We start from the raw sequence: 72,089 nt of genomic DNA, 5'->3' as shown, positions 1-72,089 counted from the left end.
AATGTTTCACTCTTCTGAAGTGAGTATGACAATAAAGCTAATTCTAATTTAAATTCACCCTTGCTGATTTCAAGCTGCCATTCTCCTTCTCCTCTCCCAGCAAGAAAAATAGGTGACCTCAGACACAATTGCACAATGTGGATTCAAGCAGGCTACCTCTAAATAAATGTTATGTGTATGTGACCAAAATCTTATATACTGCTGATTTTATCATGAAGGTAGGATGTGGTTACAAAAGATCTTCAGATAGTGAGTACTAATGGCAAGGAAATGGTATTTCAAATGGCAAACCACTGTCGGTATGTCCTGCTATAAAATCACGCTTCATCTGGTCTCTAAATTTGAACCCACAGGAAATGTCAAGTTCTCTCTAATTAAGTCATCCTTCCCACCACATTTGTCATTTTTTGTGGAATCCAAGAACCCCTTTTCATATTAATTGCGCCAATTTGCCAAATTACATCCTGCCTTCACTTTGCATAAGCCTTCTGCTTCCTGATCGTTAAAGGTTTGCTCAATCTTTAAGCCTGAAATAAGATGATGTCCTTTTCTAACTGAACAACACAGGAAAAGTGAATGAGGAAGCAAAATAGTCCATTAGTGCCAGAACAGGGTCTGGACAGGTAAAGTGTGGTTGTTAAGTCTTCAAACAGTGCAGTGGTTTGGCTGGCAAGAGAATTATGCGAGTAAACTGATCGTCTGACAGCATCAGCTCTAGGTAATGGCTATCTTAACAGCTGAGGAGAAGGGAGCCATTCTCTAGTATTTATGACAGTATGTCTTGTTGCAACTATTCTGTGTCTCCAAGTAGGCAGCTGCTCCACACTTGACAAGTCAATAGTTCTGGTATTTCACACCTAGGTATGTATATGTTGAATTAGGTAACAAAAATCTTCCAGAAATTCACACAAGTTTTATGTACATCTACAAAGTAGTACAACCTTTCTCTTATGAATCTCTCTCTGACCAAAATCTCACTCCGACTAGGGAAGGATTCAGCTCCTTAAAAAAAACGCACTAAGAAAACAAAATACCCAATCACCTAATTACAAAAATTGCCCACAGGAGGATAAAGGGAAATCAGTAGATTTGTTATATTTGGACTCTCAGAAGGCATTTGACACAGTACCTCACAAAAGATCAAGTCTTAAGAGCCGACAATGTTGAAGAACATATTTGTCATGGACAGAGAATTGGCTCATGGGCAAGAAACAGTGAGTGGAATAAAGTGCTCTTTATCGGGATACAGATCTATAGCCAGCATGGTTCCACAGTGATGGCACTGCAACTGTTCACAATATGTAGCACTGACATGGATGAAGGAAGTGAATGTACTGTAGGCAAATTTGCAGGTGACAAAAAATAGGTGGAAAGATAATTTGCAAGAGTGAAACAAATAGTTTACGGAAAGATATTGACAGCTTAAGAAAGTGGGAAAAAAGTTGCTAAATGGAGTATAATATGGGATAAAATGTGAAGCTGTTATTTTTGAAATGAGAACAAAAGAACAGTATTATTTAAATGGAGAAAAACTTCAGAAAACTGTAACACAAAAGGAACTTGAGGTGCTTGTGCATGAAACACAGAAAACTAGTACACATGTAGCAGGTAATCAGGAAAGCCAATGGAATGTTGCTCCTTTTCCAAGAGGGTTATATTTCATACAAGAATAAGAAAGTCTTACTGTAACTGTAAAGGGTGCTGCTGAGACCATATCTAGAATACTGTGAATAGTTCTGATCTGCTTATTTAAGAAAAGACATTATTTCATTAGAAGCAGTTTAGAGAAGGCTCACTAGGATGATCCCCAGTATGGAAAGATTGTCTTTTGAGAACAGATTAAACAGTTTGGGAGTTTAGAAGAGTAAGAGGTAATCTCATCGAACCAGATAGGATGCTGAAGGGGCTTGACTTGATAAATGTTGACAGAATGTTTCCCATCATGAGAGAGCCAGAGGGCATAGTTCAGATTCAAAGGGCACTCATTTAAGACTGAGATGAGGAGGAATTTCTTTCCCCAGAGGATTGTGTGAACCTTTGGAACTTACTGCCACAAAGAGCTGTGGGGGGAGAGTCTTTTTACATATTTGAGGCTGAGATAGACTCTTGATCAGTATGTGGATTAAGTGTTACAGGGAAAAAGCAGGAAAGTGGACATGAGAAACATTAATCAGCCATGATCCAGTTGAATAGTGGAGTAACTCGAGGGGCTGAACTGCCTACTCATGTTCCTATTTCTTACGGTCTTATGAAGCAGTGGAACCAATAAAGCAAATCTAGGAGGTTGAGAACAAAGGTAGGGACTAAACAAAAGTAGTGTTAGGTGTGATGCCAGCACCCATGATGCCCATTCATAGGCACCATATGCCACCTCTCTCAGGACACCTGGGTACGGACATAGCTGTGCAACAGACATGTTGCACAACAAGATTGGCCAAAAGCCAATGATAATTAAGGGGGGAAATGGAGATCAGAGGAAACCCACCAGAGTCATCTTCATCAAGGGAAAACAGTAGTGCAAGTTCAGGATGTGCACTAACCACCTTCAAATGTTTGACAGACAGCCAATGCCGCTATAGGCAGTTACTGACCTGTGTGCAACAGGATTGATGGTTCTGTGACTTTGCGGGAAAACCCATGCCAACTGCCTTCGAGATAAATGTAGACCATAACTTCAACTCCAGCAGCCTCATATTATGGCTCCGTGATAGACACACATGACGTTTCCCAAAATAGGAGTGTAACGGGGGATAATAAATTTGCCCATGAGCAACCAACTCCATTATCAGAAGAGTTTTCACCTCTTCATATTCATATTGACCATAACCACTTGAAAAAAAGGATGTAGATCTATTTGCCTTTTCTCAATTCCTTCACCTCCACCGCATCTGCTCCCAGGATGAAGCATTCCACTCCTGAATGTCTCAGATGTCCTCGTTTTACAAGGACTGCAACATCCCCTCCCCCCACCTCAGTGCTCGAGAATGCCCTCGACTGTGTCTCCCACATCTCCTGTCACTCATCCCTCACACACCCTCCCCACAACAACAACTGAAACAGAATCCCCCTCATCCTCACGTATCACCCCACCAACCTCCGGATCCAACACATCATCCTCCGACACTTTTGCCATCTGCAATCCAACCCCACCACCAAAGACATTGTTCCTTCGCCACCCTCATTTGCTTTCTGGAGGGGCCACTCTCTCTGTGATTCCTTTGTCCACTCCACACTCCCCTTCAGCCCCATCACATCTGCACTTTTCCCTGCAAACGCAGGAAGTGTCACACCTGCCCCTACAACCCCCTCCTCACACCCATCCTGTGCCCCAAGAAGACATTCCACATCAAAAAGATGTTCACCTGCACATCTGCTAATGTGGTATACTGCATCCGCTGTTCCAGATGTGGCCTCCTCTACACCGGGGAAACTAAGCGGACGCTTGGGGACCACTTTGTGGAACACCTATGCTCATTTTGCAACAAACAACTGCACCTCCCAGTCACGAACCATTTCAAATCCCCCTCCGACTCCTTAGACAACATGCCTGTCCTGGGCCTCCTGCAGTGCCACAACGATGTCACCTGAAGGTTGCAGGAACAGCAACTCATATTTTGCTTGGGAACCCTACAGCCCCATGGTATCAATGTGGACTTCACAAACTTCAAAATCTTGCTTCCCCCGACCGCATCCCAAAACCAGCCCAGCTTGTCCCCACCTGCCTAGCCTGACCTTCCTCCCACCTATCCCCTCCTCCCACCACAAATCCTAACCACATCTCCTACCTATGAGCCTCATCCTGCTCCCTTGATGTGCCCATCCTCCCTGGACTGACCTATCCCCTCCCTATCTCCCCACCTACACTCAACTTTACTGGTTCCACACCTGTCTGTTTGACCTGTCTGTCTTCTCTTCACCTATCTTCTCCTATATCCATCTTCTGTCTGCCTCCCCCTCTCTCCCTATTTATTTCAGAATCCCCTTCCCCTCCCCCATTTCTAAAGAGGGTCAGCTTTCCTGCTCCTCTGATGCCGCTTGGCCTGCTGTGTTCATCCAGCTCTACTCCTTGTTATCTCAGATACATGTGATTACTCTCTTCTGAACCATTCTAGGTCTCCTTTACCATCATCTTTCATCCATTTGACCAAGCTTTCAGTCACTTACCGGAGTACTTCATTTTTTGGCTTGGCAGCTCCTATTATTTTCCTCACTTCTGTGACATATCTTTTTATGATTTTGCGTATAAAAGATTTTATGTAAATGGTAAATTGTCATGGTGTGATAATGGTGCAGTTTACTCATTCATTAAAATAACAAACAAAAGACTTTCATATAAATGCAATCATTGCTTATGGTTTCCCGTCACATATGCTGGCTTTGGTCCATTTAAATTACAATACCAATCAATAATCAAATCATGACAGCATATTTTTCCTGATATATTTCTTTAAAAATAAATTGGGTGCAGGATCAGTTCAACAATGTAGGAAATGCATTGCAGGTGACTGAAAGTAGTCCCTGGTGATCTGTATGTTAACATTAGCGAATTAAAAGACTCAGACAATATACTCTATGCAATTGGTGCTCCCAGCTGGGGAACATGGTGCGTGGAGTAGCTGCTGAATAAAAATGAGTTGCAGCTTGAAGCAAACTGGAAAATGCTTAGCTGAGATTGCAGCATCTTCCTGTGTTTACAGTACAATCCAAATGTGATCAGTAGAGGGCAAGACTATTCAGCCTTCCGAGGCTGGTATAACAGTTGTCAAATATACGAATATCAGCTGCAATTACTGAGCGCCTCACAGGATATACTTTGCCTTAAAATGCTGCAACATGACAGTTAACAATCCCACTTCATGGCTTTTTTTAATCTTTATTTTAGAGCATGCTGCTTGCAGATTTCATTGTTTGATGTGATCCTGCTTTTTCTTCAGCTTTTGGAAAGCTGGGCGCACTGTGGAGTGGGACACTGTAAATCCCAAAATAGCAATTCTCATAACTAATGGTGCAGCTCATCTCTGTTATTTTCCGATAAATTTTCTGCAAGATTATTGAAACCAATTCACCAAAAGAAGGGATTTTTGATGCTGCTGATATCAAGACATTCTGCAACATATGAGTGTGAATACAATTGTTATTAACGTAAATTGTTTTAAAGTCTATTGTGGCCCCTTCAGCAATCAGTGGCAAGAACATCTATTTTTGTCAGCACCAATATTCTCAATTTTCACTAACTTATAAGAATAGCCAAATAATATAAACTGCAATCAAATATCAATAAAATCATTCAATTATTCCTGTTAAAATTTCCGACGTGACAACTTGATATGGTGTAAGATGTGATGCTACAGCTACATACTTTGATTTACCTTATCTTTTCATGCGTCACAACGTTATTAGTAAGGCCAGCATTTGTTGCCCATCTCTAATTTCCCTGAATGGCTTGGAGGCTCATTTCAGAAGACAATTAAGAACAAATCATATTGCTATGGATCTGGTGTCACTTGTAGGCCAGACCATGCAAGGATGGCAGATTTTCTTCCCAAAAAGAAATTTAGTAAGCCAGATATTTTAGTTTTGTTTCAGATTTCAAACATCTGCAGCATTTGATTTTATTCATGGGTTTTTATGATAATCAAAGCTAGCTTCATTGTCATCATCACTGAGAGTAGCTTTCAACTCCAGATTCTTTATAAACCAAAATGGGTGTTGAAGTTAAATGCTTGATTAACCTATGCCGGTTAGCTGTGATGCAGGCATCAGGTCAAATTTGTGGTATTCCCCGGTTAAATTAATTGTAGTGTGCAGTCAATGCTATCAGTGCTGATCATTGGTTGGACAGATGACTTGGAAGGTTGATATCACAAGTGCCTGGTGCTGTGCCAGTTTGTGCCTCTGCAGGGGTGCTCCACTGTGGCTGCTAGAAGTGGTGAGAATATTATCAAGGACCTATTATAGAAACAGAGGTAGATGGTAGAATGCAGATATAGTGGGAAATCACAAGGCTTGTAATCTAGAGGCCAAAATTACTCTTCTGGGGACAAATTTCCAACCTGACCATGTCAGCTGGTGAAGTTTAAATTTAATTCATAAATCTGTTTGTTATTTTCTAATTATCTCTGGCTGCTGCTGTGATGTCAGACGACTGGAGGATTGCTAGTATTGTGCCCTGATCCAAAAGAGAGAAAGCAGTGAGTCTTCAACCGTAACATCAATATGCAATGCATGAGTACAAAAAGTGTTTTAATATAAAAGTATAGTGTTAATCCTGTATCTGAAGTATCAGATTTAGTTTCCTTTTCTGCGGAAGAATATATTGACGATTGAGGGGAGTGCATCAGTATTTCACTAGATTAATCCCTGCGATAGTGGGTTGTCTTATCAGGAAAGATTGAGAAACCTGTCCCTGTATTCTTTCCAGTTTTGAAAAGTGAGAATGGCCTCTTTGAAACTTACTGTTTTTTTTACAGGGTGTGATAGGATGAATATAAACAAGTTGTATCTCTTAGTTGGTGAGTTTAGAGCCAGGTGACAATCTCAAGATAAGGGGCAGGCCATTTAAGAGTGAGAAGGAATTTGTTTACTCGGAGGGTGGTGAATCTTTGGAAGCTCAATCATTAATTAAGTTCAAAACAGATCTTAATAGTTTACTAACCCTGTTGATATCATAAAATGATAGAATCCTACAGTGCAGAAAGAGGCCATTTGGCTTATCAAGTCTGCACTGACTCTCTAAAGAGCAACTGTCAACATCGAGAAGCAAAGAGGAATCCAGAATTAACTTGGCATGGGTCTTTGTGTATGGATTGAAGCTGATGGTTTTCAAAAATGTAAAGATAGTTACCTCTATTAGAACATCTACAAAGATCGCCATGATACACTGTGTGATAGACATTACATAGGAATACAGAATCTAGGAGCAAGAGTAAGCCATTTGACTCTTCAAGTCTGCTCTATCATTCAGTACAGTAATGGTTAATCATTCAACTCAATACCCTATTCCTACTTTCATCCTTTACTCCAAGAACCCTTTATCCCTCAGAACTATATCTAACTCCTCCTTGAAAACACTCAAATGTTTTGGGCTGAGCTGCTTTCTGTAACAGAGAGTTCCAGAGGCTCACTACTTTCTGGTTGAAGAAGTTCCTCTGCATCTTTGTACTGAATGGTCTTGCCCATAACCTTAGACTGTGATTCCTAGTTCTGGTTTCCCCAGTTACAGGGAACATCACTCCTGTGTTTACCCTGCCTAGTCCTGTTAGAACCTATTAGTTTTCTATGGGATTCCACCCTCATTCTTCCAAACTTTAGTGAATTTTTTTTCGAAGTGATCCAATTTATTTTCATAGTCATTTGTTATCTGTTTTCAATGCAGTACCAGCAATCTGGATAGAAAATATACTGCAGTAATTAGCCTACTACCAATCAAAATTAGACTGCTTTGATAGTAGCATTCAAAGAGTGTTCCAGGGCAGCACAGCATCTCCAGCAATTTGTTCTCCAACTGTTTATTATTGCAGCTAAGGCACTGCACTGGCAGTGTTTCTGTGGAGTACTAACTTGATGCCCTCTCTCAGGGTGACAGCATTCACCCCTTTACCGCTTCCCTTCTGTTGATTCCCTTTCTGATGCTTGCCTGTCAACCATATAAGTCAGACATTGCTACCCAGCTCAAAATGGCATGGTCTGTAATCAAGCCTTCTTGGCTAAAATCTGCTCAAAAGAGAACATATAAATAGATATATACTTTTATTTATCACAGAGTTGGAAATTTGCAGCATTCAATTTCTTTTCTTATTCTCCTACCCATTTATCAGTATATCATTTGAACTAGCAATTTTCAAGAGTGCTTTAAGAAGATGCTAAGAACACCCTTGAATTTAAAGCTAAAATTGGAGAAAGATGCTACTTCTGTATGTCTACACTTGTGGACCATGTTGATAATTATAAGAAGAAAGAAGGAGTAGCCATCAAAAATGAAAGAAAAATGACAAATGTGAAATTGTTGCCTCACAGAATCATTACAAAGCATGAAGGGGCCATTCAGCCCATTGAGTCTGCACTGAACCTCCCACACTATTCACCTAACCCTGCATTTCCCATGGCTAATCAACCTAGCCCACACATTCCTGGACACTATGAGCAATATAAAATAGCCAGTCCATCTAACATACACATCTTCAGACTGCAGGGGGAAAACTAGAGCACCTGGCAGAAACCCACGAAGACACGGGGACAACTCCAGATAGGCAGTCACTAAAGGCTGGAATCAAAGCTAGGTTTCTGGCACTGTGAGGCATGGTGCTAACTGCTGAGCCACTGTACCACCCTCTTTGCTAAAGCATTTCTTGGTTTGGTCATCTAGAAGTAGTAAAAATGTACGGTAAATTGAGTAAATACGTGCTGAGTTACTGCATCAACTGAGCCAGCTATATCCAAAAGGGAGTGGAAAGCTTGGACCAACAATCATATCAAAGTTTTTCTGAGGTTTTATTTTGTTGAACTGAAATTATTAAAAACACTAAATCTATTTGAAATTTTGCATTGAGTCATCTTGCTTCAACATGTGTTTGTGTCCTCACCAATATATTTCGATTACTAAATAAAAATCAGTACATCTGATAATAATTATTAACTTCTTGTGGCTTGTCAGACCTTGCTGTGTGCAAATTGGCTCTACTTTTCCGACATGGTGACAACAATTACTCTTCTGAAGTACTGAATTTGCTCTAAGTACGTGGAGACGTGATAAGGGTGTAGAAGTGATTATACCAATGCAAATCTTTTCTTGCTTCATTCTGTCTGGACGGGGTGTGTGGAAGGTAATTAAATGCATAGAAGGGAAGGCTCAAGTTGAATCCAAATAAGACCATAAGACATAAGAGTGGAAGTAAGGCCATTCATCCCATCGAGTCCACTCCGCATTTAATCATGGCTGATGGGCATTTCAACTCCACTCACCCACACTCTCCCCATTGTGCTTAATTCCTTGTGAGATCATGAAATTATCAATCTCTGCTTTGAAGACATTTAACGGCCCAGCCTCCACTGGGCTCTGTGGAAATGAATTCCACAGGCCCACCAATCTGGCCAAAGAAATGTCTCCTCATTTCTGTTCTAAATTTACCCCCTCTAAATCTAAGGCTGTGCCCACAGGTCCTAGTCTCCCCGCCTAATGGAAACACCCTCCCAGCATCCACCCTTTCTAAGCCATGCACTATCTTGTATGTTTCTATTAGATCTCCCCTCAACCTTCTAAACTCTAATGAATACAATCCCAGGATCCACAGCCGTTCATCATATGTTAGGCCTACCATTCCAGGGATCATCCGTGTGAATCTCCACTGGACATGCTCCGGTGCCAGTATGCCCTCCCTGAGGTGTGGGGGCCAAAACTGGACACAGTATTATAAATGGGGCCTAACCAGAGCTTAATAAAGTCTCAGAAGCACATCGATGCTTTTCTATTTCAACCCTCTTGAGATAAACGACAACATTACATTTGCGTTCTTAATCACAGACTCTACCTGCAAGTTAACCTGTGGAGAACCTGGGCCAACACTCCCAGATCCCTTTCTACTTCGGCTTTATGAATTTTCTCACCATTTAGAAAATAGTCCATGCCTGTACTCTTATTATCAAAATGCAAGACCTCGCATTTGGGCACGTTGAAATTCATCAGCTGTTTCCTGGACCACTCTCCTAAACTGTCTAAATATTCCTGCAGCCGCCCCACCTCCTCAGTACTACCTGCCTGTCCACCTATCTTTGTATCATCGGCAAACTTCGCCAGAATGCCCCCAGTCCCTTCATCCAGATCATTAATATGTAAAGTGAACATCTGCGGCCCCAACACTGAACCCTGCGAGACCTCACTTGTCACTGGTTGCCATTCCAAAAAAGAGCCTTTTATCCCAACTCTCTGCCTTCTGTCAGACAGCCAGTCCTCAATCCAAGCCAGTAGCTCACCTCAAACACCATGGGCCCTCACCTTACTCAGCAGCCTCCCATGAGACACCTTATCAAAGCCTTTTGGAAGCCTAGCTAGATAACATCCACTGAGTTTCCCTGGTCCAACCTATTTGTTACCTCTTCAAAGAATTCCAACAGGTTTATCAGGCATGACCTCCCCTTATTAAATCCATGCTGACTTGTTCTAATCCGACCCTTCACTTCCAAGAATTTAGAAATCTCATCCTTAACAATGGATTCTAGAATTTTACCAACAACCGAGGTTAGGCTAATTGGCCTATAATTTTCCATCTTTTGTCTTGATCCTTTCTTAAACAAGGGGGTAACAACCGCTATTTTCCAATCATCTGGGACTTTTCCTGACTGCAGTGACTATTGAAAGATCACAACCAAAGCCTCCACTATTTCCTCAGCCACCTCCCTCAGAGCTATAGGGTGCAGCCCATCAGGGCCAGGAGATTTATCAATTTTTAGGCCTTTTAGCTTTTCTAGAACTTTCTCTTTTGTAATGCCTACCATACTCAACTCTGCCCCCGACTCTCCTTAATTGTTGGGATACTATTCATGTCTTCCACTGTGAAGACTGGCGCAAAGTACTTATTGAGTTCTTCAGCTATTTCCTTATCTCCCGTTACTAGCCTTCCAGCATCAATTAGGAGCAGCCCAATGTCGACTTTTGCCTCTTATTTCTTTCTTATGTGTTGAAAGAAACTTTTACTATCATTTCTAATATTACTGGCTATCCTACCTTCATATTTGATCCCTCCTTCCTTATTTTTCTCTTTGTTTATTTTTGTAGCCTTCCCAATCTTCTGAATTCCCAGTGTTCTTGGCCACTTTATAGGCTGTGTCTTTTCCTTTGATACATTCCCTGACATCCTTTGTCAGCCATGGCTGTCTAATTCCCCCACCTCCACCCCCGGCTAATTTTTCTTTTCTTTGGGATGATCATCTGTACTGTGTCCCCAATTACACCCAGAAACTCCTGCCATTGTTGCTCTACTGTCTTCCCCACTAGGCTCTGCTTCGAGTCAATTTTCATCATTTCCTCTCTCGTGTCCCTGTAATTACCTTTATTTAACTGTCACACCATTACATCCGATTTTCCTTCCTCTCTTTCAAACTGCAGATTGAACTCTACCATATTATGCTCGCTGCCTCTTAAGTGTTCCCTTATTTTAAGATCTTTTATTAAGTCTGGCTCATTACATAGCACTCAGTCCAGAATAGCCTGCTCCTTTGTGGGCTCCATCACAAGCTGTTCTAATAAGACATCTCCTAAGCATTCCAGGAATTCCTTTTCTTTGAATCCACCGGCAACATTATTTACCCAGTCTACCTGCATATTGAAGTCCCCCATGATCACCGTGGCCTTGTCTTTCTGACATGCCCTTTCTATTTCCTGGTGCATCTTGCACCCCTGGTCCTGATCATTGTTAGGAGGCCTGTACTTAACTTCCATTATGTTTTTGTTTTGCCTTTGTGGTTCCTCAACTCCACCCACATAGACTCCACATCATCTGACCCTATGTTATTCAGTGCCATAGATTTAATTTCATTCTTAACTAACAAGGCAACCCCACCACCTCTGCCCACCTCCCTGTCTTTTCGATAAGTTGTGAATCCTTGGATGTTTAACTGCCAGTCCTGAACTCCCTGCAACCATGTCTCTGTGATGCCTGCCACATCATAATCATTCAACATGATTTGTGCCGTTAATTCATCTACTTTGTTATGAATACTACGAGCATTTGGGTAAAGTGCCTTAATGCTAATTTTCTTATCGTTATTAGAGATATTGGAAATCATTAAATATCCTGTTATCCTTCCTTTTTGCTGCATTCCTAGTCTGCCTCAAGCCTAAACCGACCTTTACACATACTACCCTGCTGATTAGCTTTCCATTTAACTCCATACTCCCTGTCACTTTCGCTTTCCCTTCCCCCCGACTCAGCAGTTTAAAGTCCTACTGACCACCCTATCTATCCTTTTCGCTAGAACACAGGTTCTAAATCGATTCAGGTGGAGACCATCCCAACGGTAGAGATCCCCGCCCCACCCCCCGCCCCCCAGTTCCAAAACTGATGCCAATGTCCTATGAAATGGGATCCCTCTCTCCCACACCAATCCCTTAGCTATGTGTTTACTTTCCTAACTTTCTTATCCCTATGCCAATTCGCACGTGGCTCGTGCAGTAATCTGGAGATTATGACACTTGAGGACCTGTAATTCAATTTCCTTCTTAGTGTTTGATAATCCCTGAACAGGTCCTCTACCCTAGCTTTGCATATGTTGTTATTCCAACATGGACCACAACAACTGGATCTTCCCCAACCCGCTCCAGTATGCTTTCAAGCCGGTTGGTGATGTCCTGCACCCTGGCACCGGGCAGGCAATACACCATGCGGGACTCCCGATCCGGCTTGCATAGGGTACTATCTGTCCTCCTAATTGTAGAATCCCCTATAACAGCTACTTGTCTTTTTGCTTCCCCCTCTTGAATGGCATTCTGCACCATGGTGCCGTGGTCAGCTGATTCATCCCGTCCACAGCCCTTTCCCTCATCTGTACAGGGAGCAAGAATCTCACACCTGTTGGACAAGGTCAAGGATTGAGGCCCCTGCACTCCTGAACTCAGAATCCCACTACCTGCCTCACTTACAGTCACACCCTCTTGTCCCTGAACAGTTATTGAATTTGAATTACTTAATCTACTGGGTATGAATGCCACCTGAAACAAAGTGTCCAGGTTACTCTCCCCATCCCGGATGTGCCAAGAGTTTGAAGCTCAGATTCCAGATCATCAATTCTGATCCGGAGTTCTTCCAGCAACCAACACTTGCTGTAGATGTGGTCACTGTTGTTCACAATGAGATCAGCCAGCTCCGACATCATACATAACTGTCTATCCAGAACTACTTGCTTAATTAACTTTTACAATTTCTGTCTTAAATAATTTCTAGTACTTCTCTGCTACAGTCTTATTCAGTAGAAATAACTACAGTTGTCTCTTTTTTTCGCGGTTGATTCAACTTATGTGGCTGAATTTCCCCTGAGTTGGCCTGAATCCTGTTTAGATTTCTAAGTTCAGTTTCTGGTGCACATTTGCAATGTTTTGCAGCAGGGCAGGAACAACCCTGGGGAAGTATACCAATATGCCTTTAATATCACTGAATCATATGGTACAGAATATGTACTTCAGTCCAGCAAATCTGCAACAACAAAACACCTACTCTGAATCTACTCCAGTCCCACTTTTCAGCACTTGGCCCATAGTCTTGAATGTTGTGACATTTCAAGTGCTCATCAAAGTACTTTTTAAAGGCTGTGAGGTTTACTGCCTTAAATATCAATCCTAGATAGTGCATTTTAGATTCCCACCACCTGTGGATATATTTTTTCTTCAAATCCTCTCTAAGCATCCTGTCTTTCACCATAAAATTTATTCCTTCAATGAAGGGACCAGCTGCTTTCTATGCATCCTGTCCATACTCCTCATAATCTTATGCACCATAATCAACCTTTCCTGTTCTAAATAAAACAAAAATCATGAACTAAGCCAGCCTTTCTTCATAGCTAGCCTGCTGCATCGCAGGCAACTAGTGAATCTCCATTGCACCCCATCCAGTGAAATCACAGCCTTCCTATACTGTGGTGACCAGAAATGCACTCTGTAGTCCTGCTGTGGCCTAAGCAGATTACGGTACAGCTTCAACATTAGGTCCCTACTCTTTAAATCTATGTTATGATTGATAAAGGCAAGAGTCCAAATCCTCCTCAATACCCTATTAATCTGTCCAGTGCCTTCAGGGATCTGTGGGAAAACACCTCAAAATTGCATTGTTCCTCTAACTTTCCAGTGTCCTGCTAGACATTGAGTACTTTCATATCCGGTTACTTCCTCCAAAGTGCATCTGCTCACATTATTAGAGTTAAATATCACTCCTAGATAGTGCATTTCAGATTCCCACCACCTGTGGATATGTTTTTTCCACACCTGCCACTGATCTGCCCATTTGACCAATTCATGTGTGTCCTCCTGCTACTTCTTCACTGTCTACCACCTGGCCAATTTTTTGTTAATTGTAAATTTCCTTATCGTCCATTCTGATATTTTCTTCTATATTGTTTGTATATATCACAAACAATAAGGGACCCAGTACTGATCCCTGTGGCCCACCATTGAACACTAGCCTCCAGTCACATAAAGGCATACTCATACTGGTGGCAGGGTTATGATTGTGCTTGTGCACTACTCTGTGGAGTTGGTAGCATCTGTATTTGTGAAGTCCAGCAACGACTCATAGTGGTGAGGGGATAGGTCGAGGCAAGATGGCACCAAAGAGTGTTGACTTTGATTTCAGTGGTGGTGACATAGCAAAGTGGCCAATGGCCCATGGTGGGGAAATTAACAAGAAGGACTGAAAAGTTTAACATTTATTCTTTATTTCTTTATTTTTCTGCATTTATGTTCCATGTTTTGGTTTTTTTTTTCTGTGTTTTAGATGGTGCGGTACAGCGACGACACTATACACACTTTTTATTGTGTTCTATAACAAAATACATGTGACAATAAATAAATTAAATCAAATAAATAAATCCTATGATTAAGCCAACTTTGTACCCAACTTGCCAAGTTATTCTAGATTCAATGAACTATACCTTTTTTATCAGTCTCTTACATGGGGCTTTGCCAATGGCTATGCTGAAGTTCACAGATATGAAATCAACTGGACAAGCCTCACCTAAACATCTGACCAACCTGCTCCAAAGATTCAAGCAATTGATTCAAAATGACCTCTCTCTGACAAACCATGCTGATTATTCCAGTCCAAATCCTACATTTCCAAGTGGAGATTAATCTCTCCCTCAGAATTCGCGTTCAGTATCTTTTCAAGTTTGACAGGTCTCTATGAGATTTGTGTATTTCAGTGTGCAAAGCACAACAGGCATATACTCTAAATATTTGACAAGATGTGAAGGGAATGTACCAGCTAACCACGGCACCATAGTGCAGGAGGCCATTCAAGAGGGGGAAGCAAAAAGGCAAGTAGCTGTTGTAGGGGATGCTATAATTAGAGGGACAGATAGTATTCTATGCAAGCTGGATCAGGAGTTCCCGTATGGTGTGTTGCCTGCCCGGTGCTAGGGTGCAGGACATCTCCGACCGGCTTGAAAGGATATTGGAGCGGGAGGGGGAGGATCCAGTTATTGTGGTCCATGTTGGGACTAACAACATAGGTAAGGCTAGGTAGAGGACCTGTTCAGGGATTATCAAGCACTAGGAAGGAAATTGAATTTCCTCAAAGGGGCATAATCTCTGGATTACTGCCCGAACCATGTGCCAATAGGCATAGGGATAAGAAAGTTAGGAAAGTAAACACGTGGCTAAGGGATTGGTGAGGGAAAGAGGGATCCCATTTCATGGGGCATTGGCATCAGTTTTGGAATGGGGTGGGGGGGGGGGGATCTGTACCATTGGGACAGTCTCTACCCGAATCGATCTGGAACCTGTGTTCTAGCGAAAAGGAGAAATTGGGTGGTCAGTAGGACTTTAAATTTCTGAGTCGGGGGGAAGGGAAAACAAAAGCGACAGGGAGTATGGATTTAAATGGAAAGCTAAGCAGCAGGATAGCATATGTACAGTGGGTTTAAGCTCGAGGAGGACTAAGAATATAGCAAGAAGGAAAGATAACTTAGGACATGTTATGTTTTCAAATATCTCTAATAATGATGAGAAAGTTAGCACTAAGGCACTTTACCTAAATGCTCGTAGTATTCGTAACAAAGTAGATGAATTAACAGCACGAATCATCTTGAATGATTATGATGTGGTAGGCATCACAGAGACATGGTTGCAGGGGTTTCAGGACTGGCCGTTAAACATCCAAGGATTCACAACTTATCGAAAAGACAGGGAGGTGGGCAGAGGTGGTGGGGTTGCCTCGTTAGTTAAGAATGAAATTAAATCTATGGCACTGAATGACATAAGGTCAGATGATGTGGAGTCTGTGTGGGTAGAATTGAGGAACCACAAAGGAAAAAAAACATAATGGGAGTTATGTACAGACCTCCTAACAGTGACCAGGACCAGGGGTGCAAGATGCACCGGGAAGTGGATAGGGCATGTCAGAAAGGCAAGGCCATGGTGATCATGGGGGACTTCAATATGCAGGTGGGCTGGGTGAATAATGTTGCCGGTGGATTCCAAAAAAGAGAATTTATGGAATGCTTACAGGGTAGCTTTTTGGAACAGCTTGTGATGGAGCCCACAAGGGAGCAGGCTATTCTGGACTTAGTGCTATGTAATGAGCCTGACTCTTAAAGTAAGGGAACACTTAGGAAGCAGCGATCACAATATGGTAGAGTTCAGTCTGCAGAGAGAAGGCAAAATCAGATGTAATGTTGTTACAGGTAAATAAAGCTAATTACAGGGACATGAGAGAGGAAATGACGAAAATTGACTCGAGACAGAGTCTAGCAGGGAAGACAGTAGAGCAACAATGGCAGGGGTTTCTGGGTGTAATTGGGGATACAGTACGGACGTTCATCCCAAAGAAAAGAAAAATTAGCCGGGGGAGGATTAAACAGCCATGGCTGACAAAGGAAGTCAGGAAATCTATCAAAAAAAAGACAGCCTATAAAGTGGCCAAGAACACTGGGAATTCAGAAGATTGGGAAGGCTACAAAAATAAACAGAGGATAACAAAGAGAGCAATAAGGAAGGAGAGGATCAAATATGAAGGTAGGATAGCCAGTAATATTAGAAATGATAGCAAAAGTTTTTTTCAATATATAAGAAACAAACAAGAGGTAAAAGTAGATATTGGGCTTCTCCAAATTGATGCTGGAAGGCTAGTGATGGGAGATAACAAAATAGTTGAAGAACTTAATAAGTACTTGGCGTCAATCTTCACAGTGGAAGACATGAATAGTGTCCGAACAATTAAGGAGAGTCAGGGGGCAGAGTTGAGTATGGTAGGCATTACAAAAGAGAAAGCGCTAGAAAAGCTAAAAGGTCTAAAAATTGATAAATCTCCTGACCCCGATGGGCTACATCCTAGAGTTCTGAGGGAGGTGGCTGAGAAAATAGTGGAGGCTTTGGTTGTGATCTTTCAATAGTCACTGCAGTCAGGGAAAGTCCCAGGTAATTGGAATATCGCTGTTGTAAACCCCTTGTTTAAGAAAGGATCAAGACAAAAGATGGAAAATTATAGGCCAATTAGCCTAACCTCAGTTGTTGGTAAAATTTTAGAATCCATTGTTAAGGATGAGATTTCTAAATTGTTGGAAGTGGATGGTCGGATTAGAACAAGTTAGCATGGATTTAATAAGGCGAGGTCGTGCCTGACAAACAAGTTAGAATTCTTTGAAGAGGTAACAAATAGGTTAGACCAGGGAAACCCAGTGGATGTTATCTATCTAGACATCCAAAAGGCCTTTGATAAGGTGCCTCATGGGAGGCTGCCAATTAAGGTGAGGGCCCATGGTGTTTGAGGTGAGCTACTGGCTTGGATTGAGGACTGGCTGTCTGACAGAAGGCAGAGAGTTGGGATAAAAGGCTCTTTTTCGGAATGGCAACCAGTGACAAGTGATGTCTCACAGGGTTCAGTGTTGGGGTCGCAGCTGTTCACTTTATGTATTAATGATCCGGATGAAGGGACTGGGGGCATTCTGGTGAGTATTGCCAATGATATGAAGATAGGTGGACAGGCAGGTAATACTGAGGAGGTGGGGCGGCTGCAGAAATATTTAGACAGTTTAGGAGATTGGTCCAGGAAATGGCTGATGAAATTCAACGTGCCCAAATGTGAGATCTTGCACTTTGGAAAAAAAAGAATACAGGCATGCACTATTTTCTAAACAGTGAGAAAATTCATAAAGCAGAAGTACAAAGGGATCTGGGAGTGTTGGTCCAGGATTCTCTAAAGGTTAACTTGCAGTTAGAGTCTGTGATTAAGAAGGCGAATGTAATGCTGTCGTTTATGTCAAGGGGGTTGGAATATAAAAGCAGCATTGTGCTTCTGAGACTTTTCAAAGGAGACATTTCTTCCGCCAGAGAGTGATGGGCCTGTGGAATTTATTGCCATGGAGCGCAGTGGAGGCCGGGACGTTAAATGTCTTCACGGCGGAGATTGATAAATTCTTGATCTCGCAAAGAATTAAGGGCTACGGGGAGAGTGCAGGGAAGTGGAGTTGAAATGCCCATTGGCTGTGTTTAAAAGGTGGAGTGGACTCGATGGACCGAATGGCCTTACTTCCACTCCTATGACTTATGGCCTGATGGCCTTATGGAACTTCCCTACTTCATTTCAAATCGAACCAATGAATCTTTTGCATTTGCATAATCAATAAGAGGGAGCCTTATTTTAATTGTTCTTTTTCAAATCATTATTTCTGACAGTGCAGCACTCCCTCAACACTACACTGCAGCTCCGAGCTCCTTTGTATTTTATAAAATGTGCTCATTGCAAATTAAAGTATCCACTCTGAGAAAAATCCCCCATACTGTAAATTATTTATTTTAAATTGATTCTGTCACATTCAGAGGCACATTTACTTCTTAAATCTTCATAAGCAACTAGTAACATTGATTATTAATTTCTAAATTTCGACTTCTACATCATGACAAGTGAACATTTTGTTTTTATTCAAAATTGTCCAACAACATCAGAAGACAGTAATTTGTGGTTGGGAAATGCAAAAAAAAATTGGTCCCTTTATTCCCGTTTAGTTCCTAAAACATTTGTATTTTTGTGAATTTCATTCATATTGCACTCCATCCCCTCTCATCGCAATAAAAGTTCCCATTCTTTCCCGTTCCACCTCCACCGTGGTGTTCCCTTCTTCCCCTTGATATCGAGAGTCAATTTTCATAATTTTACTTGTTAATCTACTCTGTCGTCACTCACCTCATTGTTAATTTGCATTTAGAAGAGTAAAATACAGTGACTCCTGAGAATGGCAAAATTGGGGTGAACTCCTCTTGTCTGCATTAACATAGAACACCAGTTCAAAGCAGTACCACCATTTCCAGGTTTCACGACTTTTTATAGTTATTTCCTATATTAAATAGCAGTACAATTCCTACTAGCTCACCCCAAGGATGGTTGATAAGGTGGCAGATGTCACTGTGCCCTTTTTTATTCACTCCCTTTTCTTCAGTGTACATTTCCTTCAAAGAATTACTTGTATATTATGAAATATCACACTGGAAGGAGAAAATTGCATAATTTTGAACGTCTGAGAACGTCAGGTAAAAACACTTAAGAACTATTAAAAGACATGATGAATAGATTGGTAACTAAACATCATCAGAATAATTGTAATTATTATGAAGTGTTTATTTTAGTTTCATTATTTTCTTTGTTGTTGATGCATTGCAATTTTTCAAATAAAAAGTGATGGTATATTTCTCATTACAGAACTGTTTGTGTGATTTGCGAAGAAATATTGCAGCATGCTTGTGATACGGAGAACAGCTATGGAAGAGTTGTAAGATCAGCATCAACATGATTTGTGTGAGATAAGGCTATTGTCAAATTGAATTAGTACAAAGTGATATACTCTCCAAATAAATATCAGATGAGAAATTCTGCACCTTGAAGCAAGTGATATTTGTAGAATCATCAAAAGACGTAATGTCAAACAAGCAATTCGGCCTTTTTCCACTTCTCAGCATTAAATTTTATCTTTCAGGTATCTGCCTATTTGACTAATGTGTCTACATACTTCTGAATCATGTTATCATCATCTTAATGTTTTACAACATTTCTGAGTTTTGCATTATTTGCAATCAATGAAATTGTGCCTTGGATACTCAATATTAGATCACTAGTAATTAACAAATATAGTGCTGACTGCAATATTGGGGTACACCATAGTATTCCTCCTTCCATCATAACTTTCTGTTTTCTATCTCAGAGCACACAATTGTTTTCATGCTACCAGTGTACTTTTAATCCATTGGCATGTGAGGAATCTCTCAAACAGTGAGGAGTTGACACTGGATTCCCATGCAACCATAATGAGTTCAGAAAATTTGTGAACCACCAGGAATTCAGTCATCAAAAAAATCACAAAACCAGTCAAGAACTAATGGAGAAATTGAGAAAAGTGACACGTGTGGCCATAGCTGAGAGGAAGTTGTGGTAGCAATAATGCAGCAACTTCATGCACTTGATCCAGCCCTTAACAGCAAGAAGGCCTTCAGTTCCTTATCTTTGCATATCTGACATGCAAACATCTTCCTAAGCTACCCTGTGAAGCTAATGACAAACATATATGTGAACCTGATAGAGAGCAAAAGGCTGAATGAGATGTGATAAATGTAAAGATAAAATTCAGCGACGCCACTAAAACCAAGAGAAGATGTGCTTGTGAAGTGTGATGGTGTTATGGGAATATAAACAACTCCATTCTACCTATTTCAGAGGTAGTGGGAACGGCAGATGCTGAATAATCCGAGATAAGAAGGTGTTGACCTGAATGAACACAACATGCCAAGCAGCATCAGAGGGGCATGAAAGCTGATGTTTCGGGTTTAGATACTTCTTCAGAAATTGGGGAGGGGAAGGGGATTCTGAAATAAATAGGGAGGGGGGAGGCAGATAGAAGATGGATAGAGGAGAAGATAGGTGGAGAGGAGGCAGACAGGTCTAAGAGACGGGGGTAGAACCAGTAAAGGTGAGTGTAGGTGGGGAGTTAGGGGTACATAGGTCAGTCCAGGGAGGATGGACAGGTCAAGGGGACTGGATGAGGCTGCGAGGTAGGAGATGGGCATGGGGCATGAGTTGGGAGAAGGAGATAGGCGGGAGGAAGGACAGGTTAGGGAGGTGTGGACAAGCTGGGCTAGTTTTGGGATGTGGTAGGGATTGGGGAGTTTTTGAAGCTTGTGAAGTCCATTGATGCCATTGGGCTGTAGGGCTCCCAAGAGAAATATGAGGTGCTGGTCCAGCTGAACTTAAGATTGGGGTGGAAGATTTGGGTGAAGTGGATGAACTGTTTGAGCACCTCATGGGAGCACAAGGCGGCACCAATACCTCTGATACCTCTCTCTCCTTCCTGGACCGGTCTGTTTCTATCTCTGGCAAACACCTGGAAATCGATATCCATTCCAAGCCTACCAACTCTCACAGCTACCTGGAATACATCTCCACCCACACAACTTTCTACAAAAGTGCCATCCCCTATTGCCAATTCCTTCACCTCTGCGGCATCTGCTCCTGGAATGAAGCATTCCACTCCCTGACATCTCAGATGTCCTCGTTTTTAAGGACCGCAACCTCCACCCGACAGTGGTCGAAAATGCCCTCGACCGCGTCTCCTGCATTTCCTGCAACTCATCGCTCACACCCCCTCTCCAGAGTAACAACCAAAACAGGATCCTCTTCATCCTCATATACCACCCCACCACCCAGATCCAATGCATCATCCTCTAGCACTTCCACCATCTGCAATCTGACCCCACTGCCAAAGATATTTTTCCCTCACCACCCTTATCTGCTTTCCAGAGGGATCACTCTCTCTGTGGCTCCCTCATCTGCTCCACACTCCTCACCAGCCCCACCACTCCCAGCACATTTCCCTGCAAACACAGGAAGTGCTATACCTGCCCTTAAACCTCACCCTCACCCCCATCCCATGCACCAAGAAGACCTTACACATCAAACAGATGTTACCTGCACATCTGCTAATGTGGTATACCGCATTTGCTGTTCCCGATGTAGCCTCCTCTACATCGGGGAAACCAAGCGGAGGTTTGGGGGCCCCTTTGGTGGAAGACCTACACTCAGTTCGTAACAAGCAACTGCACCTCCCAGTCACGAACCGTTTCAAATTCCCCTCCTTCTCCTCCGGTGACATGTCCATCCTGGACCTCCTGCAGTGCTACGACGATGCCAACTGAAGATTGCAGGAACAGTACCTCATATTTCACTTGGGAACCCTGCAGCCCAATAGTATCAATTTGGACTTCACAAGTTTCAAAATCTCCCCTCTACTGACCGCATCCCAAAACAAGCCCAGCTTGCCCCTGCCTCCCTAACCTGTCCTTCCTCCCAGCTATCCCTTCCTCCCAGCAGAAGCCCCACCCCTATCTCCTACCTCGCAGTCTCATCCCGCCCCCTTGACCTGTCCATCCTCCCTGGGCTTACCTATTTCCTCCCTAACTCCCCGTCTACATTCACCTTTCCTGGCTCCACCCCTGCTTCTTTTACTTGTCTGTCTCCTCTCCACCTATCTTCTCATTTATCCATCTTCTTTGGGCCTCCCCCTCTCTCCCTATTTATTCAGAATCCCCTTCCTCTCCCACATTACTGAAGAACAGTCTAGACCCAAAACAGCAGCTTTCATGCTCCTCTGATGCTGCTTGGCCTGCTGTGTCCATCCAGCTCTACACCTTGTTGTCTCCATTATACCTGACTATTTTGAGCACCACAAATGGGCCAATGTGTTATGCTTGTAATTGGCTAGAACTAGAAATAGAACACGAGATAGACGAAGGGTAAAGTTGAACAGAGAATACTTTGTTGAGTGTCCTTTCAGCTTCACAGTCAGTCTAGACTGCCCCTCTAGCTCCCATCTCTGGATTGCCCGATCTGCTCTCTTGAAAGGGTAGCACTCACCCAACTACATACAAAACACAATAGGCGCTGCTAAATGTGGTTCACAAATCATGACATGAAACCCACTTTTAAGCATTGAGCCTGTGTCTGACACCAACAACTTACATGAAGAATATGAGTGAAATGAGACCATACCTGATGTCAGATGATATCCTGTTTGTGTGAAGAAATGTCCTGCACACCTCAGTGAATATGTTACAAAGAAACAAAGTTGAGACATACTGGACTTGAAGCATTAAATCACTTTCTCTCTTCATAGATGCTGTCAGACCTGGTGAGTTTCTCCAGCACTTTCTGTTTTTAGTACAAGGTAAACTATTTTCAGTTGGTCAAGAAGACTTTCAACTCATTGTATATGACTGAGTCATTATTAAATACAAATTTGAATATGTGATACAACTAAAATCAAATGTTCAAGTTTTTTTTAGACTTCTGAAAACAAACTATTGAAACCACTTATTCATTTATTATTTAAGGAGGGGATTTGTGTTTTGAAAATTACTTTGTGAATTTTGTCCATTTAAGTCTAACATACATACATTTGACAGTAGATAGAGCCTACAATGAAATGAAGGAGTCCATATCTGAACAGCAAGGACCATTTTGATTCATTGTGCTTTTTAGTGAATCTCAGTTTCTTAAGAATTTCACAGTGATGTCTCAAAGTGCTTTACAGGTAACTGAGTAACTTTTGAAATGCAGTTGCTACTGTCAGAATTTTGGAATTTAGTTTGCATGCAGCCAGCTTCATAAATATTACTGCAATAATTACAATTTTTTTTTACGATGTTGATGAAAGAGTAACATTTGCCAAGAAAATGGGATAACATATCTTGCAGTTGTTCATTAGCTCTCCTTGGGATGGATTCTCCATTTCCCGATAACTGCCACATCAGCTATGAAAATGGGATATGCAAAAGTTAAGATATTCCTAAGAACCACTTCAGAGGCTCTTAACTGCAACATGGCAGTCCTGTATTTGTCAGTTGCGATTTAAATTGTAGCGGAGGAAATTAAATAGAAAATGTTGACATGAAAATGTCATGAGAAAGTGATGATTTGTAAAGAGCAAGTGTGTGTTGTAACCCTTCACAAACTGGATGCTTTAGTCAAAAAGACATCATTGTTTGTGCGAAATTTCCTACCCCTACTCTCTCTGAGGCCACAGTACTGACTGCTTATTTTCTACCTAGCACTTGCAAATTGCATCAGGAGGATCTTGTCACATATCGAAGGTTCATCAAAGGTCTTAGTGTGATAATCAATGCATTCTGTGGGCATATTTAGATCCCCTCTTCAGATTTGCCAGTGCAATGTGCTCTTCTTCCCACCAGATGTTCACACTTATTCACCAAGGACACCAAATGCTAAGGCCCCCTCTGAGGCTGTGCTGTGTTTGGAAGAATGGGAGAACGTTCTGCAGTGCTGCAACTTTTCCCCAGAGAGGATAAGAGATAGTTAATCTACAACCCAATGGTCTTAATGTGGACTTTATTAGCTTCAAAATCTCGCCACCCCCAGTCTCATCCCATGAACAACCCTCCCTCTCATCCCCTCCTCCTTGACCTGTGCATCTTCTCTCCCACCTATCCGCTACTTCCACATCACTGACCAATTTCCATCACTATCCATCTGCACTCGCCTATCACCATCCCACTCACCATCCCCAGCCGATACCACCCCTCCATTTATTTCAGAGCCTCCTTCCCCTCCCCCATGTCTGAAGAAGGGCCCCAACCAAAACATCACCTGTCCTGCTCCTCTGATGCTGCCTGGCTTGCTGTGTTCCTCCAGCCACACACTGTGTTATCCCAAAGAGGATAACTATGCTAAAAGCCTAAGTAAATGCTCACAGCAGAACTTAGCGTACCATGTATCCTATAATTTAGCCTATGGTACATGAAGATCTGAGCACTGTTTAGGAGGTTTCTGTGTTGTGTTTGAGTTGGCTTCTGTTTAGGGTCTCTGCTTGTTAGCTTTTCTAGCTTTTGTAAGTTGGCATGTCGAGAAGTGAATCTGTGCATGCATGCGCATGTTCAAGATATACGCATAACATCATTACATGAAGCCAGCTTAGTATATTGTCAGAATTACCTTCTGCCCTCAAACTTTAAGGAATAGCAAAGCTTTGATTTTCTAATAATGGCCATACCATATGGTTTTAAAAGGCTAAAATGCCAATTGAAGCACAACAAAGGCTTTGGGGTTTTTAGAATTTTTGCTGCTGGTGATATTCTTCATTAATTGATGTCAAATCTTTTAAGTTTCATTTACCTTAAATTTTGAACTCTTACCATTGACAACTCAACTTCTGTTTGAATCTCATCCTAGTATGATGTTAATGAGTTTCATTTCATAAATTCGATGTGTTTATAACTCACCAAATCTGACCAATTCACTATAAGTGAAACCAATAAGCAGAAAATCCAAGCTAGAATTCAACAAAGAAAAAAAAAGCTGTTGCTCAGTGAGCAGCTGTAAGCAGGCACATCACAAGTCATTTTAAAAATAGCCATGAGTGAGACGCCCGAGTAGAAGAGATAATGTTCAATTTGGAACACTTGTCTGGCCTTTGAAAGCTACTGGAGATAAATTACCTCCTAGTGAACAACCTGCATGTAGGTGTGACCAAACAGCAATCACAAAAATGAGTCAGCATGGTTCAACATGACATACTCAACCTCTTTGAGAAGCAAAAATCAAGTTACCTCCTGTCTAATTACTTTACCATTGATTAAGGAAGTGAATTATCCACTAAAGCTCAAAGCTGAAGAAGCCAATATATAATACAGTTTAGAGATTTTCATAACTTATGATTCAGTCGTTTGAGCAGCAATTTTATGCCCTGTTGCGCTAAAATGTTAATGGTATAAATGTTTAACCTTGGAATACAAATTTGAATTAACTAATAAAGGTGATAGAGTCATGGATTATTGTCATTGTAACGTCATTTTTCATGGGTAAAAATGCACATTCTGTGGGGGATGGGAGTAATCTTGAAATAACGCTGTCAAAACCGTGAGGGCTAGATATCATATGAGTGCAAGCTACTAATATTTATTAACCACAAAACTATATACAGTAACATGGATCAACAGGACAATACTGGAATCTCCTTCCCTGACATCACAGTCCTATGTGGCCTGACATCACTGATGTTGCAATTTGTTAACATAGAACTATCAATTCCATATACTACGTACAATAGGAGCAAAGTATACAGACCTAGCAGTGGAAATAGGAACAGGAGTAGGCCCATCAAGCCCACTCAATTAGATCATTTTGAATCATCTACCTTAATGCCACTTTCCCACACTATCTCCATTTCTCTTAATTTCATGAGTCTCCAGAAGGCTACCAACTTCTGAGTTAAACCTGCTCAATGACTGAGCTTCCACAATCCACTGGGGTAGAGAAGTTCAAGGTTTCACCACTTTCTGAGTGAAAAAAAGTCTCCTCATCTTGTTTTGAAAAGGCTTATCTTTATCCTGAGATTATGTTTTCTTACTTCAGAATCGCCAGCCAGGGAAAACATCTCATCTATGTCTACTCTATCAGGCCCTGTGAAAATATTCTAATTTTTTACCAGGTTATCCCTAATTCTTTGGAACATCAGGAAATACAGACCCAGTCTCTTCACCCATCATCATAAGAAAATTTTGCCATCACAGGGATAAATCTGCCAAGCCTCCATTTCACTCCCTCTATGATAAGTATATCCTTTCTTAGATTTAAAAAAAACACAAGAGTATGCAATGTTTCAGATAAGGTCTCACCAAAATTATGTACAACTACTACAAGAAATCTTTACTACTATACTCAAGCGTCCTTATGATTAAGATGAATAATCCATTTGCCTTCTTAAGTGCTTGCTGCATCTACATGTTAACTTTATCTGATTCATGAACAAGGACAGCAAGGATGCTCGAGAAACCTGCACTTCCCAGCTGCTCACCACTTAAATATTCTGTTTATTCGTTCTCATCTTTATTCACATTGTGTTCAATCTGCCATGTTCTTGCCCATTCACTTAGGCAATCCAAGTCCTCTCGAACACTCCTTGTTTCACAAGTTGCGTCCCCACTCAGTTTGGTGTCATCAGAAAACTTTAAAACGTTACAATAAGCCTCCACATCCACACGTCCACAACCTACGTAATGTTTGTGGTTAGAAATGGCACCTGTCCCTTGTACACACTGGTGGCTCCCTGGCATCTTGGGAATGATCTTTTTATTCCTTCTCTCAGCTTACCACATCCCTGACTCTCCTTTATTGATGTTACAAGTAATATCCTCAAAAAACTTTAACAAAATGTCAAACATAACTCTTTCTTAAATTGTTTTTGACTCTGTCAAATGTTACCATTCTATACTATATCCAGTTATCATATGCTTTGTAACAGAGTCTAAAATTTTCTCCAGGACTGTCACTTAAGTAATACGCTTTTAGCTTTCCATTTCCTTCTTCCTCCCTTCTTAAATGTTGGTGTTATATGTTCTGTTTTCTAGTCTGCAGGAACTTTTTCACAATCTTTAGAATTTTGAAAGAAATCTACCAAAGAGGTTCCATTATCACATGAATCATCTCCTTCGATACTCTGGACTGAAGTTCAACTGTTCCAGGGGAATAATTAGTTTTAATTCAGTTAACATTTCAAGTACTCTTTAATAATTCTACTCGATTTCAATTCCACAATGTTAAAAGTCCCTTGGTAGCACATTATTACTTGGAGATTTCTATATTTTTTCTTTTTTTGTTAGACTATATGAGTTCTGTCATTGATGTAGGCACCATGGTAGCATGACTTATAAACTTATTTCACTGTATTTTTCATGTAAAAGTACACATGACATTACATTCCTGTTCTATTCCTTTCTATTCAATTCTATTCTATCCAGGAAGACACATGAAAAATAATTTAGCTCCCTTGCCATTTCATTTTTCATTTTAAATACTTTTGTCCCACCTGTAGCGGATCCACATTTTTCCTACCTGATCTTTTCCTTTTCACATACCATAGAAGCTTTTACCATCCACATTTATCTACCTCACATTTATATTTGTTTGTATTCATATTCCCTTTTCCTTTCTAAATCAATTTTTTAAGTTCTTCTTTCCAATGTTCTAAATTGCTCCCAAAGCACATACTTTTTTTTAACATCCTCATAAGCCATTTTCCCTTGATCAATGCAGTTTTTAACTTATTTTGTTCACCACAGTTGATGTACCTTTTCCTTTGTATAATTGTACCTCAGAGGATTGTATTCCTTCAAATACCAGCCATTGGCTTTGTACCATCAATTGTTGTGAGTGTATTTTTCCAATGCACCCTCACGAACCTACCCCTTCCACCTTCACAATTTCCTTTCTTCAGATTTAAGACTCTAGCCTCAGAATGTACGATATCACATCCAAGCTTTGTGCAAACTTACACCATAATATGCTATGGTCACTACTTCCAACACTTCCTTTGTAACAAGTTTATTAACAAGACCTTTTCCATTACATAACACTTAATCCAAAATAACTCAATCCCTAGCGTGCTCCTCCTATACTGCTCCAAAAACAGACTTAAAACATCATTTCTTCCAAGGTGTTACTTGATGCTGATTTGATTAATCTAGTCCATGTGTAAACTGAAGCTGCCCATCATTACCATATTACCAGGTTGTATGAGTCTCTAATTTATAATTCTAATTTTGACAATTTAAACTTTACTTGCACTCATGTCAGTTCCATTTTGAAATTTATCAGACTCTTCTTTATGAGTCCCAGTTGTTCAGCCCCCTAAATATATAAATGAAAGGCTTCAGGCTTGTTGAAAGACTCATTAAAACATTAGTCGACAATCTGTGATATAGACAGTGAGACTGTCTCTCAGGGTCTTTCAGTGCATCTGCAGCTGGTGACTACAGGTGAGTTTTAAATAGACATTGTGTGGATATTGAAGATTCTCTCTCAAAATGTTTTGTGATCACTATCTCTGTCTGGCATCAAACCGTAACCCACACCAAATCCTTCTTCTTTGAACTGCTATAATTGGCAAAGCAAGTGATCTAGCTTTGTCTGTATGTGCAAGCAAACCTCCAAGACCAAGTATCATTAATTCTGAATCTTTTTGATTAAAATTTAGACAACTCACGTAGTGCCGAGGTCCTGATTAATTTCTAGGCCTATGAATCAAAACTACAATTTTGTTTCAGTGGCTTGTAAATTACCCACTTGTATTCTTCAGGCAAAGGATGGTGTAATCGAGGAAACTAGTTGTTCTGACGTGAGAGTTGCCCTTAAATCTCATTTCATGACTAAGTTTGATAGCACAGAGAGGGAAAGAATAAGATTGTAAATTAGATAAAGAAACTATGGGTTATCCCTGTTAGGATGCATGGTCAGAGTTGGCTCCTAAAGCATATCCATTAAAACATGTCCCAAGTGCAGTTTCATTTGGTTGATTGGAAATGATTTTATTTTCTTTATTAACTGGGAGCAGAATAATTGTCAAATATCTGTTCAACCCAGCTTAGTGCCCCAAAGAAATGAGGACCTAAGTCATTTAGAGACAGTTATGTTTCACAAGTGCTCTTGAAAAGTAGCCAGTAACTTCATGCAATTTGACTGGATCATCTGAAATAATTTTTAAAAAAGTGATAATTTTTAAGTGCAAGTAAATGCTAATGCCCGTTATTTTGTGCTCATTGGTGCACACATCGACAGACCCGTTAAGATGATGAACAAGATTCCCGCAAAGAACAAAGAACCAACATAATACTATGTGTTGGTTGACTGACTTGCCCTTATTAATATGCATGGTAAGAGCAAGCCTTAAGTGGACAAATTTCACAGTGCAATTTTCAAAGTGCTGTCTAATCAATTTTGCCTGTGATGGCATTAGAGGTGGAAAGATCAAGAAAACAGAAGCAAATGACATCAGAGCAGTGTAGTGACACATTTCTGCCATAAAGGACTTTTTTCACAGACTTCATCCACTGCCTGCTGTATAGAGGCAGGAAGCTGATAGACAATACTTATGGCCCCAATTCAAGGCAATGCTGTGTCAGTAGTGTTACTTTTACAGTCATGGAGTGGAGGTTGCAATGACTGCCAGCAAGAAGGACCATATCAACAGCCCTAATGCTTTTTTCCATGTGGTTTTCTTTTAAGGGACCTACTGCTTTGGTCCATATAATGTTTCCATTCAAATGTTTGCCTGTGAGGGCTCCTCTATTGATAAAACACCATGAGGCCTACCAAGTTTCAAGAGCTGGTTAGGCCTTTTTTTAAAGAAATATCTTTTCTTTGGATGTGTACATCACCAGACTAGCTAGCATTTATATCTATCCCTAGTTACTGCTGAACTGACTGGCATGCTTGAGTCATTTCAGAGCACATTTAAGAGTTTATTCGTGGGATGGGGGAGTCCAAATGTAGAGGGCATAGGTTTAAGGTACAAGGGGAAGCATTTAAGAAGGTTCTAAGGGACAACTTTATCATGCAGAGGGTGGTGCATGTATGGAATGAGCTGCCAGAGGAACTGGTAGGGGCTGGTAACAATTACAATGTTTAAAAGGCATCTGGATGGGTATAGGAATCGGAAGGGTTTAGAGGGATGGGGGCCAAATGCTGGAAAATGGGACTAGATTTATTTAGGATATCTGGTTGGCATGGACAAAATGGATCAAAGGATCTGTTTCTGTATTGTATATTTCTGTGACTCTATGTAGGAGAAGGATAGCATATTTCCTTCCTTCGAAGGAAATTGTCAACAACAATCACAGTGGTTAGTCTCTGATGAAGGGTCTAGGCCCGAAACGTCAGCTTTTGTGCTCCTGAGATGCTGCTTGGCCTGCTGTGTTCATCCAGCCTCACATTTTATTACAGTGGTTAGTTATATGGTTTCTATTAGATTAACATTGATTCAAATTACACCATCTGCTGTGGTGAGATTTGAACCCATTTCTTCAGAGAATTGGCATAGGTCTCCAGACTATTAAACTAGTGGCTTTGCCTTCCTCTTGCAGCATTAGGGTACAGCCTTAATGGGAAGGGGAGCATGGAGGCATGCAATTAAAGAACAGCTTCCAGAAAGGATGCTGTACTTCTCCCTATTAAGTAAAAGCCTACATCCCCATGTGATCCTGAATCTAAGGTCCTGAAGGCCTCAGGAAAACTCAATATATCATTACGATAATAAGATTAAATGTTGTTCTGAGAAACAATATAGTTATCTCAATAAATTGATATTTTAATATCAAATTCTACTGTTTACGTGTTACAAACTGTTTCCTGATAAAGAAAAAAAGAAAAAAAAAATGACCAAAATTCTTTGTTGAATGTTTAGATTTCTCTGTACCTTCCTTAACGATAAAGAATATCTGAGGCATCTAAATTTGTTTATCACTGTTTCCATGTGAGTGCCTTGCTGGCCACTGCTGTTCTGAATTCCCTGGTGGTTAAATGATCTTTCAAAGGGATTCTGGCAGCATTAAAACATAAAGAAAACCAAGATGAATTGTAACCTTCTCAACTCACTGAATTAGGTCAGAACCTAGTTTTGACAATGGTGGAATGATGGAAATGCTTCTTAATTATATCCTTACTCAAAGTTTCCATCTCATATTTACATGACATCATGATAATAATGTGATATTACGGTCAATACGATTTGTGATTTATTTCAATAAAGTTTAACTTCTTTGAACAACTCAACAAATCTTCAATGACAAGCAAAGTTTCTACTCTGCCTTGTGCTATAACACAATTTATGAACTGCCAATGTTTTCTACAAGTTGCCTTTACAACACGTCAATTATGTGTGACAATGTAACTAGCTTTGTTTAAATAATCATTGAGCAGTAAAAAGAGTCTGGTAATCATATACAACAGGAAAGAGCTCTGAGATCTGGAAGGGGAAAGTGATCATTCTGTCTAAGAACATTCCTTCCACAACTTGAAAGAAATCAGGTACAAATGTTATCTGAGAATGATTCTTGTCTGGAAAATGGATTAACCTTACAAGTTTTGTCCTAATAGGTTTCACATAGGTTGAAAAGTGCCATTTTTAAATTAAGTTTATAGCACTATGTTGAGAGATGAACCAAAGGCTTCTGTAGTTTGGGAAACCAGACATTGATTTGAAATTAAGACAACAAAGTGTGAAGCTGGATGAACACAGCAGGCCAAGCATCATCTCAGGAGCACAAAAGCTGACGTTTCGGGCCTAGACCTTCTGACGAAGGGTCTAGGCCCAAAACGTCAGCTTTTGTGCTCCTGAGATGCTGCTTGGCCTGCTGTGTTCATCCAGCTTCATACTTTGTTGTCTTGGATTCTCCAGCATCTGCATTTCCCATTATCATTGATTTGAAATTGCCTTCTTGTATTCTTGTTAATTACTAACAGTGATGAATTCATATCAATCATGACTGGAATTAGCTGAAGACATGAAATTAATGGATGCAACAGTTTTGATCATCACCACCATGCTTACAGATTGGCAGCAGATCCTATGGCAATCTTGCAGCTGCCTCTCAGTTATCATCGTAGAATTCTTACAGTGTGAAAACAAGCACTTCAGCCCAACAAGTCCACACCAACCCTCTGAGCATCCCACCCAGACCCATATAACCCATCTAATCTAAACATCCCTGAACACTATGGGCAAATTAGCCTAGCCAATCCACCTAGCCTGCACATTTTTGGACTGTGGGAAGAAACTGGAGCACAGAGGAAACCCACGCAGACACGGGGAGAATGTGCAAACTCCACACAGACAGTCGCCCGAGAGTGGAATTGAACCCATTTCCCAGTGCTATGAGACAGCAGAGCTGACCACTGAGCCACCTTGACCATCGGTAGGTAGTTATGCATGGTCCAGAAATAGGGAGACAAAATTTAGAGAGGACATTTACTGGCTCCAGCATAATGGCAGAGCACTATGCACAATCTTGGTCTCTTTAAGAAAGAATGACATTTCGTTGAAGCAGTTCAGAGTAGGCTTACTGAACTGATCTGTGGAATCTATGGGTTTATCTGAAGAGGAAAAGTTGGGTAAGTTGGACCTATATTCAACAGAGTTTACGAGAATGAAAAGCGCTCTTACTGAAACCCACTGAGAAGGCTTCACAGGTGGATTCTCAGGGGATGTCTCCCTTGTAGGAGAGACAAGATCTAAGAGATATAGTTTCTCATTTAAGATGGAGATGAATGGAAATTTTCCCACTCAAAGACCTGTGGATCAGTGAAGTTCTCTTCCCCAGAGTAGATCCCTCAGGAGTTGAGTCAATAAGGTTGTGTCATCTTTCTATATTCCTCACAGATTGTTTGCTCATGCAACTGGGTGTCTGACATCCTTGTAGCCTTGGGGAAAGTCTGAAGGTAACTTTGAAGCAGTCGGAGATTATGGGGGGTGGGCATGAGAGAGTTGCGCAGTATAGCACAAGAAGATTATTGGATTGATTTGCCCATGCCTCAAAGGGTGAGGAGCATAGTGTCCACCACTATACAACAAACCACTTGCAACTCAATATTCACTTGTTTTGTCCCTCTCAGTAAGATTGTGGACTAATTTTCCATTTAATGGGGCATCTGAATGGATTCACTGTTAGAAGGATTGGAAGTGAATGGAAGTATAGCTACTGGTGATACAGGAGCAGGAGGGGTGCTGAGGTGTCCCCGGTGAGTGATGAGGAAATATGGGAGCAGGAAAGATGAATAGTTTTGGAGGATGAACTGGGTGAGAGATGTTGAGTGTACTTCATACAGTCAATACTGAGAGTTGTTGTCATTAGCCTTGGTGAAATCGATGTAGAGTTGTAGAGTTGAATGTAGTGGCAGACCTGCCACTGTGAGATAGCAGAGAGAAAATGGTGCAAATACTCTTGAAGACCATTGACGTTCAGTTCTGATTGAAATCCTACTTTATCTGGGACATAGGTTAGCAGTGACCTGGCCCGCTATTGGCATCCAGCCTGGTTTGGTCTCTGTCATGGACTCCTTTGGTTTTCAGCAAAGAAAAGGATCCCAATGCCCCCCTCCGCACCAACACCCCCCCACCACCACCTCCCGAACCAGCCTGTTCATTAATGCCTCTAGGATCCTGCCCATGATTTGGGCCAAGTATTTGGTAACAACTGTGAAGCACCATGGGATGAGGGCAGTATCTGGCCATTTGAAGTAGCATGTAGTTGGATTTTAAATATGGCAACAATAGCTGAATCATTGGAAGAGTCAGTCTCTGATGAGTCCTTTCATGCTACATAATTACATGGAAAATGGGGCCAAGGAGCCAGATTACATATATAATTAGGGAAAGACAAAAAGCTTATGAGGAAAGTCACTCTGAACTGTGATGACCAGGCACTTGATAAAACTAACTGAAATTGGAAAATTCCACCCATAATTACTGTGTTTTTCCACACCAAACAGGATAACTTTACACTTTTACACATTATATTCCATCTGCCACCTTCCTGTCCACTCACTTAGAGGGTCTAAATCCACTTGATCCCTCACGACATCCTCATTGCAGTCCTGCATAGTTTTGCTTTATCAGTAGACAAGGAGTTAGATGCGTCTTACTTCATTGCTGTTGCACTCCAAATCAAAGCACAAAGTTATGCCAAATGTGGCACTAATTAGCAATCATGCTGTAATGTTTAAAGGACAATTAGTGTGGACAACCAGTGAATGTCACACTTGTTCAGTGTAAGAGGTAAAATTGTCAAGGGAAAAGATGGGAGGCTTTGCTCTTCATCTACCTGATTTGAGAATGCGTGTCATGAACTGTCAGTTTTCCAATAAACACACTTAATTTTAAAACACCACAAGCAACAATTTGCCTCCTGTCAACCAAAAATAGAGAATTTATAACTTCTGTTCACAATTTTTCACGAGTAACAGTATTGTTTCTCTCACTAACTATTTTGCAGGGCCAGCTATTCGATCCAGAACATGGTCAGATGTCACATGACACCAGGTAATAGTCCAACCCTACCTTCCAGAGTGCTTCTCCTTCAGGTGAAGTTTGACGAAATCTGATGACACTTCATTTGACAAAGGAGCAGTGCTTTGAAACCTTGTGATTTCGAATAAAGCTGTTTGACAATAAGCTGGTGTCATGTGACTTCTGACCTTGTTCACCCCAGTCCAACACCGGCACCTCCACTTCATAGTAATCCAGAAAATGAATACTGCTTATTTTGATACAGAGATAGTAGGAACTGCGGTTGCTGGAGAATCTGAGATTAGAAGGTATAGAGCTGGATGAACACAGCAGGCCAAGCAGCATCAGAGGAGCACAAAATGTGACGTTTTGGGTCGAGCTCGACCTGAAACGTCAGCTTTCCTGCTCCTCTGATGCTGCTTGGCATGCTGTGTTCATCCAGCTCTACAACTTCTTATTTTGTATTTTGTTATTGGTTAGGTACAAATAAGTCAGCACTTTTGGATTGTCAGTTGGGAAAGGGGGTACACACATTCATAAACATGTTAAAATAATGCTATGTAATAGCGAAGATTGCACAAAATGACACATTCTGTACCTTATCTCTTGTCTTTGATGCTGCATTGAGTTTTTATCATCCCCAGCATGTTTTAATTAAATTTGGGAAGATACTGAGAAACTCATCAAAAAAAAGAAAGAAGGTACATTGAAGTGGAAGCACCACTTAGCATTCTTTGAAAATTTGCTTTAAGATTATGCAGTGCTCACGTAGATAAAGTATCCTTATTATAATGAGCTGACGGTTTCATTCATTCACCATAGAACATATCCCCTCGAGACTTATTAACACAAATAAATAATCACCATACACATTGTAACTGAGATTGCATATATATTTTACTAAGGAAATTGTTGATGAGAGGCTGAAGTGTCTTGAAGTACATTTTACAAGGTGCGGATCTAGAGGCATATTTTTTCAATGGCATTTGAAAATATGAATAGAACCTTGATTCAATGCAGATTAGAGGTATAAGAGGGAAGAAAAATGGTTTGCATAGGTTTGATCAAGAATGAAGAAATATAAATTTAAAATTAGACCTTTGTTAATAGGTAAGAAATCAGAAAGCAAAGGATTGTAGACATTCAGGAATCTGAAATTTTAACCCCACTCCAGTTGCTACCCCCTTCACCTTTCACCCCTGGATGTTTTTTGTGATGGTAACAATGGGTATGGTGAGAAGCAGGCAAATAGAATTCAGTCGTGGAGTATCCATGGTTTAATGCAATGACGGAACAGGCTTGAAAGGTTGTCTTAATTCTGCAAAGACCAACTTCATTTCATGAGCCAGGGGCTGGGAGGTGTCACCACAGTCAGTCAAAGGACTCATCCAAATCCAGATCAAATGCTGGATCACAGTCTGACATGCACTTGATCCCACCGGAATTTGGGGATCTGTGTCCTTGTGTTCTGAGGATTGGGTCACAGTCAGTCCTGCAGGTTGAGTGCAACCAGTCTGAGGATTACAGGTATTTCAATCAGGATGTCGTAGAGACATCAGACTGGGGGCTGGGCCATTCTCAGTCTTGGTTATGTTCAAAGGCCGGTGCAGGCTGATGGATTGGGGATGGGGTGAGAGAGGGGTCAGGGGCACAGGAGAGTTGCTAGACTATGAACAGTCTTGTGTGTTTTGGCAGTAGTGATTGGTTGCATTGAGCAAAACCTGCAAGCCACTCACTATAACACAATGTTAAAATTTATTTAACCAAAAGTTAACTGAGCAATCAAAATGCAAAATAGCTGTCACCACATACTGAGCAGGTGAAGTAAGCTGCTTTTCTTTTGTTTCGATAAAAGTGTTTGAGTTTGAGACCATGCTGGGGGCAATTGCATTAATATTGCATCCATTGAATCAGTAATATCACCCATCTGACATCATATTGCAGTTCATCTGTTCACTGTTCTAACATGAACATGATAACTTATAGCCTCGAGCAATCATGACTATTACATTCTTCATACTAATTGTTTTCTTGTCACCTCAGCCACATAACTGGAATTGGATGTTAACTGAAAACTGACACCTGGACTTGGAATTTCTGAAATGCATTCCGTACCTACCACTGGATAACAATGAATCAGAGCTACCCCATTCATACACTGAATAATAAGTACATTAGGACATAGTCCATGATAATCATGGATGACTTTGTTTTCAGGGGTGTGGGAGAGCTATCATGGTGATGTACTGCAAGGATTCCATTTCCCCTATGTCACAGAAACACGTTAGTCCTGTAACATACAATTAGATCTGGCTATGGATCAGAGGCACGACTTTAACATTCTTGTGAAACCTTCATGTCACACTGTGCCATGGCATAAAATGTGGTTTAATTGTGATTGATGTGAAGGGTCAGGAGTACGATTAAGTGAAATGGCTTTGTCATTCTGGTACTCCTGAAAGATTATTTGCACAAGCATCTGACATAGGCATTTCTGTGGCTAGATTCCTTGTGGCTCGCTTCAAGCGTGAAGACAATATCAAAGGAGAGGACAATGTCAATGTCGCATTGGCCTCCAGCGGGAGAATTAGCTGGTGTAGATCTCCAAGGAGGTGGAGGTAAATGATGGGATATAGATCCTACAACTACAGGCCTTGCTGTCATTTTCTACAACTTTCAGATACACAGTGCAGGTGCAGATCAGTAATCAGTTACAGCCATCATCGTCAAACTGTATCATTTTTGGGATGTTCAAAAGGGCTGGGTTGTCTTCCGACCCTGGCGACCACCAAGGTTGCAGCTTCTGAGTTTTATGCCAGTAGCCCAAACCTCAATCCATAAATACAATGGAGATGATACGAAAGACATTTTCTGCAGGCCATAGCTGTTTATATCCTTCCTGCATGTCATAAAAAGACTCAAGCAGTTAGACAGTGGGATGTTTCACCATTAATGGCTTCGCCCAGGTCATATGGTACTGTACAATGCAGCCATGTTGTTTTTAAGTGCCTGTTAAGTTCGAGAATTGTTGGGTCCGAAGTTTTCACAACAAAGCGCACATGTGGCCACCAGGAAATTTTAGCTTTAAACTTTATTGTTTGAGCATTGAATGTTATACATGCAGTCAATCTCTACGACTTCCAACTGTCTGCAGTGCCTGAACTGCCTGCCCAGGGCTCACATTCTCATAATTTTGTACTCATTCCTACCCCCTTCAGTTTCATCTAATCAGTTCATTCAAGCACCAGTGTGCTTGCCATTTCAATCATCAGCCCCTCCTCTTTCTAGAACCTTCTGTCTGTTGGATTTCCTCACGCACCCAGATTTTACTCCTCATGGCTTCCCATCCTCCACTGGACAAACACACAAACACACATACATATCATGACTTATTCAATATGCATTCAGATGCTGGCCTTTTGTTTTAAATCTAATTGTTTTAAACGTAATCAAGATTTTTCGCACAACCCCTCCCTTCTGATTCTTATATGCATGAATAATTATCACAACACATGCAATGACATTGACATAGAAAAAAGAACATCATAGCACAAGAACAGGCCCTTCGGCCCTCCAAACCTGTACCAACATGCTGCCCATCACAATTAAAACCCCCTACCTTTCCAGGAACCGCATCCCTTTGTAGCCATCTTATTCAAGTATTCATCAATATGCCCTTGAATAGTCACCATCTTATCTGCTTCCACTATTTCCCCCAATAGTGAGCTCCAGGCACCCACCACCATCAGTGTAAAAACCTTGCCTTGTACATCACCTTTAAACCTTGCCCCTCGCACCTTAAATTTATGGCCCCTAGTAACTGACTCTTCCACCTTGGGAAAAAGCTTCTGACTGTTCATTCTGTCCATGCCCTTCATAATCTTGCAAATGTCTATCAGGTTGCTCATCAATCTCCATCATTCCAATGAGAACAACACACCTTTCTCCAATGTCTCTTCATAGCTAATGCCCTCCACACCAGGCAACATCCTTGTAAATCTTATCTCTATCCTCTCCAAAGCCACCACATCCTTCTGGTAGTGTGGCAACCAGAATTAAACACAATATTCCAAATGTGGCCTGACTAAATTTCTATGAAGCTGCAATATGACCTGCCAATTTTTGAACACAATGCCCTGGCCAATGAAGGCAAGCATTCCGTATGCCTTGTTGATGACCTTCTCCACCTGCATTTCCGCTTTCAGTGACTTGTGTACCCGTACGCCCAGATCATCTGTCTATGAGGACTCTTAAAGATTCTGTCATTTACAGTGTAATTTCCAACTGGATTAGACCTTCCAAAATACATTACCTCACATTTTTTTTTCCAGATTAAACTCCTTCTGCCATCTCTCTGCCCAAGTTACCAACCAATCTATATCCATCTGTATCCTTTGACGGTCCTCATTACTATCTGCAATTTCTCCAAACAAGGTGTCACTGACAAACTTACTAATCAAACCATTTACATTACCCTTCAAGTCATTTGTATATATTACAAATAGCAAAGGTCCCAACACTGATATCTGAGGAATGCCACTAGCCACAGCCCTCCATTCAGAAAAAAACACCCTTCCACTGCTACCTTCTGTCTTCTATGACTGAACCAGTTATTTTTAATCCATTTTGTAAGCTCAACTTTGACCCCACGCGGTTTTACATTCTGCATCAGCCTGTCACAAAGTCTTGTCAAAGGCTTTACTAAAGTCCATGACAACATCCTCTGCTCTCCCCTCATTAATGGGCGGGGCGGTGGCTCAGTGGTTAGCACTGCAGCCTCACGGCACCAGGGACCCAGGTTCGATTCCATCCTTGGGCAACAGTCTGTGCGGTGTTTGCACATTCTCCCCGTGTCTGTGTGGGTTTCCTCCAGGTGCTCTGGTTTCCTCCCACGGTCCAAAGATGTGCAGGCTAGGTGGATTGGCCATGCTAAATTGCCCATAGTGTCCAGGGATGTGTAGGTTATAGGGGGATGGGTCTGGGTGGGATGCTTCAAGAGGCGGTGTGAACTTGTTGGGCCGAAGGGCCTGTTTCCACACTGTAGGGAATCTAATCTAATCACCTTTGTCAATTCTTCAAAAAACTCAACCAAGTTAGTGAGACACGACCTCCCCTCCACAAAACCATATTGCCTTTTGCTAATATGCCCAATTATTTCCAAGTGGGTGTAAATCCTGTCTCGAAGAATCCTCTCCAATAATTTCCTGACCACTGATGTAAAGTTCAACAATGTTGGCTATTGCCAATTCTCTGAGACCTCCCCTGTAGCCAGTGAGGATATAAAGATTACCCTTAAGGCCCCAACAATTTCCTCCCTTGCCTCTCAGTATACTGGGATATATCCCATGAGGCCCTGAGGACTTGTCTACTTTAATGTTTTTCAAGATCCCCAATACCTCCTCCCTTTTGATCTCGACATAACCCAAACTATCTACACACCCTTTCCCAGGGTCATCATCCACCAAGTCCTTCTATATGGTGAATAATGATGCATAGTACACATTTAATCCCTCGCCCATTTCCTCTGGCTCCATAGATAAATTCCCTGTCCTTGAGGGGGCCAACATTCTCCCTGGCTACCCTCTTGCTCTTTATATATGTATAAAAAGCCTTGGGATTTTCCTTAGTCTCGATGGTCAATGACTTTTCAAAACCCTTTTAGCCTTCCTGACTTTCTGCATAAGTTTCAACTTTCCTTGCATTCCACTCTTCCTTCATGTGTTCCCAGCCTCCTAGCCTTGAGAAATGCTTCTTTTTTTTCCTTTTTGATTAGGCTCACAATGTCTCTCATTGTCCAAGGTTTCCTAAATTTTTCATTCTTATCTTTCATCCTTACAGGAAGGTGCTAGTCCTGTGTTGTCAGCAACTTACACTTGAAAGCCTCCCACATGACATACAATGATTTGCCCTCAAACATCTGCCTCCCATCTAAATTCTTCAGTTCCTGCCTAATATTGTTATAATTCCCCATCCCCCAATTTATGACTTTCACCTGATAACTACACTTATCTTTATTCATCAGTACCTTAAAGCTTACTGAATTGTGCTCCTGAGCTGCCCCCTGACTGAGATGTTGACCACCTCCCAGGTTCATTCCCCAATACTAGGCCCAGTATGGTCCCTTTCCTAGTTGGACTATCTACATACTATTTCAAGAAATGCTTCTTACAAACCATCCATGCCCTAAGCACTAAGTGAATCCCAATCAATATGTGGAAGTGAAACCACCCATGACAACAACCCTGTTACTTTTACATCTTGCCTAAATCTGCCTACATATCTGTTCTTCTATCTCCCGCTGGCTTTGCGAGGCCTATAGTAAACCCCAAACATTATGATTGCATTCTTCCAGTTCCTGATCTCTACCCAAATTGCCTCACTTTATGAGCCATCTGAGGTGTCATCCCGCAGTACAGCTGTGATATGCCTCCTTAACAAGTAGTGCAACTCCCCGACCCCTTTTATGTCCCTCGCTATCTTGCACAAAACCTCTGTATCCTGGAACGTTAAGCTGCTAATCCTGTCCCTCCCTTAACCAAGTCTCTGCAGTAGCAACAGCATTGTAGCTCCAAGTACTAATCCAAGGTCTAAGTTCGTCTGCCTTACCTGTTTCACTTCTTGCATTGAAACAGTTGCGTATTAGTCCACCAGACCCGCTTTGATCAGCAACCACACCCTGCCTGCTCTTCCGCTGAGTCCTACTGGCCTATTCTCTAGTTCCCTTTCAGTCAATTCACTTTTGCTTTGGTTCCCAAACACCTACCAAGATAGTTTAAATCCTCCTGAGTAACACCAGCTAACCTGCCAGCCAGAATATTTGTGCCCCTCCAGTTTAAATGCAACCTGTCCTTCGCATACAGGTCCCACCTGCACTGGAAGAGATATCAGTGGCCCAGATATCTGAAACCCTTCCTTCTACACCATCTGTTTAGCTACATGTTGAGCTGTACTATCCTCCTATTTCCAGCCTCACTAGAAGTGGCATAGGGAGTAATACTGAGATTGTAACCTTGGAGGTCCTGCTTTTTAACTTTCTACCTAACTCCCCGAACTGCTGCTACAGAACCTCATCACTCATCCTACATGTGTTGTTAGTACCAATATGTGCCACAACCTCTGGTTGTTCACCCTGTCCCTTCAAAATACTTTCTGCCTGTTCAGAGACATCTTGGGCCCTGGTACCAGGGAAGCAACACATCATCCTGGAGTATCTTTTACACCCACAGAAGCACGTATCTGTACTCTGAATTAAAGAGTCCCCTATAACTACTGCTCCAGTGCTCTTTGTCCTTCCTGCCTTAATAACAGAGCCAGCCGTGGTACCACCAGTCTGGACTGCTGCTCCTGTAATCCCCTGATGGGCCATTCTCACCAACATTATCCAAAATGGTGTACTTGTCAGAGAGGGGGATGACCACAGGGGATTCCTGCACTTGCTACCTACCCCTTTTAGTGGTCAGCCATCTATCTGCCTGCACCTTGGGTAGCACCGCATCTCTAAAACTACTGTCTATGATGCTTTCTGCCATCCTCCTACTTCTAAGTACATCCAGCTGCCACTCCAACATATCCATGTGGTCTTGAAGGAGTTGCAATTGGGTGCACTTCATGCAGATGTAGTCATCCGAGACACTGGAACCGTCGCAGATCTCCCACATCTCACAAGTGCAGCAGTTACCCCCACTGACTATCACATATATGTCTTGCAGCTTCTTGTGGCAATTCATTGGCTTCTAGGAGGTTATGGACCTCAACCCCATTCTGAATGGGTGTTCCTGCCACAGTAAGGAATACCTTTTCTTGCCACAACGGCCCAAAATTGTGTGCCACACCAAAAGCATATCGAGCATCTGTGTAGATGTAGGCTGTTTTGCCTTCGGCTATCTTACATATTTTGGTGAGTGCTCTTATTTCTGCCTGTTGGGCCAAAGTACTTGCTGGCAAACTTCCTTGAGCTATTACTTCTTGCAAGCTGGCGACAGCCCGTTCTGCTTTTTGAACACTATCTTCTACAAAGGAGGCCCCGTCCGTATAGGCAACAAGGCCAGGGCTTCATAGAGGCACTTCTGCTGCCCAAGCTGTTTCGTCCAAGTGCCGCAAAAATTCCCTGCAGCTATTGCCAGCCTTTTCCTGTCCTCCCCTCTTTTGATCCTGCTCAACAATAGCAGTGTTGCAGGATTAACTAGGCTTGCAGAGACCTGGTGGAAGTTGGATGCTTCTAAAGGGGCTGTCATGTGCATCCATTGGGCCACAGTTATCTGCAAAACACGGTTCATAGATAACATAGTGTGGACCGTGTGAGGGCACTTGTCAAGTAGTTTTTCATCCAGCACAATAGGGGCAGTGGCCATGACAGCTCGAGACATGGCTTCCATTGCTCTCAGACAACTACCTTCGCCCGGTGCCACAGAATCTTGCTGGGGAGAATAATAACTAATAGGTCACTGTCTGGCATTATACTCCTGTGTAAGGCTGGCTGTCAGGCTGGGTGCACACGACAGCCCTTTTAGAAGCATCCAACTTCCACCAGGTCTGTGCAAGCCTAGTTAATCCTGCAACACTGCTGTTGTTGAGCAGGATACTTAGAGAGTAAACGTGTTGCCATTGTCAGGGATTCCCAGGGCCGGAGCAGAGCATAAAGCTGCTTTTAATTTCAGGAAGGTAGATTGCTGCTCGAGAGTAAACACTACTAGGTTGTTAGGTTTACGTTTTCCTTTAAGGAGATGATTCAATTGTTGGGCTAATTGTGTGTAACTATTAATCCAGTCATGGTTGAAATTACAAAACCCCAAAAAGGATCTTAGTTCTCGAGCTGTAATGGGTTTTTTAGCAGTTCAATTGGCCACTGTCCTATCTTGCATTATCTCTCATTTGCCAGGTGGATCGCCAGATACAGCCACTGTCATGTGCATAGTTCTTAATTTAAAGTCTATGTTTCGATCAAGTTGATTGGCTTTCTGTACTATCTCCTCGAACAATTCACAACTTGTCTCCCAAACTGGATGTGTAATCTTGAACATTTTAGCTCATTCAGGCTTCAATCCTGCAACACACGCGGATTTGAGGGGCGCTGACGTACTTTGGTCTAATTTGTCTGCATTGTCAATGTTACCAGCTAGTCTCGAATGTTCGATCTATATGGCGTCAAAGCTCTCCATATAATCCCACAATTCCCCATTGCTTCTTTATTGGCAGGTGAGTATTTTACTCCAGCCAGTTTTTGGTGATCCATAGTCTTTCAAGCAATTTCAAATCACTTTCCATCCTTTGTCCAGATCCTGTCCATCATTCCCTAATTTTTCGGTCACCTCTCTAGATAATTTCCAGCCAGTATTACCACCCACCATACCAGTCATCACTTGTACTCTTATTCATGGGTGGAAATATATACATTTTTGAGTTTTGAATACAGAGGGGGCAACTCCGCATGGGAATGAGTTGCCTGCTCTTTCTGGAGTTCAAGCTTTGTGTTTTTTAATTTGGCACCGACAGATTTCAGTTGGTCTTTCAAATTACTGGTTTTGCATTAGTTTCTTCAACAATTTCATTTTGCTGTCTGATCTGTTGCATGGCACATATTGACCAGCTAGTATATTCTCTACCTTTAAGTTGGTTCTATATTTTTGTTGAATTTTAGTTAGGTAGTAGGTAGATCAAACTGCTATTCAGTGTACTCCTTTAAATTTTGCAGTAGTTCATCTTCACTTACAGTGGGCAGGGCCTATTCTCTTTTAACAGTCGTAGGCTTCTCTGGGTTGGACTTGGTGTTTGCTTCAGGAATAGTTTGAATCATTAGGGACTCTTCTTAGGGAACCATAGATAGGGTTAACCCTGCTGCCACTGACGTCAGTATTTTAACTATTGGGTTCAAACTAGGACAATATTCAATATGGCATCACATCAGGTGAGAGGATTTTGTGCTCACTTTCACTTAGGGATCTTTAGAAGAGACGAGTACTTACCTCTTGGAGCAGCTGATTTAGGGATCGATGATCAGCTGAGTTGCATTTCTTTCTCCTCTTCAGTCCTGTTGTGATCCTGCTGACTATGTTTCATAATTGTTGAGTTCAAGAATTGTTGGGTCTGAAGTTTTTCACAATGAAGCTCATGTGAGGCCATTGGGAAAGGCTAGTTTTAAATGTTCTTGGTTGAACATTAAATATTGTACGAGCAGTCAGTTGCTACTGCTTCTAATTGTCTGCACTGCCTGAACTGCCTGCCCAGAGTTTGCATTCTCACAATTATATATTCACTCCCGCCCCCTCAGTTTCCTTCAATCAGTTCACCAAAGCACCAGTGCTTGCCATTTTAGTGATCAGCCCCTCCTCTTTCTTGAACCTTCTGTCTGTTCGTTTTCCATACATGCTTAGTCTTTTATTCCCTCATGGCTTTCCGTCTCCTATTCAGCACACACTCCATTTTAACTCATGTTATATGCATTCAGCTGCGGACATTTTGTTTTAAACCTAATTGTTGTAAACATAGCCAACCCTTCCCCTGCAGCGCCCCATCTCCAACTTGGAGAATTGGTCAACCAGAAAGTTCAATATGTTCTTTACTCAGAGTGTGGTGGGCATGTGGAATGCGCTGCTGGAAGCGGTAGTGGAGTCAGATACTTTAGAGACTTTTAAGCGACTCTTGGATAGGCACATGGAGAATTGTGAAATGTAGGGTATACAGGGTGGTTTGATATTAGTAAGATAATAAGTCAGCACAACATTGTGGGTGGAAGGGCCTGTACTGTTCTATGTTCTATGTTCATTTTAATTCTTTGTGACCATTGATGCCAGATTTTGGAGTGGTGTGCCAGGTATCCTGATAGTTTGCCATGACTCTTACATATTAGAGAACTCACAAGATCTTGCTTTCTTCCAAAGTCCTTGGGTCAGACAAGGATGGCTACTGGGAGACAAGGGAATCACTTCCAAACATGGCTCATGATACCTTTACAGAATTAAATGACATGAATGTACCACCCATGACACCCGGTATGCTCTCAATGAGTTTTTAATTCCTCTTCCTCCCACTGCATTGAAGTTCGGTGCTGACCCCGCAGCTGGCATGGCGGGAGCCTACTATGCAGTTGACCCTGTTGTTCTGGAAAAGATGGGCAGTTTTCCCTGGGGATTTTGGACCTAGAGGACTCTGCCATGCTAATAGTGACCTGCTCACTGGTAGGCCCACCATTATCAGCTTGGACTCCTGCAGACCTCGGCGTGTCAGACAGGTGGGGAGTTAAAAGTATGGTACCCCTGGATTATCCTGAGAAAATTCTCCTGGATGGATATGTCTGGGTCCTCCTTGCTTCACGAACATACTGTCTTCTTGAGAGGAAGGAACACTAGAGTAAAGTTGTTGCAAGGTAGATGATGAACACTTAAGGCTAGAATGGGGTTTCATGCACAATTCTGGTGAACACTGAGTGTGCTGAAACTGGATCTTTGTGCTGATCACTATCCTCTCCTTGCAGACAGTCACACATACACATGCCAGAGTCAGCATCTTACTGATAACATTCATGAGGTCCTCCATCCTTCAGGTCAAAGGAGAGTCAATAACCTAGTCATATTATTGCTACACTATGAATCCAGAGACCAAGGTAATTTTCTAGGGATCTTGATTCAAATCTTGCAATGGCAGATGGTCAAATTTAAATTCAATTAATATCTGGAATTAACATTCTAATGATGAACATGACACTGTTGCAGATTGTTGTGGAAAAATTCATCTATGCCCTTTACCGATGCCCTTTAGGGCATTTAATGTCCTTACCTGGTCTAGCATACAGGTGACTCCAGACTTACAACAATGAGGTTGACTCTTAAATCTTGCGAATTAGGAATGTGCAATGAATGCTGGTCTTGCTGGTGACATTCACATCCCATGACTGAATTAAAAATAGGCCAGTTTACCAAATGGTTTTGACAAGCTAGTCTGCTGTGTCTGTACATGCATTTTGACAAATACATTAATCGGATATCTGAGGGCGAACAGGTACCAGGTCTCTGGGAGTCCTCCTAGTATCTGTTGTCTAGAGTGTTTTTCCCTCAGCCCACTGCAAAGATGTACCAGTAGTTTGCTAACCAGATTGTGCTCCCAAGAGTAACCTAGACCTAATGTCCACTGAAGTGAATGCATCTGAGCTGGGGCAGGGTACAGGTGAAAGCCTTGCTGGTGCATCCTTGGAGGGATAACTAACTTCACCCTCATTACACAGGGCAGCACAGCTGCTCAGTGGTTAGCCCTGCTGCCTCACAGTGTCAGGGACACAGGTTTCATTCCACCCTTGGGTGACTATCTGTGTGGAGTTCGAACTTTCTATCTCTGCCCGTTTCTTCCAGGTGCTCTGGTTTCCTCCCACATTCCTAAGATGTGCAAGCAAGGTGAGTTGGCCATGGGAAATGCAGGCTTACAGGGATGAGTTGAGAGGGGTGGGTCTGGATGGAATGTTCTTCTTAGGATCATTGTGGATCCGATGGTCTGAATGGCCTGCTTCTATACTGTAGGGATTCCATAACTCATTTGCAAACATGAGTATTATTATAGCATAGTGTTCTGTAGTCTATAATCAATGTTCATGTTGCACAAAATTCCCCTTTTTCACCAGTTTCGATTCTGTTCCTACTAATACCCCAAACTAATGGTTCTCAAATTGAAATCTGGCTACTTGAAGATTTTTCAGAGATCATTCCTCGTGCCCATAATGCAGAACAGGTCACATGGCTGGGTGACATGGTCAACAAACAGGTGAGTGACAGATGGAAGTATACTTTGCTACCCTGTAGTCTTGCTATCCCTATTCTTCTCTGGTCCTCTATCAATGTTCCTTCTTTATCTGAGTCTCTGTCATTTTCCTGCTCTTGCCCGAACATTCACCAGGTGCTAGTGTTCTCTGTACCCTGCTTTCAGTGTGCTCCAGTGTTCTCCCGTGTCCCTCCATGGATTGTCAGATTCAGCAATGAGAATCAGGCACACCTATCTCACCAATATTTATACGTAAACATCTAATTTCTTAAAAGTAATTTACAGTGATACACCCTTAAAGGCCAGTTTTTGTATGTTATAATAATTACAGAGGGTAATAGCTTTGATGGAGTGAAATCCATGATCGTTAATCCATTTGAAAAGGGGCCGGTTAACAAAGTGATTGAGAATGAGTGCCATAAATTGTTCCTATTAAATATGACAAAGAGATAGGCCATGATTTTTCTCTCCCAACCTGTCAGTTTGGCAGGTAAGAAAGATGGCTTGGAAACTAGGGAATTCTACCCGCTAAGTTAGTGAGGAGGTCTCAAACTGCCACAGGTTGGGATCAATCAGAGACTTGGATTGGAGGGAAAAGGGGTGATCACCAAAAGCCACTCTTCTACTCTTGCCTACAACCCCTCTGACCCTCTCTCCATGACCCACATTCTGCAAGAAAAATATAAAATGTTTAATTTTCTTGCTGCTTCATCACCCAAGGAGTCTGCCTCAACTAGCAGACTTTATGGCTCAGACTGGCCAACAGCATCTGACAACTTAGGATGCAAGGTCTGTGATTTTGCAAGAAACATATCTATGTTTTGCCTGTCAACCCTTAATGAATTGATTGGTGGTTAATATGGTATGTTTTCTCAAAAGTGGAGTGGTGTGTTCGTCTCTACTCCTACACTTTTAAAGGAAGAAAGGAAAAATTCTGCACATAACCTCACTTTTGTGTGCCAACAGGTAAGTTAGAATTAAATGCAACTTGTAAGGTGAGTCACAACTTTTGCAGGGCAATTTTATTTTGCTGCTGTCTTTGAACGAGTCAAATCTTAATCAAACTAGTACAGGGGATAAAAGTAATTGTAACAAAGTGTGGTTACATTGACCATTTTTGTCCATCTTTTCAAATCAATAACTTTCTTCTGATACATTGCAATATGTTCTGTGAATTACAAATTGGCAGAGGTGTAAACATTTTTAATATTCTCTGGCTGTGAACTGCATAACACATTTGAATGTAATTCCCCTGTGGACTGTTCTGACACAATTGTTAGTCAGTTGCAAGTAAATTGATGAATCATTGTGCTTACTGCAATCAGAAAAAGTAAAATTTTTAAATGTCTGCCATCCTCAGGAAGAATGGGGTTGTTGGTCATCTACAACTCAACATGTTATCTATTTAACAAAGTAAATATATTAGAATAGATGTGAGGTAACAAAGTGGTAGTGTCCCAGGTTCTAAGCCAGACACCTAAGTGGGTTCAATTCACACCCAGGACTTGATCGCCAAAGAAGCGGCCTCAATTATTGTGACAATTAAATTCATGCTGTTCGTGTCACTTTGTATCACAAACCAGCCAGCTAGCCAATTGAGCTAACAAGCAAGAAGGATAGTGCAGTTAATATATTTTATATGATTTCAGAGAATTCTTTGACATGATTCCACATAGGAGACTGATAAATATAAGACCGACTGTCATAACATTCAAGACTAAGGGGCAAGTGTTGGAAGTTGGACTATTGTAGATTTAGCCTGTTCATGTAAGCTCAATACACTAAAGGGCTTCTTCTGTATTGTAAAGTCTTTGCAAATTGCAGAGCTATGGTTGTGGTTAGGGCTTTAAATTGATGTGGGTTGGTGAGACAAGGGTAAATAAGAGGGTATTCAGATATCTAAAGGGGAAAAGGCAAAGTGAACTGAGTGAAAATAATTGAAACATTGGAGATCATTATTCGGAGAGAAATATTGTAATAAGGTGAAGAGAAGAAGCCATAACTTGGGACTAGGTAATGACATTGAAAGTGCCAGTGCAGGTACTATGGGTTGAATAGCCTCCTTCAATACCATAACTATTCTGTAAATTGTAAGAAACATGAAAGTCACAATGCCAACTGAACTAATGTCAACAATTTATCTGTCACCAAAGACACTCTATAATCAGGGTGTTGTTTTTGAAAATGAGTAATATTTGTTCTTAGAAAGAATTATAATATAACACTGAGGTGAAGGCAGGTAAGGGGACAACAGTATTTTGGTATCATTCATAGCTGTCTCATGGCCATTGGCCAAAAGAGTTCAGAAAATTGATTGACCCAGCACAAGATATCTGCATCTAGAAATGTGTTGTAACAAACTATCTTCAGGGCAGAGAGGAGTTCTCATCAAGCAGACCTTGCGGGCAGCATTGGGCAGTCCATAGAGAGCAGATGCCATCGACCATCAGGCAGATGGAAGTTAGACTTCCATGTTGGAAACCAGGCAACAACATATCGGGCCATGCTCACAAGCACCAGCCACACACAACACACAACCATGGACATTGGATTCAGACATGTGCAAGACTCAAAGAACCCTCACGGCTTGTCTCTGATCCTCTTATAGGCTGCTTCTGTCCTTCAATGCTGCAATTTGGTGTGCACCAGCAACTATCATTGTAATACTGAAGTACTCATCATTCACTCTGATCCTACCTAGCTGCTTATAATATCCCTGCCTGACATTTTTGCACCTTACCCCTCAGCAAGTACTGCTCACAGTACTGTTATCTTGCTGTGACAACTTCATACCCAGCTAGCATGGTCTTGTACCACAGACTCCTCTGCTGGTTGTTAGGGAAGAGGATGTCCTGTATCTGCCCTACCATATCCAGTAGGATCTCTGGGATTCTGAAGCAAAATGGGGCACCAATTACTTCGTGTCCACCATGTTTGAGGCAAATGTCATGAATCATACAGGGGAGTTCCAGTCTGATAGCTCTTGCCCAGGTTCACAACAGCCTTTCAGAAATGGTGCCATTGCCAATGATAGGCCAGTCAATTCTGGGATATTCCAGCAGTGGCAAGTTGTTCTCAATTTGGTAAGTGGTAGAATGTGACTAGAATTGAACAAAAGGTGTACCATAACTGTAGAGCAGATCATTAATGAGGCAGGTTTAGTAAGATACATTGAAAAGACTCAGTAAGCCCCACAGCAAGAAACTCTCCATTATACTCAACAAAACCAAAACATAAGGTTTGGCCCAAAGTAATTGATGCAATAGTGTAGCTTTTGAAATTTGAGGAGCAATAGGTTAACCTGAACACAATACAGTTTAAATTAGCTAAGAACAAATTGTAACAAAGCGACTTAAAATCAAAAGAGAGAAAACTGAAAGAAAAATGCAAAAAAAACCTTGACTGAGAGTTTCAAAGAGAAAAATAAGTGAGAACTGTTGAACTAGGTTGAGAAAGTCTTCATTAATGAGCCATGGAATGCAGTGGATGATCATTTGAAGTCATCTTCAGGTTTTGATTTAATGAGGAACATGCGCCACATGCTCAAATTTAGAGAGGAATTTGTTGAAAAGTACTTTGTTTTCTTTGACAAAATTGCTACAAATTGAGCTTGACCATAATAGAAGTGAGGATTTTATTTGAAAATGGTCATTGTAGGGAGAACAATTATTGAAGTCTTTTGGAAGAGTAATCTTCTGATTATAAGACTGTATATGTTATTTTATAACAATTATTTCACATTAATTCATATGAGCTTGTCCTCAAAGCGTATGTAAATCTTCAGACTCTGAATAGGAAATAGTAGCATCGAACATTCATGGAATTTGTGAAGGAAAAAGGGCTTCAGTTTGACCAATGGTTTTAATCAATGAAATTAGAGGACACTGTTGAGAGTGCTTTCCATTAGCCAGGAGGCCGCGCTTGGAAGTGTGTGAGGCTCCTAAAATGAAGGAAACTGCTGTTCTAGCCAATGGGTACATTATATCACAGAGTCAGCAAGGTGACAGTGGCTCCCCATCTGCAAATATAAACAGTGATAAGAATAAATTGTGGAGTAGTCAGTTGAGTCCTAGCCACAGTAGGTAATATAATAATAACAAAAATGCAGATGCTCCTCAAAGTAGTCAAAAATGCCTTGTAGACGATGAGCATTAATCTTTTCTTTCATTTCCAGAAAGTTAGACAATGAAAATCTATTTGTTGCAATTTAAGAATCTTGTTTACTGGCAACAACACTGTTGGGTGATGCAGTGACTGAACATCAGCACATATACTGCATTACGATGCCATGTCACAGCACAGCGATGGAATTACGGGTGTCTGGATCAAAGATGGCTCTGCCCAGAAAATCATAAGGCAGGGAGCTCACTGAACGTCAGTTCACTGTTACTCAATTGACATTACACTTCATACTACATTTGTCATTAAAACACTTAATCTAAAACTCTGGTATGGAAATAAAAGTTCAAAAACTAAATTGAAGAATGCAACTTACAGTTATTTTTAGTCAGCTAATGTCACACTTGTCCACTCTTTGGGGTTATGGCTGATGATATTACATCTTCACCTCTTGGCTTGGAATATATAGGCACTCAATCAATTATATCATTACTGTAACTGTCCCACTCTGCCTTTTACATTATTTATCTGTAAATTATTCCATTGTTTCATCTGATAGTAAACCTTTGTAGATCACTGACTTTCTGAATTATATTATGGAATATTGATTGCTGATGAATCCAATCTCATTGCAGGAATCAGTCTGAGGGAATTCATTACTGACAGTATCTGTTACTAGGGAAACTGTAGGAAGTATTTAACAAGAGTAGCAGACAAGAAAGCAGAGCTTCTGCTAAGCATACATGTAAAGATGTGGATGTCCTGGTAATAGACACCTTGTTGCAGCAATGTGATGTCATGGCAGCCATCGGTGCATGCACAGCCATCATTGTTGGCTGCTTTGGCATTGGGATCAGATATTCATAAAAAGTAAAATGCCTGGTGTTTATTCAAACAATGTTATCACAAAGAGGCAAGCTTATGAGAAATTAATGTCTGCCATATTAATCAGCTACTCTTACCAGAGGATTTAAAACAAGGATTATGTATGATTTCTGTTTGAAAGGAAAGTCACTCCATAGTTTTGAAAAGGAAGGACCCAGAAACATTGTGATTTGAGTACAGGAGTAGTTAAACCTTGTTTCACTTGTATAGGAGGTTAGTTTGAACATACCCAGAGTTCTGCGTGCTGTTTTGGCCTCCTTAACTCCTTTAACAATGGAAAGGCATCATTGTCAAAGAGGGTGTGTAATGAATGTTCATCAGACTTGTTTCAAGCATAAGGGGAATTCCAATGAAGGGAGATTGGACAAACTGGGCCTTTATTCTCTAACATTTCAAAGAATGAGAGACGATCTCATTGAAATTTGCATTTTTTTAAAATAGAGAAAGAATACACAGGGCAAATGCAGGCAGATGTTTCCCATTGTTGGGAAGTCTAGAACTAGGGGACACAATTTCAAAATTAGTGCAATGGTACTTAGGTATGTGATAACAAATTTTTCGTTCAAAAGCTGGCAACCTTTGGAATTCTCTACCAGAAATGCTGTGGAGACTCAATCTTTGAAAGTGTCACAAGATTAATGGATTTCTGGTTACAGTGGCACACAGGGTTATGGGAATGGACTGATTAAAACTCATTGAAATTCAATCAGCCAAGATCACATTGAATGATGGGGTAGTTTGATTGTGCTGAAAGGCCTATTCCTGTTCTTAAGTTCTTTTAGAGCTATTGGATTAGCTCAAGGCTTGTTGTTGGTAAAAGTTATGGACGTTTCTTTAGATTTTGCTCAATAATTAACCTATTGATACAGAATTTCGATGGTGTATATGTGTCTATTGCATCGTGTGAGGTATATTTAAATTGTCCTCTGAGTATGCTCTCTGTTACAATTTCTATTGTTTCTAAACTATGTATTAAACATGTAGATTTCATACTGGAGAGCAATGTAGCAGAAGAAATGTCTTTTCCACATTATAAGTCAGTGTGCTGTAGTTCAGAAGATGGTTGTAACACAGTTGAACAAGAAGCTGATTTAAGTAGAAATACTCATGCATCTACTGCATTAATGGGCAGTATAGAAGCAACATGAATGTCTGAAGTTTTTAGAAGTAGAAATTATAGTCATAGAGTTGTACAGCATGGAAACAGGCCCTTCAGTCTAACTCATCCTTGCCAACCAGTTATTGTACATAATTCTAATATCTTTTGCCAGCACTTAGAAAATAGAACATTGAACATGGAACAGTACAGCACAGTGCAGGCCCTTCAGCCCACAATGTTGTGCCTAACTGTTATCCTAAACCTAAGGTCTATCTAACCTCCACCCCGACCTTATGCTATCATCCATATGCCTATCTAATAGCTGCTTAAATGCCCTAATGAGGCCAACTCCACTACCCTCACCGGCAATGCAGTCCACACCTCTACCACACTCTGAGTAAAGAACCGACCTCTGGCATCTCTCCTGTATCTACCTCCACTCACTTTAAAACTATGATCCCTCGTAATAGCTACCTCCACCCTAGGAAAAAGTCTCTGGCTGTCCACTCTATTTATACCTCAGATCGTTTTATACACCTCTGTCGAGTCACCTCTCATCCTTCATCGTTCTAAAAAGAAAAGCCCTAGCTCTCTCAAACTTTCCTCTTTTACCTTCCCTCCATTCCAGGCAACATCCTGGTAAATCTTCTCTGCACCTTTTCCAATGCTTCCACATCTTTCTTGTGATGAGGTGACCAGAGCTGGATGCAATACTCCAGAGGTGGCCAAGCCAGGCTTTTGTATAGCTGGATCATAACTTCATAACTCTTGAGCTCAATCCCTCTATTAATGAAGCTAACGCACCATATGCCGTCTTAAAAACTCTATCCACCTGGGCGGCAGCTGTCAAGGAACTGTGGACATGAACCCCAAGATTCCTCTGCTCCTCCATACTGCCAAGAATCTTTCCGTTAACCCTGTATTCTGCTTTCAAATTTGTCTTTCCAAAATGGACCACCTTACACTTTTCAGGGTTAACATCCACCTGCCACTTCTCAGCCCAGCTCTGCATCCTATCAATATCCCTTTGTAATCTCGAACAGCCCTCCGCACTATCCACAACTTAACCCACCTTCGTATCATCCACAAATTTACTAATCCACACTTACACTCCTTCATCTAAATCATTTACAAAAATCACAAATAAAAGAGGAATCAGAACAGATCCTTGCGGTACACCACTCATAACTGAGCACCATGTTGAATATTTTCTGTCCACTACCACCCTTTGTACTCTAAGGGCCAGCCAATTCTGAATCTAATCTATCATATTTCCCCCTGTCCCATGCCTCCTTACTTTCTACATGAGCCTACCATGGGGAACCTTATCAAACGCCTTGCTTAAATCCATGCATACCACATCCACTGTTCTACCTTCATCCATGTGTTTGGTCACCTCTTCAAAAAATTCAATAAGGTTTGTGAGGCATGATCTACACCTCACAAATCCATGCTGACTATCACAAATCAAACTGTGCCTATCTGAATGATCATAAATCCTATCTCCCAGAGTGCTTTCCAATAATTTGCCACTAACTGGCCTGTAAGTTCCGGGGTTATCCCTATTCCCTTTTTTCAACAAGGGAATGACGTTTGCCACTTTTCAATCTTTCAGCACTACATCCGTGGACGGTGAGGACAAAAAGATCATTGCCAAAGGCTCTACGATTTCTTCCTTCACTTCCCATAGAATCCTTAGATTAATCGCATCAGGCCTGGGGGATTTATCTATCTTCGAGTTCTGAAAAATTCCTAGTACATCTTCCTTACTAACATTGACCTCCTCTAGCCTACCAGCCTGTTTCACACTGTCCTCCCCCACAACTAGTTCCCTCTCAGTTGTGAATACTGAAGAAATGTATTCATTAATGACCTCTCCTATCTCTTTAGGCTTTGTGCACAAAATCCTTTACAATCCTTGATTGGCGCTACCCTTTCTCTGGTCATTCTCTTATTCCTCACTTACGTGTAAAAATCCTTGGAGTTTTCCTTGATCCTATCTGCCAAGGTTTTCTCATGCGCTCTTACTGCTCTCCTAAGCCCTTTCTTCCGCTCCTTCCTGGCTAACTTGTATCTCTTTGCACCTTTTCCGTTCCCTGATTCCTAAACCTTATATAAACATCTTTCTTCCTCTTAACCAGTTGTTCGAACTCTCTCAAGAACCAAAGCTCCCTCAACCGACTGCATCTTTCCCACCTATATTCACTTGGCCCATATCCCGCTAAACCCTTCCTGTTCATATACCCATCCAGATTATTTTTAAATGTTGCAATTGTAAGAGACTTCACCATTTCCTCTGGCAGCTCATTCCACACAAGCATTACCCTCCGTGTGAAAAAGCTGCCCCAAAGTTCCCTTTTAAATCTTCCCACTGTCACCTTAAATCTATGCCACCTAGTTTTGGACTCCCCCACCACAGGGAAAAGATCGTGTCTATTTACCTTACCCATGCCCCTCATGATTTTGTAAACTTCTATAACATCACCCCTCAGTTTTTGACATTTCAGAAAAGGTAGCCCCAACCTATTCAGTCTCTCTCTCTCTCTCTCTCTCTCTCTCGAGCTCAACCTCTCAAACCTTGACAACATCCTTGTAAATCCTTTCTGAGCCATTTCAAGTTGCACAACATCCTTCCTACAGCAGGGAGACCAGAGCTGAATGCAATATTCCAAATTTAGCCTTACCAATGTCCTGTACAGCTACAAGATGACCTCCCAACTCCTGCACTATATTCAATGCACTGACCAACAAAAGCAAGCACACCAAATGCCTTCTTCACTATCCTACCTGGGACTCAACTTTCAAGGAACTATGAATTTGCACTGCAAGGTCTGTTTGTTCAGTAATACTCCCCAGGAACTGACCATGAAGTGTGTAAGTCCCACCTGATTTGCTTTTCCATAATGCAGCGCTTCACATTTATCTAAGTTATTCTCCAACCACCACTCCTCGGGCTATTGGCCCATCTGACCAAGATCCTGTTCTACTCCAAGGTAACTTTCTTTGCTGTGAACTACATGCCTAATTTTAGTATGATCTGCAAACTTACTAACCATATCTCTAGAGTTCACATCCAAATCATTTATAGCAGTGGACCCAGCACCGATCCTCGTGGCACACCACTGGTCACAGGCCTCCAGTATGAAAAGTAACTCTCTACCACCATCTCTGTCTTCTACCTTTGAGCCAGTCATGTATCCAAAGTTCTCCATGTATTCCACATGAGCTAACCTTGCTGATCAGTCTGCCACGTGGAACTTTGATGAATGCCTTACTGAAGTCCGTAAAGATCACATCCATCGCTTTGCCCTCATCAGCCCACTTCAACATTTCTTCAAAAACCTCAGTCAAGTTAGAGAGACATGATTTCCCATACACATGTTGAATATCCCTAATCAGTCCTTGCCTTTGCAAATACATGTAATTCCCGTTCCTCGGGATTTCCTCCCACAACTTACCTACCAAATTAACAGAAGGGATTGAAGCCTCAAAGTGACCGTAATAACACCAATTACCAAATTAAAGTTTAGAATAGTGTGCATAATGATTTGCATGGAAGACTCAAAATGTGCGAAAGATAAAAATTCAGAATGAGGAAACTGCACATCATGCTCAAATAAGTTAAATAAGACTTGACTTAAATGGCACTGGTAAAACTGAGAGATTTCTAAGTGTTTAAAGCCTAGAACAAATAGGAACATCAAAATATCTTTCTTGAACAGAAGAAACATTTAGTGAGCACTCTTTGTATGACAAAGGAAGATTTTCTTAGAATCCCTACACTGTGGAAAGAGGTCTTTTGGCCCAACAAGCCCACATTGAATCTCAGAGTAAACCACCCAAACTCATCTTCCTAATCTACACATCTATTAAGGTTATGGGCAATATAGCAGGGCCAATCCACCTATCTGCACACCTTTGGACTGTGGGAGGAAACCGGAGCACCCGGCGGAAGCCCGTGCAGACAAGGGAAGAACATGCAAACTCCACACTGGACAGTCGCCCGAGGGTGGAATTGAATGCCAGTTTCTGGCCCTGTGAGACAGTAGTGCTGAGACCACTGAGCCACTGTGCCACCCCTTTTTTGATCAACAAAATACAAAAATGCCACTTTGAATTTGCTATTTCACAAGTGAAATATAAAATTTTCAAGTTTGGAAAATCTAACTCAAAAATAAAGGTATACTTAGAACTGAGCAATAAAAAAGAGATGGTTTATAAGTTGAATTAATTGGAACATTGTTTTTGGGTTTTCACATTAGAAAACCTGCAAAGATGAAAGGAGATAAAATTCAAATGGTGAAATCTGAGAAGACTGTGTTTAGAAACTGCGCCTGGAAACTCAGAGACTATGCTTGCAATTTTCAATGTGGATGATAATGAAATACCTTGTTTTGCAGAGGCAATTGAATTAATCTTAATGTAATAGGAAATAAAACACAACAAGAATTAAAATAATTTACATGTCAAGTAGACTGGAGTTCCTTAACATCAAATCATAAGTGGACTGATTTGTGGACAATGTACAATTTTGTAAGTATTTTGAGTGGTAGGAGATTGATTACTTTATGTCATTTCAAATAAGAATTTTTTGCTGATATAAAAGTAACTGGATCACATTGGTGACCTATTTTCATTTACATCTGAGAGGGAAGGTGTCATAATCAATAGTTTCATGGCTCATATTAATATTTTAGAGGAGTTTTAGGTTTGGAAAAATTAAATTTGTAATAGTAAAGTAATTCAAATGCTGGTTTCACCTGCCAGTTCAACATAATTGCAATAATGAGGAGAGGTCAGACAAAGCAAAATGAGCTGTTACAGAGGGGCAGAAGCTTAGAAAGAGGAAGTGCACAAGGAAACAAAGGAATGGAACCCAGAATACAGAATCACTATATTACAACTTTTTCCCAGTCTGTAAACAAGCAATACCAATATCCTTAACTGCACCATCTCATCAAATACCATCTCCTGGCATTAGCTTTGTTCCTGACCTGGAAGAAAAAAATGTAAATTACTGGGAAACACAGTTCTATAAGTTTATTACTAAATGGTACAAATAAAATTAAACTAATTTTGTGATTCAGTGTTTGTTTTCTGTATGCCCTTACCTTTTTGGTGCTCTTATCAGTGGTTTCGGCAGTTAATGAAGCTCAATAATGGAAAAATTCTGTCACTTAACTGAGGGGGTTATAGATGGCGACAGAGGATGACGTTGAGTGGGCCTTGGTCTAGACATCCTGGCTTCACAGTGCAGCATCTGAGCCTGGGTTTAAGCACTCTAAATCAGTAAGACTGAACTTCCAATTCAGCATTAGGACCTCTGAGGGAGGCTAATTGGTTGCACTGGAAACTTTCAAGCCACCCATTAATCAAGTCAAATTTCACCAATCTTTCGAACAAAGTGACCAAACCTTCTGCAGTGGAAAGGATAGAACCCATGATCTGTGAGAATTCCAGCATCAAGTTGAAGTTAAATTTCTCTGTACCACTTGGTGTTATTTACTTGCTTTCTAGCAAGTTTTTGGGTGTGTACAATCATCAGCCTCCAGCTGATGGTCTGGCCTATCAAACTCTTCATCTGATTAATTTCCAGCTGTATCAGAGCTAATTCAAGTTACAATTGTAAACATCCAATATTCCGTACCAAAGTGAAAAAAAAGCCATCATTGTGTATTCTTCTGTTATAACCTTAGTATATTCTTAGTTGTGATTTTCCTCTTTGGCAGTGTTGTATGCAGAACCCTTGCAATGAGTGCAACAGTGGCCTTGATAAAACTGTAACGGTCAGGATAATTCAGAGTTTATTTTGCAAATTCCCAATCCGATACTCTAACAATTGAAACAACTTAATGCAGTAATCTACTCTCAGGCCAGGAAGTAAAACCATTCAGCACTTCTAGCAACTAATGCAGAGTGCAGGAAGTGGAAAATGCTGGATCATTTTGCACTCAGTTGTCCTCTGTGGTGGGCATTTAATTTTTAAAGTCTTCCATTGGTTCCACCTGTATAGTGTCTACATGCATCTTTTCTGTACTCCATCATTTTCTCAATGCCACTCTCTGAGACTTGAATCAATAGTCCAGAGAACATGAGTTTAAATCCCACTGTGGCAGTTTGAGAATTTTAATTCAGTTGATACAACTGGAAGGAAAAAACCTGTATTGCCACAAAAATCCATGAAATTGTCAGAGTTGCAATAATATAAAAACATCTGGTCCATTTGTGACTCCAACACAAACTTTTAACTGCCCTATCAGGTCATTTATTTGGAACAAGTATGAACAGTTTCTCAAGAAGGTCCACCCCAACTTCTCAGAGAAACAAACAATGGATAATAATTCCAGGCTTGCCATTGAATCTAGATCTCAAGGGTGAATATAATTGTTTAAATATTAGATTGAATATGCCCACCTTTTTCAGTCAGCTATTTCCAGCAGAAGTGATACTAAAAGGTTGAGGCAGTAACAAAAGGCAAGGACCTGATAAGGTAGGTGTGCTCTCACCTTTCCACCGATGTTTACTGAATTTGAATGGGAATTTGTGCAAGTCTTTGAGGGGAATCTTCTCTGTTCAGTTTTGTTCTTTGTGTGTTGGGAACACAGAGTGGAGAACTGAATGTGGAGCACAGCAAACATGGAACTAAACATGTTTAATGCTGGCTTCTTCTGCAAGTTGCAAAGCATGTGGTCCAGTGAATTGATGGAAGTACTGCGCATCATTGGTTTGTTCTTGTGGGACAAAGTGTTGTTGTCAATGTCCATCAGGCCCAGAGCCTTTAATATGATTCTGTCTAGTCAGATCCACAAGATTGATGTGGCATACTATCCAACTCACACCAGCCCTGTCACTTGTCAAATGAGCAGCGGACATTGTGAACTCACAGCCCACCCAATTCCAATCCTTGTTCACATGAAAAAAAAATCAGTGAACCGCCAGTGTGTTGATAAGCTGCATGCCAATCAGAGGAGGAGAAAATCTAGTGCCTCGTCCATTCAGTCTAAATCAGAGGGCCCTAGGTGATGGCCGTATGGAAGGATAAGCAATGGGTGTGGTGTACACTTGTACAGAGACACACGAAGAACCTGATGGTGTCTCTGGCTGTGCAGAATTTGTTAGGGAACACTTGGCAGTGACAGTTCAGAGGTAGTCTCCAGCTGTCCATTTAAGGATGGTTGGTTTGGCTGCTTTTTCCAGTAGGCAGTGTTCTTGGAAGACTATCATGCGTTTATTGTTCAAAGTTACACTGTTTGTTCTTGGAGCTTAATTTATATTCATCACTGTTGTCCTACCTGTTTCTGCTGGGAACTCAGTATGCCTATTCCCAGGCTTCCACTACCTCCCCTCCACCCAACCTATGAGGTATCAATGCAGGCTGGATGTTAACAGAAGCAGTATATTCAGTAACAAAAACAGAAATTACTGGAAAAAAAACTGAACAGGTCTGCCAACAACTGTGGAGAGAAATCAAAGTTAACATTTTGGGTCAAGTGACTCTTCCTCAGAACAGTCCTACAGAAGGGTCACTCAATCCAAGATGTTAACTGCTTTCTCTCTACAGTTGCTGCCAGACCTGCTAAGCTTTTCCGGTGATTTCTATTTTTGTTTTGCTTCTGATTTACAGTGTCCTCAGTTCTTTTGGTTTTTATTCAGTAAATTCAGCAGTCCACTTTGATATTGGTCCATTTGAAAAATGCATAGGTAGACAAAGTAAAACTGGCCCAAGTAATAGCTGACTGAAAAAAAATGTTAATTGGATTTTTCTTACAATATTCAAGTGGGAAAAGATATTTTGGAACAGATCAATAGATCCAAACAATCGATTCAATTCAAACATTCAATGAAATGTCTGGTTTTCTTGATGTTGCTGCACAATGTGCTTTGGTCTGCTTCGTATGCCGAGGTACTATATAAATCTAGGCTATTGTTATGATTGATATCATAGATTTTTTTTGTAAAATGATTTGTTTGCTTGATGGCTCTGGAAGCACGTTGTTTTAATTTTCTTTGTTTTCAAGATTTCTCCCCAAGAGTTATGTTGCAGCTGAGATAAATTGCACATGACTGGCCAGTCAAAAGGTATTGAGAACCTATTTTATGCCTTTGTGGTAAATTATCATCAAGGAACATATAATTATGTCATAATTATATAAACTTCTGTATTAGTAGCAGGATTAGACCATTCGGCCCTTTGGACCAGATCCGCCATTCAGCAGGATCACCCTGATCTATGGCCTCAAATCCACATTCCAGTCTAACCCAATAACATTGTGCCCCCTTGCCAGTCAAGAATCTATCTACTTCTGCCTTAAGAATATTCAAAAATGCTGCCTCAACTACTCTCTAGGGGAGAGAGTTCCAAAAACTCACAAACTTCTAAAAGATAAAAATTCTCTTCATCTCAGTATTAAATGAAAGATCTCTTATTTTGAACCTGTTCTGCTTTGTTTCCGGTCTCTTCCACAAGCAGAAACATTGTTTCAGCATCTAAAAAAACCATGAAAAATATGAGTAGGCGTATTCCATTTGGTATTTCAAGCTTGGTCTGTAACTCAGTATGATCGTGGCTGATCATCTAACTCAGTTTCCACTCTCTCTCCATAACCTTTGATTTCTTTAGCCCTAAGAACTGTATCGAACTTCTTGAAAACATTCAATACTTTTGGCCTCCACCACTTTCCATGGCAGAGAATTTCACAGGGTGGAAGGAAAATTTTCTTCACCCTATCAAGTCCCCATAGGAACTTCAATAAGACTACTTCACGGACATCAATGAATATGTGTTAAAAAGTGAAGAACACCTTCCCTCAAAATACGAACGTTCTACATTTTGAGTGAGGTGTGAGAGCTATAAATTTGCAATTTGCTTCTCTCTGAGAGTTTGAGGTGTCAACGGTGTGATGGGCTCTTTGCCTTTAATGGGAATTCTGAACTTAGATAATGTCTTTGAAATTGCTTTTGAACAAAGTCTGCACTTCTTTTTAGTTTGGGAGAAGGAAGAGCAGAATTTAGGCTGCAGCTTGTTTTATCAATGCTACCTGCTGTTAGACTTTAGGTCATTAAAATGTAATGACATTCATGCTACAATTTAACAATTGTGATATAATTACTATTTGTTTCAACTCATCACAAAGTAATTTGCAATTAATTAATCTCCAGCTAGTACTGTTTATAAACCTATTCTATTTAACATTCATGACATTTTCGTTGGGTGCATTTGCTTTTGTTTTGCATCCCTTTGCAGTGCAGCTCACAAATCACATGCACAATTGCGAAATCAAAGCAGATCAAAGTGAAGAAACTGACAAAAATGCCTCTATTTAATAAGAATTATAACTTGCTTTCTCTAAAAAATAGCCATTTTTAAAATATTTATTTTCCAAAGTTCTGCAAATAACCAGCAATTCGTGAACGTTATTCTTAATAATAGAGGATGTGTCATACCAGCCTAAAGGATAAATATGCCAGAAAAATGATGATGGGGGAGTGAGTTAGGCAAAAAAAAGAAAAATATTAGAACAAATATCATGAAGGAGAATGGCTCAGAGTGGTCAGGTCCCTGCTAATATCTAACCACTAGAGATACATATGGTAGTCAGGAGAATGGTAGATTTTACTTAGCGTAGAACAATCCTGAAAACCTACCTGCTGACTATGCACTGGAATTTGGCTAGTACTGGAGAATTGCTATCGTTGCATATGTTTGTGGAAGAGACTTTCCTGTTCCTGCACATATATTTCCATGAACTTTTTGTTAAGCAAGGAGCAGTTGTATTTTTACCATTATCTGAATGATAGTTAGAGATGAAAGTGATCTGGTTATTAATTGATGGCTATTTGTGTGAATTTACTGACTGCACTGTTTTGCTGGGCGGGGAATTTCACAGATTCATAACCCTTTTCCTGAAGAAGTTCTTCCTCAGCTGAGCCCAAAATCTGCTCCCTCTTATTTTGAGGCTATGCCCCTTAGTTCTAGCATTACCTATTAATTGAAACAACCTCCATGCTTCTGTCTTCTCTATTCCCAGCATGGTTTTACATTTTTCTATCAGACCCTCCTCTCATTCTGTTAAATTCCGATGAGTGTTGTCCCAATCTACTCAATCTCTCCTCATAAGCCAACCCTCTCAATTCTGGAATCAACCTTCGCACTCCATCCAGTGCCAGTACATCCTTTCTCAAGTAAGGAGACCAAAACTGCATACGGCACTCCAGATGTACCCTCATCAACACACTGATAGAAAAATGTAAAACCATGATGGGAATAGAGAAGACAGAAGCAGGGAGGTTGTTTCCATTAATAGGCAGCATAACCTCCTCAGTTTTAGACTCCATCTCTCTAGCAATGAAGGATAATATTCCATTAGCCTTCTTAATTATGGACAGTGTGATCGTGGAATGTACACTAGTGGTACCCAAACTTTTCAACATAGGTTGGTTCAAGCAGTTCAAATGGTGCATCCTTAAGAACAATGAGGCTGAAAGTGATTCTGAGGTATCATAGCTTGTGTGAGCATGAGCAACAAATGGGCTTATTTTTCAATTCTCTAATTTTAGTTCTTGGTGGCAGAAGCAAACATTCAAGGTGCGTATTTGATAATTTGACTTAGTCTCTAAAAAGAATTGACATTGGGTGAAATCACACGGAGCCTGTATGACATGGACAGTAATGGGAAATGTGGCAGAATCAGGTGAGAATTCCTGTGAAGCTTAGCTTGACATTGGGAACAACTTTCTGAATCTTTTCAATAATTCTAGTCATTGAGGCAATATTCTCACAAGCCAGCCATGTGTTGCCTATTTAGCAAAATTATTATATGTCAATGATCTTTTTCACTGCAGTTCTCATCTTGTTAGTATGCAGTTTTCTATTGGACCACCAGCCATGAGCAAACTGAACCTCAAGAATTCTTAACGTGGAAGACAGAGTGGGCAAATGACAATGTCAGTTCACCATTAGCTGCAGGGAGTCTCCACATTAGTTATCATACAACAACATCTCAGGGCACAAATCATGAGCAACAGACACAAACACTTGCCTTGTTCACAAACATTGGCATCCAACAACTATTAAGCCTTCAGGATCCTCATGGCGCCTATCCAATCCAGTTGCAGAATCCTTAGGAAGCACAGTCCTACATTTCAGGATACTATTAGCATTGAAAGCCTGCAGTGGGAATACTTTGTTCACAGGGACACACACCCAGTTTACAGATTACACCAAGCTGCATTTGAGGGCTGCTTGATTTCCCTCTTTGTATTCAAATACTGTGTGACTACCTGCATTCTCACAGCCATGACTTGTCATGCCTTTTCATGCCTGTAAGTATTTGGCACTTCAGCCAGTGTCTATAAGCACAGCCTTGTTGAAGTATTCTTTTGCATGCAGGCAGCCTGTTTGTCATTAGGAATCCATCTTGGGGTGGGAAGTGTACCTCTTGCTCTACAGAATACTAAAACATCAATCTACCACCAACATCATGTGCCATCTGTGCGTGCAGGTAACATACCGTATGTTCATGCAACCAAATGAACTCGACAGAAAGTGGGAACAAAAACAAAGTTGCTGGAAAAAACTCAGCAGGTCTGGCAGCATCTGTGAAGGAGAAACCAGAGTTAACGTTTCAGGTCTGGTGACCCTTCCTCAGACAGAAAGTGGGTTGGGGGTGAGTGTTTGATACATTAAAGAGGGGGAACATTGTCAGTCAGGGGCCCCCCTGCCACCAGTCATAAAGTTAGTCTGCACACAGTCCTGAGGTTTGGCCATGATCAGTCATCATTTTGGGCCTATCATGGTTTGGGATATGTCTGATTACAGTTTGACGAGCGGGCAAGTCTTATCTGTCGGGTCATACACAAATAGGCTGGGGAATTACTTATCTTCAGCCAAAGAGCTGCAAAAATATTGGTCAGGAATCCGGTCAGTCATGTCTAGAGCCTGATCATCAAAGTCAACCAAAGGAGTTGAGCAAGTACAGTCTGCAGAGGTGGAGGTGGGGGTGCAGTTAATGTGTTGGTTGTTGAGAAAGGTGCAAGGGTGATGTTATAGAAACAAAAGGGAACACATTGCCAAAGCGGGGGGTGGGGGGGGATGCTGTAATCAAGGCTGAGTGAAGAAAACAAAGTGTGTTTTGAGGCAGCAGTATGATGGATGATGAGAGAAAAGTCAATATATGAAGTGGAGAGGGCATTTGGAACAGCACTGAAGTTATGACCTCCACTAGGGGAGCATGGAGGAGCAGGGTGAGCATCATTAAAGTCTAATGTTGGAGTTCATGGGACATGGAGGACAGTTGGAAGCAAAGTTCAATTTGAGGTTCTCTGCATGGGGGATGGGTATAAACAGGCTATCAGGATAGTGGGAGTAAGGTCCTGGAGGAGTATTTTAGTGTTCAGGCAGAGCCCAAAGTTGATGGTGTCTATCATGAGCTGTGATCCCTGCTATCACCTAACATTCTTTAGAAACTAACTGCATCTGGAAAACAACTGGGAGAATGCCCAGGGTGGGGCAAGTCAGTGTCAGTTTGCTGGGCAAAAGTGCAATATCCATGTCTGGTAGATACGAAGACGTTGAAGGGGCAAATATGTGAATCACATGTTTTCAAACCTCAGTTAGATTTCATCATCCACATGCAATGCATGCAATCTGTACGCACTTCAGGGCCAAACACTAGTCAAATACAATTTTCTCCATGCCATTGGTCCATGCAAATTGAACATTGGCATCTCAATGGTACTGTAGCTAACATCAAGTCGTAAAAAGAAATGAATTTTGGTCAAAGGTGATTGATCCCTTGTGTATATCCGATGGGAGGCAGAGGCATCACTCAATCATCTGTCATATAACTGTTACAATAGATTCCAAAGAATGCAATGATAATTTTCATTGTTGATGGGTGTTTTGGATGAAGAGGATATTAGAACATAGCAGGCATCCCCTTTTGGCTAATAATGTGTCGGTTATTTAGTTGACATGACATTTTCATCAAGTTGGTACCATGCTGAGGCTGAAGATGAATGAATGACAGAGACAGGGCATGGCCATCAATATCAGATTGCAGCATGTCTTCACTGTAAGGAGTGTGTGCAGCCTTCATCTGCAGACCATACCACAATGATCAGAGATAAGGAACTCTTCTACTCCTTGTATTTTGAATGTAGGTTATTTTCACGATTGGTCCTGTGTTTTGCAGATACTGGGCTTTGTCACTGTAGCTGCCTTCTTAAGAAGGTGAAAGTCGGTGCAAGAGGACCAGGGCCAATGGCAAACCATGGAGGTGCCGAGAAAGCTGAACACCACTGACCTCAGGCAGAGGTCACAGCCTTTGGGTTTCTCAGGATACATTGAATCTGCAGGAGGATGCTATTTCCTGGGGATGAGCAATTGGGAAGTGCCAATGCAGGCTCCACTTGTCCGGGGAAATTTTGGAAATGTGCTGGATGCTGGAGCAGGACCTAAGGCCTGCAGGAACAGTAGACCATCCTCTCACAGTGACTCTGAGGATGATGGCTGCTTTGAACTTCTGTGTGGCTGGGTCCTGCCAGGGAATGACGGGTTACCTTTGTGGGATCTCTCAGTTAGATGCTCACAATTCATTAGGACAGTGACTAAAGCATCTGTACAAGACCACAGCAGTTCATTTTGTCTTCCCATCAGGATGTCAGTGGTCCAGCCCAGGTAGTAGGATTCTGGAACATAGCGGGGTTCCTTGGGGTGTAGGGTGCCATAGACTGTCCCCAGTGGCACAGAGAGGGCTGTATCTCATGCTGTGGAATTCATCAAAAAGAAGACGTTCCATTCTATTAAAGTTCAGATGATCTGTGACCACTATTACCACTTGCTGGAGATGTGCGTTCACTACTAGCTGATGCTATGACTCTTGTGTGCTGGAGTTCTATCATTTACCTGGCGTGTTTGAGGGTCCAGGTGTCTTATAAGCTGGTTACTAGGTGACAATGACTAAACACTGTGACTATTGTTCATGACACCATTGTGGAATCCTTGATTTGATGTAGAGCACAGACGTAATGCTGCTTGACCAGGGCCGAGGTGGAGCAGCTGATAAGGTTGTTGAAGGTGTGCTTTTGCTGTTTGGAACAGTCTGGCTGTGGGGTAACCCTCTAGTGTACTCTGGAGAGAGTGTGCTGCATCATCCTGGTACGCTGTGCTCTGCACAATTGGACAAGGTTGCAAGATGATGTGTTGGATGCTGAGGATCCGGATGAAGGAGAACAGTCTTCCAAGGTGGAAGATGGGGACATTGTGGAGGAAGAAGCTCTACTTATACATGACTGACCTGAGCTGCATTAGGCACTACAAGCCAGACAGGAGCTGATTGACAACCAGTCCCAGTAGATGGGAGGTGGGAGCAGCAGACCACTACAGAATGTACTTTTGGCATTGGTAAAGATTTCAGTATTTGGTTTGGACTGTGGGATGAATTGCAGCTTTTATTGGCTTTATTCATATTTGCTTTTGCTGGCTATTAATGAAACCTTATCTTTTTAACTATTCAATTACTGATGTTCCCTTACAGGGCAATGACAAGATACAGGTGTCCAATGGGTATCGGGACAGAGTAGCGGTGATTGACAGGAAAGTGTTTAGATGGGATGCCACTGAGGACTGGAAAACATGTGTCCTGATGATTAAACAGTGACTAGAGTTAGAGAATGGGTTGTGTTCAGGAGGGATTGTCAGCCATGCTGTCTATGAACTGTGCAGAACATGTCTTTGTGGCTGCTGTGCTATCACATTTCTGCTGAGCAGCCACACTTGATCATTGATACCTGTCTGGTTGCACAGGGAGTGTAAGGGATGCTGGCCTTTCAGCAGATATCCAGTGTATGGGTAGGTCATTTTGTAACAGTGGGTCATAGAGTAGTCCCAGAATCAGATGAGAGGGACTCTATAGGTGTGGGTTAGATACTTAATGTGGGTGGTATCTATCTAGATTTCCAAAAGGCCTTTGATAAGGTGCCTTACGGGAGGCTGCTGAGTAAGGTGAGGGCCCATGATGTTCGAGGAGACCTATTGGCATGGATTGAGGATTGGCTGTCTGACAGAAGGCAGAGAGTTGGGATAAAAGGCTCTTTTTCAGAATGGCAACCGGTGACATGTGGTGTCTCACAGGTTTCAGTGTTGGGGCCACAGCTGTTCACTTTATATATGAATGATCTGGATGAAGGGACTGGGGGCATTTTGGTGAAGTTTGCTGATGACATGACGTTAGGTGGACAGGCAGGTAGTACTGAGGAGGTGGGGAGGCTGCAGAAAGATTTCGACAGTTTAGAAGAGTGGTTCAGGAAATGGCTGATGAAATTCAACGTGAACAACGAGGTTTTGCACTTTGGAATAAAAGAATACAGGCATGGAGTATTTTCTAAACAGTGAGAAAATTCATAAAGCAGAAGTAAAAAGGGGTCTGGGAGTGCTAGTCCAGGATTCTCCAAAGGTTCACTTGTAGGTTGAGTCCATGATTAAGAAAGCGAATGTAATGTTGTTATTTATCTCAAAAGGGTGGGAATATAAAAGCAGCGATGTGCTTCTGAGACGTTATAAAACTCTAATTAGGCCCCATTTAGAACACTGTGTCCAATTTTGGGCCCTACACCTCAGGAAGGACATACTGGCATTGGAGCGTGTCCAGCAGAAATTCACATGGATGATCCCTGGAATGGTAGACCTAACATATGATGAACAGCTGAGGATCCTGGGATTGTATTCATTAGAGTTTAGAAGATTGAGGGGAAATCTAATGGAAACTTACAAGTTAATGCATGGCTTAGAAAGGGTGTACACTGGGAAGTTGTTTCCGTTACGGGGGGAGACTAGGACCCATGGGCACAGCCTTAGAATTAGATGGGGTCAATTTAGAATGGAAATGAGGAGTCATTTCTTCAGCCAGAGTGGCGGGCCTGTGGAATTCATTGCCAGGGAGCAATGTGGAGGCCAGGACATTAAATGTCTTCAAGGCAGAGATTGATAAATTCTTGATCTCGCAAGGAATTAAGGGCTACAGAGAGAGTGAGGGTAAGTGGAGTTGAAATATCCATCAGCCATGATTAAATGGCGGAGTGGACTCGATGGACCGAATGTCCTTACTTCCACTCCTATGTCTTATGGTCTTAATGAGACAGGTTTGGTAAGCACAATGAGAGATGTCACAAGGTCACGTGGAGAGTAAGCCTCCATAATACTCAATGAAACTGACGTACAACTAAGTGTATGATTTAACCCAATTCTCAGTATTTACACAGTGTAAATTCCTTCAATAAAGAGTTGAGGTGAGGATATGAAGATGCTATGGTAGAAAAATGAATTTGTGGTACAGATCAACAATGACCTAAACAGAAGGCTGCAGTGGGATCGAGCGCTTATCCCCATCATAATGTCCTATTTCCAGTCCCATATTCTCATTTCAGTAACTATTGTGTCTAATCAAAAAGTGCAAAGCCCATAACAATTTGGACTCAAGAAGAATTAGTTAACTGTGTATAACCAGTTGTGTGTACCAGTAACTGTGTATGCGGCACTTATCTCAAAAGAGTTAAGTTACTGTACAATCCATGCAGACAATTGAGTAATAATTGAAATCTGAAGACCCTAGACTTTGAGGAATGATTCATACCATTAGGTTAAATAAACTCAAATTTTGCATACGCAGACAAGTTAATTACAAAATAGTTAATTTCCCTTATGATTTAGAATATATAGCTCCATTAAGATTAAAATGTCAATAGTCAGGATGTGACTATCAATGACTTCACACTAAAAATTGGTAAGCACTGTTAGAGGATATGACCTTTAGCTGAGATGATAAACCCAGCCTCTGAGCATGGACACAAATGATCCCCAGACACCATTTGACGAAAAGAAAGGTTTCCTGGTTAACATTTAGTTTTCAGAGTACGTCACTAGAAAAACAAATTGGCTGCTAATTTGCCTCACTATAGTTTTGAGGCTTGCTGTTCAGTAATCAGAGTATAATGCATATTAGATACATCCTTCAAATGAGAACCGGATCTAATGTAATGAATTGAGAAAGGAAAGGTAGAGGAAAATAAAGCTGCCAACAAAACAAAATAAGAATAGAGTGTCAGTTTTAATGGCTCCTTACTTGAATGTCAGTTAGCATAAAAGGTAAACCAAAAATCATCACCAACATGTAAATAGTAAATAGTTTATAACAGTTCTTAACAGGACAATTAGGGACAAAGAAAGTGGTATATAGCAAGAGGCAAGGGGCAGGGAGAGAAAATTTAATGAGTACTTCGTCTTGATGTTTACTAATGAAGAGATCACAGGAGCCCGTTTTTACCTAATTCAATTCCCTCCACATGATGTCAAGAAATGGCTGAAAGCATTGGATACTGCAAAGGCTACATGCCCTGACAACAATAATAGGACTGAACACTTGGTCTTCAAATCTATTTGTGTTCCAAGCTAAGGTGTTTCGGTACAGCTACAATACTGGCATTTATCTGACAGTGTGAAAAATTCCCAGGTGTTTCCTTTCCACAAAAAAGCAGGGCAAGTTTAACCTGGTCAATCCTAATCCCTTCTGAATTCACAGGATCATTCAATAAATTGGCAGAAGGTGTCGTTGACAGTACAACCAAATGGCAGTCACTCAGCAATACCCTGCTCACTGATGCTCAGTCTGGATTAGACAGCTCCTAACCTAGTTACAATCTTGGTCCAAAATTGGATAGAACAACTAAATTCAAGGGGTGAGGTGACTACCCTTGACAGCAAGGTAGCGTTTAATTGCCTTTCGATTGTTATATGCAGGATCTTGATATGTACAACTTTCCCCCCACGGTGATTGAGAACGCCCTTGACCGCGTCTCCCGCATTTCCCGCGACACATCCCTCACACCCCGCCCCCGCCACAACCGCCCCAAGAGGATCCCCCTCGTTCTCACACACCACCCTACCAACCTCCGGATACAACGCATTATCCTCCGACACTTCCGCCATTTACAATCCGACCCCACCACCCAAGACATTTTTCCATCCCCTCCCCTGTCTGCTTTCCGGAGAGACCACTCTCTCCGTGACTCCCTTGTTCGCTCCACACTGCCCTCCAACCCCACCACACCCGGCACCTTCCCCTGCAACCGCAGGAAATGCTACACTTGTCCCCACACCTCCTCCCTCACCCCCATCCCAGGCCCCAAGATGACATTCCACATTAAGCAGAGGTTCACCTGCACATCTGCCAATGTGGTATACTGCATCCACTGTACCCGGTGCGGCTTCCTCTACATTGGCGAAACCAAGCAGAGGCTTGGGGACCGCTTTGCAGAACACCTCCGCTCAGTTCGCAACAAACAACTGCACCTCCCAGTCGCAAACCATTTCCACTCCCCCTCCCATTCTCTTGATGACATGTCCATCATGGGCCTCCTGCACTGCCACAATGATGCCACCCGAAGGTTGCAGGAACAGCAACTCATATTCCGCCTGGGAACCCTGCAGCCATATGGTATCAATGTGGACTTCACCAGTTTCAAAATCTCCCCTTCCCCCACTGCATCCCTAAACCAGCCCAGTTCATCCCCTCCCCCCACTGCACCACACAACCAGCCCAGCTCTTCCCCCCCACCCACTGCATCCCAAAACCAGTCCAACCTGTCTCTGCCTCCCTAACCGGTTCTTCCTCTCACCCATCCCTTCCTCCCACCCCAAGCCGCACCCCCA

The sequence above is a fragment of the Stegostoma tigrinum genome, chromosome 5, assembly GCF_030684315.1.
Source record: "Stegostoma tigrinum isolate sSteTig4 chromosome 5, sSteTig4.hap1, whole genome shotgun sequence".
Classification (NCBI taxonomy): domain Eukaryota; kingdom Metazoa; phylum Chordata; class Chondrichthyes; order Orectolobiformes; family Stegostomatidae; genus Stegostoma; species Stegostoma tigrinum.
This window is presented reverse-complemented; position numbering follows the sequence as displayed.